The sequence below is a fragment of the Danio rerio genome, chromosome 13 (assembly GCF_052040795.2).
Source record: "Danio rerio strain M-AB ecotype USA chromosome 13, GRCz13ab, whole genome shotgun sequence".
Classification (NCBI taxonomy): domain Eukaryota; kingdom Metazoa; phylum Chordata; class Actinopteri; order Cypriniformes; family Danionidae; genus Danio; species Danio rerio.
Window position 1 is genome coordinate 8569092 of NC_141033.1, and position 72089 is coordinate 8641180.

The following is a 72089-nucleotide window of genomic DNA, read 5'->3' on the forward strand; positions in this document are numbered from 1 at the left end:
AATATATGTGTCCTAAAAGTGTTTTTAGCAATGTTGGGCACGTATATGACAGTCAACATATCAAAAAATGTGTTTTGTGACTCTTTAAAAAGCACCGATTGACCATCACCCACCCGCTTATTTAAACCCAACTGACTGTGTTTTAAAAAGGAATCCAGAAAATGTATATTTTTACCACATTTTCAGATTTGACCACATTCTCTCTTTGTTATTTACTTGTTGGTTTTATTTTTGGGCTTTAGTTTTTGTCTTACCTGCTTTCTGGAACCTTTCAACCCGGTCGTCACAGTCAACTCTGCATCTCAAATCTTCTGACGTACACGGGACAATCCACGGGACAAACTGGTAACAATTGACAAGCTGTCCACACGGAGGTAAGCTGTCAGCTGGTAAGCATGAAAAAGAACGGCATCATACCTCCAGAAGCGTTCGTTTTAAAGACGAAAACAGTTCCTCTGGCTACATAATATGCAATCTCCAGAAATGTGTATAGGGGTACGTTTTTAGAATGAGCCATGGGGTTGCAACCACAACAACATTTAAATGAAAGCACAGAACGAAAGACATTTACACAACTGATGTAGAAATATTATATTTTATTAACTAAAATACACTTGAATAACAATGCAATATGCATAATGAATTATTCCATCAATTTTGATACACAACAATACACAAGATAAGTACAAATCTTTTGTCTTGACACTGAGCAACATCAATACTCGAAAGAGCGGCTATGAAACGATAGGTCAGGCAAACATCAAAAGACCATGCTGGAGATTGTTTGTGTTTTAAAACACTTTCCTGGATAGTACAATACTGTGTTACAAAGTTTATTTAAAAAATTGATATTTCAAAATTGATGTTTTATCTTTTACAAAGAAGACCGGAAGAGGTTTGAGAAAAGTCCTTAAAGACAGCAGTATTTTAGTACCTCACTCAGTCAGCTGTCAACAAAGACAGTTACATGCCAGTGGTCATTTCTGAGCTTAACTTAATGTTGTCATGTATACGGTTTTTACTGTGAATCAGTAACAACACCAAGTATGATAAATCTCCTGCATTTAAATACTGTATCGATTTAAAGCAGTGGTCCTCAACCACCAGGCCGGTCCAGGGATCAATTGGCACTGGGCCACACAAGAAATCATTAATTTTTTCAGTTTTATTTTTTATCTGGCTCTGAACGATTTTTATTTTGAAAAGTCTTTTATTTTGAAAAATGACTGTGATTACATCTTGCTCACTCAAATTTAACCCACAAGCAGTAAAATGAGTAAGAAACAGACTTCTTTGAAAAGTTTCTTTGCTAAGGGGAAAAGGCCCAGTGAAGGACCCACGAACTGCCAAGGAATGGATCCGCAACACATTTGTCAACAAATCAGGTGAATCCACCATGGCTGTGCAAGAAGATCAACTAATGGAAATTGCAAATAACAGCTGCCTTTTTAGGGGCTGTTCACATATCGCGTCTTTTCTAGAGTTTGCGCAAGTTTGTTTTTTCCAATGGAAGTGCACGCACAAGTGATGGGACGCGCTCGCACCTTCCAGACGCTCCAAGTGAACGAATCCCATGAGCGCACCGCGAGTCACATGACAAGAATTGAGTGATCAGCTTCAGCTTGTATGGAATTTACACATTTTGATAGTCTAATTATCTCAGACAAACACAGAACACCCAAACACTGCAGTGCTTTGTAATTTTTTCCATTAATAAAACTTGTATCAGAGCTGCAGCAATGAGAAAAAAAAAACATACAAACCCCCACACTCCTTCAGTCAAGTGCTGACCGTTCCACAGTGATAAAAAGGTTAAAGGCCACTGATTTAAAGGGTTAATTTTGTAACTTTTATTTATTCATTTTATTTTATCCCTGAGGTCCACATTATACTTAGTAAAGTTTTATACATTTCGAACCATTTAAAAAAAATTTTCATTTGTTGATCATTTTTAAACTTTTATGTATTTTATTTTACTATATGAGTTCTTCTAGTATGTTGGATTTGCAGCAGATATTTAAACCTGGGCATTGTTGAAATAAATAATCAAGCTCAGATGAGATAGATTACTGTATAATGCATTAAATTTTAATTGACCTTTCGCTAAGCCACACCCGAAAACCGCCACAGATTAATCATGGCTTTGCAGCCGTAGCTACACACAGAAGGTCTGTCAAGCTTTCGAGCGAGGGAAACAAGATAAAGCATTGTGCATATGGATTGTGCAAATCTGACACCCCGTATCCCTAAAGTTTGGACGGGGTCGTGGAATTTTTTTCCCTTTCCAAAACCTAAAACCCAAGGGGAGAAATGCCAGCGTGGACCAAGCTGTGTGAAGAGCGGGGTTACATTGCGTATGTTTTGTTTTCGATATTCCTGACACATTTAGTGATAGACAACAATAACTCAAAATCCTCGTACCCTAAAAAGATCTAAATTGTTTTCTACATAAATACAAAGCAGGTTATGTTTCCCAGCTGTCTTTTTCTTTTTTCGCTCGATATTATGAGCACTGCTCCGTTTAAGCCCTCGCAATAGTGGTCATACTAATAGCAGTCATGTTTCCATCTGTTTCAAGCTACGAATATTTGAAATTACAACAGAACAAAACCGAGATGTGATCACAAATTGAGCACTTGCAATCAACATACTTCACCCACAGCTGTTTTTCAGTCATTTACAACCCTCATGTCCATGTCAGAGCTACAATTTACTGATGTTTTCATCCGCCTTTTAGAGATTTAGTCATTGGTGAAGACGTTATAGCGGGTTAGTGTCTGCTTTTATACTTGGTGTCGGATTAATATTTGCTGGTAGGGAAAATCTATTTGTTCACTTCTGCTATTTATACTTTGATTTGCTTTTCAATTTATTTTGTTTTTTTTTTTACACTTAACTGCCAATTAGAATAGAAACTGTATAAAAAGCACACCAACATACTGACAGTTATAGGTATTGTACAATGTACATTGTTATGGGTCAATGATGCTAATATTCAGCACAAATCCATCGATTACCCCTTTCTGGCAGTTCTTTCTAATTATGTAGAAGCACTGTCCATGCATGTTTCCTTGTCGGTGAGTAACTATATTTCATTGCACAACAATTATTCTATCAGGCTTTTTGGCTAAAAAAAAAAAGAGAAATCAGGGTTTAATTTGATGTTAGATTATTTTTAAAATTCACCTATCCTGCTGTGTGGGATCTAAGCTGTTGAATGGTCAGTGTTTGAGGCGGCTAGGCTAACCTAGCTTTAATTTTGTCAGTCGATTTTCTAATCCATTGCCTATTATGTCATGAATATACCCCTGTAATACACACTCCAGTCCTATTTTGTCTGGCTCTCACCTGTTTGCCGAAAAAAATGACTAATTATATTCCTGGGAATGTCTGACACTGGCACATACATAATGTAATAGACGTGCGAGGCACGAAAGCTTGACAGGCATAACAACAGCAGCTAAGGAGGGTGGGGCTTAGCAAAGGGTCAATTGAAATCCTTTTTGTTTTCAACTGATTTTTGTTTTGGCAGACACACAGGATAGGAAGCACTTGATAATACACAGTTTATAATACATTTAAATGTAAAAATGTTTCAGGTTCATACTCCGGCCATTGCTTAACTTTTTAGGAGGCGAAAGGTCACACATGTTATATAACGTCAGACAGGCAAGCAGCATACAGAACTGCTGTACATGTTATAATTTACGTGTTATCATAAGCCCCGCCATAACAGCAATATACGTTTGCAGGAATTCAGGAGTGGGAGTGCCCTTCTTCCACTCTCATCTGCACATGATCCATGCTTCATGGAAATATATATACACATTTGTTACAGTCTGTATTTACACACTTACACATGGAATTCTTATAATAGTTGTACAAAATGATCTATATAAAGTTAGAGCATGCATCTTCAACATTTGTTATTATTTGTCTGTAATTCAAGTATTTTACAATTCTGAAACATCTGGAAAATTGTCCCAGGAACATATTTACATGACATCAGAATTCATTTTGTCTGAAATCACAAATTGTAATCTTTGTTTATATAGTACGTCGTTAGCTGACAAATCTAATGAGTTGTTAATCTCCATCAACTTATCACTTTTATCAACGTATACACAATGCCAACATTATTTCCATCATTACTTAAATCCTGCTCATCACATCCTTGTACATTTCTCTCCCATTTCGTTCTTCAGTCTGGAAAAACCATCTGCTAGCTGCAAAAAAAAAAAAACTTCCATTGCTTTCGTGGAAAAGCTGCTCCATCGCAGGCCATCTGCTCAATGTCTGATGAGAAAACAAAAGCTGAGAGTGAACATGCTGCTCATTCACTGTGTGCATGATATCGGTTGAACTGTAATAACACTGTGGAGAGATAGAGCCGGACTTTCCAAACAGTGCTAAAACAACAACTGACCTGAAACACAAACCCTCCTCTGCACTGGACATCACTGGAGACCATGCTCTGAAAATGTTGTTGTTTCTGTTTTATATTGGCTCCCTTTTTCTTATTTATCTGCACACTTAACCCAAATCGATGACTTTACTAAAAAATTGCATCATTAAAAGTGCTCAAAGTTTCTACACAAGGTGAAACTAAACAGCCTTATACAGGCCCGTAGCTAGGGGAGGTTCAGGTTGTTCAAAAGACCCAACCCCCACTGATAAAAACCAGAATTTAAGCTTTACATGTGCTTGTTTGTCTTATTTTTAACTGCTATGTCATCATAAATTGTCAAAATTACAGATAGAAAAAGGCTTTAAGACATGTTACATTTTTTAATTATTAAAGTGGCCAAATTCTGTTTGAGGAAAGTTGACTGAGATATTATATATAACTTAAATATTTATTAACACTTTATTTTGATGGTCCATTTGAGTATTAGTAGACTGTCTACTTAATATCTGTTGATACTGCTCCTTTAACAGAAATAAGAAACTTTGCAAGTACATGTCAACTTACACTAACCCTAACCATAACCTAACAGTCTAGTTATAATCTAATGAGCATTAGTAGACATAGATGCAATGTAACTTAAATACAACAAACGGACCATCAAAATAAAGTGTGACCCAACATTTTATCTTAAATGATAGATGATAATAAATTTGTATTTAAAAATAAGTATTTTTTTCCAATTTCTTTATTATTCTTTTTATTTAAAAAGCTAATCTCGTAACATATCTAAAACTGTAATAATTGACACTTTAAATGCAAATTTGTAAATAAATACTTCATAATAAAGTAGTATGATGAGCACTTTGACAAAATCATAGGAAATATTTTTAGTACATCAAAAAGTGGCTGGTTCTGCATTAGCTACGTATGATCCACCAATCAGGCCAGTCCAAACCCACTATAAAGAGCCAGGGTTTCTCACTACAGTCATCTTCGATTTGAAGACCCCCCCTTCCACCACTACTTCTTTCCCTTCATAGGGCGGCATGGTGGCCCAGTGGTTAGCACTGTTGCCTCACAGCAAGAACGTCACCGGTTCTAGTCCTTTAACAGGCCGGCGGTCGTTTCTGTGCGTAGTTTGCATGTTCTTCCTGTGCTCGCGTGGGTTTTCCCCAGGTTTCCTCCCACATTTCAAAAACATGCACAACAAGTCATTTGATCAATCTAAATTTAGCACTACAGTCAAACTCTCATCCTGCAGCATATCTCTTCATAGCATTCATTTTAGTCATCAGCTCTTATCAAGGGGGGAGTTGTCGAGATCTACCTGAGCTCAAAGCTCCCCTCTCGCCCTGCAAACGGGAGAGAGCCCAGGGCTCAAGGACCTTTTGAACTCAGGGCTCTCTCCCAGGACAGCATGCCAAACTTGCTCATCATCAGCTAAGTGTGAACTCTTGAAATTAACTTTGGAAATTAACTTAAGACTTCACTAGAAGTCAAGTTATTATTTGGGATCGACGACAAGACTTTTGTCAGGTAGTGTATGTAAAAAAAATTGGTGAATCTCTGTGAGAGTCTAGTGGTTAGGTATATAATTATTTAAGCATAATTTATTTTATATTATTTTACCAATTATAATCTAGCAGATGTATCACCTACCTGATTAATACTATGGTGTCCAGAGATAGTCCAGTTTCTGATGGCCCAGAGTGATCATGGAGTTTCTGTTTGTCCTGGGTCGCTCCGCTGACATCACTTCTGGGCTGTGAGGAAGACAGAAAACGTTTTAACAATTTTAATATTATTAAGCAAATTCTGACAGATTTGTAGTGTTACTTGGGTGTGGATTTCAGTTCTGCTGTCCGTGTCATGCTAAATATTGTGATACTGCTTAAAACATTTTAAATATGTGTTGTGTAACCTCTTTCCAGAATGTTAATGGCCCATTAAAAATCCAAACTAATGGAAGACAGCCTGACCTAATTTTTCAAATGGCATTGCACTTACGCAACAAACTGATTATTACGATATAATAAAACAAAGGCACAGAGCAAATCAAAGCACTATGTCTCTCACATGCAGCGTATTGCATGAATCATTAGTCCATATGGATATATTCCTCAACAAATATCTGCTCTCGGGAGGAGAACGCATTCAGCATAGCTCCCATATCTCATCTAATGAGTTAAATACATGGGGAATTCTCCTACTCCCACCAACATACCTCCAACCTGACACTGCAGCTCAGGAACTATTCATCTGAGTCTGTGCCAACCTACGTGTGGGATCACAGCTCCTTCGTGGAAATAGGTTGTTATTTATTAATGAAAAGATATTCTGCTTTTTCTCGCCGTTGTTAAGATGCTCTTTCTTATGTCACAGATGAGGTTGTGGTTCAGAAAGAATGTGGAGATGATGTACAGTTGTAATTTGGTCAGCAAGCTCGTGAAACTGATTTCTGAAGTTGCAAATGTTCTTACATAACATACTGGGATGTCTTACAATAAATAATACACTGTTATATAACAAACTTATTATTCTACCGTCTTCTTCTTCTGATACTAATTTCTTTATGCATCTCCTCCTAGACTGTTCATACTACAAACACCAAACTAACCCCAAACCTCCAAACTATACTGGATTAAGTTGCTATATCTTTTCCAACAGATCCGACTTACGGTTTTCCCAAAACTGAACCGGAAAATTCGGAAAAGTCTCATTGACTTAACATTGGACCAAACTTTGTGACCTCATAACTTTGCGCCAGACTGTCATACAGACTTAAAGTTGGGCTCATTTAACTCTGACTACCAATCTGCGAATCACTGTGATCTTTAAACTTTTTAGCCTCACCCTAGCAACCACTTACGCCACCCTAGCAACTGTCCCATAGACTTCCATTGTGAAAAACTGCCATTGACTTTACATTTGACATACTAGCGACATACAAATTCATACTAGCAATACACTAACAAACATACTAATCATACTAGCAAAATGCTAATTCATGCTATAAACATACTAGCAACATGCTAATTTATACTAAATTAATGCTAACAACATGCTAGTTTATGCTAAAAACATGCTAGAAACATGTTAATTCATTCTAGAACCATACTTACAACATGCTATATTATGCTAGAAATATGCTAGCATAATGCTACTTCATACAAGAAATTTGCTAATTTATGTTACAACTGCTTATCAACTTCCTAGTAATACCTTAGCAACCACCTAGCAACCACTCAGAACACCCTAGCAACCACATAGGAATTCCTCATTAACCTTCTAGCAACATATTAGCAACTACCTAGCAACACCTTAGCAACCACTTAGCAACACATCGGCAACCGCCTAGCCACCACCTAGTAACATGTTAGCAAACACCTAGCAATCACTCAAAACACCCTAGCAACCACCTAGCAATACCTTAGCAACCATTCAGAACACCTTAGCAACAACCTAGCAACCTATCATTTATTTAAATAAATAAATAAATGAATGAATAAATAATGTTTTTACCCCACATTAGATCATAAATGGACAAATTGTTACTTTTATTTCAATTAAGAATCTTTTTTTTTTAGCCCATCAGTTGGGTTTGTCCATATTTTGACCGTGTGGTGCTAGTCACCGACTACCACATGAATCCAGTGCTGAGGTATTTAAGAGGAGGCAGTGCACTGGCGAGATTAGAACATCCTGCAGTTTAGCATTTCAGCGTGTGGTTCTGGATGAGAGTCTTATCTTGCATCACGTAGACACATAGTGAGTCATAACATCAAAAGAGCAGAGCCATTAGTACTACTTGTGTTTGTGATACGATTTCCCAGAAGTCACTCTAGCGCTCTCATGGGAACAACACTAGAACAATGAGCTAAAGCTGAATGCATGCCCATTCTGATGTAGTTTTAGCATCACAACCAATCGACTGTCAAATAATATGTCCTCTGGACTTTTAGAAATAATAAATATTCTTTTTATTTATAAAATAACATTCAGTTTGCCTTCAGAGGGAGATCTAATCTGAGCATTGTTTTGAGTGCTAATGATCTGAATCTACTAAATTATTATGAAAACAGATGGAGTACCGGTAAAGTTGAGGACATGATCTTTTCAAGGAGCCTGAAGACAGTCCCAGTCGGCTTTGGTTCCTCAGTTTGGTCTTCTTTACCAGATCCTTTACTCTTCCCCAAGTATAGTTCTCACTCAGCTGCAGACACACAGTTGACAATGTAAAATGAAATGGTTGTCAACTTAACATTAAAAGACAATACTACAGTATCAATCTGTTAAATGGTTAAGCAGAAGTTTCCATTTGTATGTATGTATATATATATATATATATATATATATATATATATATATATATATATACACACACACACACACACAACAGTTCTGTCTGGTTCTCGAATCTGATTGGCTGATAGCCGTGATATATTTAAGTAACATCAGCACCCGTACAGTCTCTTTGCCCTTTGTGTATTACTCCGCCCACGAAAAAAAGCAGACACTACAGATCTAAAGTTTAAAAGATGCTTGCTCAGCTGTTTAACTGTCAGCTTGTGATTTGAATCCAAGGCGGAAGAAAGTAGTTCCTCATACAAAAGGGTTTTTGAGACTCTCCATGTTTGATTTTGTTTTTATATACACAATTATGCCGTCAAACTGTTGTATAAACGCAATATCACATGAGTAGCAGTGTGATATGGCTGTATATCGGCACTGGTGGGGGCACAACGCACGCCTCCCACCAGTGCCGATATACAAATCTAAATGAACTTTTGGATGTGAAGTCATCTTATAATTTGAAATTCGAAGTCAATTGGCGTAAACTGACATTCACCAGAATATATTCTTCCATTAAACACAAAGAAATATATACTTTGCAGTTGTTCTCAGTGGCTTTGGTGCGCTTCTCACAACACTATTTTTGCACAACAGTTCATGCATTTCTCAAAACAATTAGTACAAACTGCAAACCTTGTTGATACCCTGCAAAAGCGTGTCACTTGCCTAAAATGGATAGCTCAATCCTCAAAAGCAAGTATTAATGTAAATGAAAGTGTCAGTGTCATCAAGATGAAAAGTCCTGACTCCATTGTTTATTAACAAGATAGTCAAATGGTTTAGTCATGTTTTCATTATGACAGTTTACTCTACATTTTTTCCAAAAATGCAAAAAAAGTCGGATTTCAGTGACACTAAAAACGCTCAAGATAGCACTATATACTGCACAGGCATTTGAAAACTACAGTAAAACGAACAAATGATGATGGAAAAGCCAAAAAGAGCTAATCTTAACTGCGGTCAGGCCAGCCACCAGTTCAAGAAGAACGGTCATTCTAGCCGCTAAGGTATTTTAGCGGTCTCTCATACACTGAGTTTTACAGTTATGTACAGCAAGCTGACAGGGAAGATGGCGAGGTCATTCGCTACATTGAAACCGCTGTCATGGAAAATGAAATGGATGTTCTTGGCTGGTGGAAGATGAACAAACAATCCTACACAAAACTTGCAAAATTAGCCAGAACAGTATGCATCCTGGCCAGTAGCAGCAGCAGAGAAAGAGTGTTCAATGCTGCTCGGTGAGCGCAGAATTGCGCTAAAGCCATTTACAGTGGGCTCAATAATGTTACTCCCCAAAAAACGTAGCCTAGTAGTCTTGGTAAGTAAAGAGTTTTCAAATTATAGCTAAATGTTAATTAAACCATAAAGTCATAATGTAGACAGAGTGTATAGGCTAAGGTTGCCATTATTTTTGTATTATTCAGCTTCACCGTCGCCTTAATGTCAGATTGTGAAGAGAAATGATGAAACAAATCCCGCAGAGCCTTTATCTTAATTTCGTTATTGCCAAATACCCGTCATAATTTATTATTTATTTTAATTTAATTTGTTACAAAAGACTCATTTTCATTGATGTCTTGGCCAATTTAAAAGCTAAGTGTATGTACCTAGGCCTATTTGAATAATGTCGGGCTGTAAACAGGTTCGCGATTTTAAAATCAAATCAAAATGTACTTGTCGGGCTCAGACCGAATTTTGTTGGGCTCGGGCCCTATCAAGCCTAAGTTTTATTGCCTTATTACAACTCTAGTGTGGGTATGTTTATGGGTGGGTAAAGGTGTAAGAGCCGGGTCAACACTGTATTAATAAATGTAATAAAGTACAAAGTAAATGTAAAAGAAACAATACATTTAAATCTAAGTACCTGGTAATTAAGGCCACTTAATATAAATTTAGACCAAAACGAGACAGTACAGTTCAAAGCAGGCAAAAATATCAAGTAAAAATGCTAATAGTTATAATACTGCAGTTAAAGTATTTAAAGTAAAATGCCCTCTATACTAAATGGCAAATATATAAGCAATGGTGGACGAAGTAAAATAAAATCATAATGAAAGTGTATTTGTTTTAGCAAGCTCTACTACGTCATGTTGTTTTACATTGAATAGCGCACTTTACAATCATTCAAAACGTAAACAAATGCATGAGACAGAAAGGCCTGACCAAACATTTGCTATAATTCCACTTCCCCTGAGTGTTGATAGATGAGTGTTTGTCAGATTGAGTCATTGTGTTGACATTGGACGGACTCACCCGTCTGTGAGGAGCAGAGAGCACCTCAGCGCTGTCGCTCAGGTATTTGGCCTCTCCCTCTGTGTAACTCCTGCGATTCAAGCCCCTCCTCCAAATGGGCAGAGGTTGGCAGCCCATCTCCCCATCTGTACAGAAAAAAAGAGGCAATGCTTAAATATCATTAAAACACATTCTATTTATAGTTCTCTCAACAAAAGGAAATAACCAATATGACGAATCTGTGATCTATGACTAATCTCTAGACCCTCTGAAGGGTGTGGTGCATACGGTATATACACATTGAAACATGCATTAGGTCTATCCCCCACCAACCGAAATTCCCAGAATCCCAGAAATATGTTTCTTCTCTCTATATGGAATACCAGAAATTCCACCTATCGCTGAAGTATTTATTTCTATGGAGACTAATGTTTGGTCGCCCGCCCACCTGAAGGAACATGAGATGTAGAGAAAGCAACCAGGAAAAACATGACTGTACTGTAATGTGGACACAAAGGGGGATCAATCTATCTATCAATCTATCAATCTATCTATCTATCTATCTATCTATCTATCTATCTATCTATCTATCTATCTATCTATCTATCTATCTATCTATCTATCTATCTATCTATCTATCTATCTATCTCTATATGTCTGTCTGTCTGTCTACCTACCTACCTACCTACCTACCTACCTACCTACCTACCTACCTACCTACCTACCTACCTACCTACCTACCTATCTATCTATCTATCTATCTATCTATCTATCTATCTATCTATCTATCTATCTATCTATCTATCTATCTACCTACCTACCTACCTACCTACCTACCTACCTATCTATCTATCTATCTATCTATCTATCTATCTATCTATCTATCTATCTATCTATCTATCTATCTATCTATCTATCTATCTATCTATTTATCTACCTACCTACCTATCTATCTATCTATCTATCTATCTATCTATCTATCTATCTATCTATCTATCTATCTATCTATCTATCTATCTATCTATCTATCTATCTATCTATCTATCTATCTATCTATCTATCTATATCTATATGTCTGTCTGTCTACCTACCTACCTACCTACCTACCTACCTACCTACCTACCTGTCTGTCTGTCTGTCTGTCTGTCTGTCTGTCTGTCTGTCTGTCTGTCTGTCTGTCTGTCTGTCTGTCTGTCTGTCTGTCTGTCTGTCTGTCTGTCTGTCTGTCTGTCTGTCTGTCTGTCTACCTACCTACCTACCTACCTACCTACCTACCTACCTACCTACCTACCTACCTACCTACCTACCTACCTACCTACCTACCTACCTACCTATCTATCTATCTATCTATCTATCTATCTATCTATCTATCTATCTATCTATCTATCTATCTATCTATCTATTTATTTATCTACCTAGCTATCTATCTATCTATCTATCTATCTATCTATCTATCTATCTATCTATCTATCTATCTATCTATCTATCTATCTAAAACCCAATAATTTAAGAGAACTCGCAGGTACATGTACATCTGCTTGTACTGATGTAGCATAACTCATTCCATTATCTGATTACTATCACACATACAGTAGATAAGCTCTAAAACATTATTTGTTTTCCAATTAGATCTCCAGCTGTAGTAAACAAAAGGATTAATATAGCCATTGCTCTTTTAATAAAGAAATAGATGGTCTTGGCCAGGTTTTGGCCAGTTGTCATCCATTGAGTCCTGCCTTAATCCCCAGTCAGATTTCAGCGCAATTTACTTGACGTAGGGTGTTGTGGGGATTTAAAAATGACAAATGGGCATTGCGACACAAGATTCAATCGTCTATTCTCGTGTAATGTGGCATAGTTCACAACAACTGATACCATGCCTACCATGCCTCATGACACCATCGCAGAAAGTCTAACATGTTTAATTTTGTTCTCGTTCTTCACGATGAGTTTCATCACGTGGGTGACACTGTGCTGCTGTTAATGTGCTGGTCAGGTAATCAAAAATAGGCTGGATATTTATTTATGGGTGGGTCACGACTCACGAGTGGATAAGATCAATCATTGGTTATGCAAACTTTGTCTTTTCTAAAATATTAAGGTGTTTTAGGCAATTTTATCTGACAAACTGGCACAAATATGCAGAAATCTTTATTATCACCACGAGTTGCTGAGTTCTCTCATCCTTCCAACAGAGTTTGTTCTTCCGAGGTAATCTGGGAACATGTTCAGTGCTGCGAATACAATTAGGGTTTCTGCAGGTTTCACTGAGTTAAATTTAAGAATTTTTAAGACATTTGTAAGACCATTAAGAATGGAATTTTAGACCCATAAAGGGCTAAAGGCTGAGGAATTTTTAAAAATGGCCCATATGAAAAAGATTTTTATTTGCCCTATCAAAACAAATTATTATAATTTAATACATTTAATAATACAAAAATACATTAATATTAAAATAAATTTACATTTTATTTTTTAGCAAAATATTTTAACTGTGTAAAAACAAGCAAGCTCTAGTTGTATCCATACACTTTTTTACAGCATAAACTTTCTTTAAAATAAAAGAAAAATGAACAAAAGTCTTAAAAACTAATAATTCATTAATTTTCCTTCGGCTTAGTCCATTTATTAATCAGGGGTCACTACAGAGGAATGAACCGCCAACTTAACCAGCACATGTTTTATGCAGCGAATGCCCTTCCAGCCACAACCCAACACTGGGAAACACCAGCACACTCTTGCTCACACTCACATACACTACGGCCAATTTAGCTCATTCAGTTCATCTAAACAGCATGTCTTTGGACTGTGGGGGAAACCGGAGCACCCGAAGGCAACCCATGCATACATGGGGAGAACATGCAAACTCCACACAGAAATTCCAACTGACCCAGCTGGTGCTCGAACCAACGACCTTCTTGCTGTAAGGAGATTGTGCTACCCACGGCACCACAGCGCTGCTTTCAAAACTATAATAAACTAAATGTATGCATAACAATCTGTCTAGGTCAGTGTCCTCAGCAGTAAATACATAAAAAACTTTTAAACAAATGTTATTGTAAAGGAAATAATTAAACCATTATGATAAATAAAGTTAAAAAGTATTTGTTTAAATAAAAAGTTTAACATTTTATTGAGATGATAGTTGGAGATTGTATGGGTTTTGGCCAGCCTGATCTCACGAGAAAACGTAAGTATTTTAGTTCAGTTTAGTTTCATATTTAAGAGTTCAGTTGTACGAAATGGTACGATTTTAAAAAGGAGGCGTGGCACCTGACCCCACCCCTAACCCCAACCGTCATTGGGGGATAAGCAAATCGTACTAAACTGTACGAATTAGATAGTACGAATTCATACGAATTAGCCACTAAATGAAAAAGTTACGAATTGCCGTGAGATTGTGTTGGTTTTGGCCAGATTTGGTAGCATTACAAGGAAAATTAAGACCTGTTTAAAAAAGAATTTAAGACCTACAACACATTATGTCAGTAAATTTAGGACTTTTTAAGGCCTAATATTTGGTGTTTGAGATTTAAGACTTTTTAAGACCCTGCAGAAACCCTGACATTGTAAAAGTATTTCCTGCTCATTCAAGTTTGTCATTAATAGTAGTTATTTGCTATATGCTTAATATAGTTAACAGTTTAATATAGGCTTCTCTGAAATGTAAATATTTATATTTTACTTAAATTCTATTAAGGCTAGATTATCATTTTATTTAACAAACCAACACAATGTCCCAGCAATTCATGTTTTGGTCCATATAGCGGACTTGTTTTGAGGCGCATCACCTCAAATGTTATTTGATATTCTTGTTTATAGATAACTGACCAAAAATATACATTAAAACAGAGTTAAAAATTTTAGCAAATAAAATTCGTTGCTAATTTTTTTCAGAAAAAAATATACAAATTATATTTTTGTTTGTGCCCCTCCACTACTCAACTGTACGGGTGGATGATTTGTTTCGCTCTATGGAAAATAACTATTTAATTTATTGTTATTGTTTCACAAATCTCAGTTACTGTGTATATTTGCTAATTTTTTATGTGTTATTATTTTAAAGATTATGTCTTGAACATCTGATTTTTCCTTGCTGCTGCTTTCGTGCTTTCATTTTCTCCGGCTCACTCTTAGCAAGTTCAGGGGAACAAGTGTTTATACCTTTTTTTTTATAAATAAATAAAAATAATTATGTTATAGGATTAAATAAAATATTTGAATACAATATACATCATTAATTTTAAAAGTTGACACTTCGATTTTAAACTCTTTAACATTTTTTTTTTCTTTTCAGTTTAATTAAGTGATTATTTAACTCATTCCATTATCTGATTGCAATTACACATAGATAAGCTCTAAAAATGAGTTGTTTTCCAATTGGATCTCCAGCCAGTGTAAACACTGATTAATCTTAGCCTTGTATGTATGACTCCAGGTGTGTTTGCGCACTGACCTCTCATGGCTGCCCTGAGGGGGATGCGCGTGACCTCCGGGATTGTGGTGAGGTCAGACAGCGTGCCGTTCGAGGCCGTTGGGCTGTAGTGGTCACTGCGAAAGTGTCTTTTCAGCTCTTGAAAGGCCAGACCAGCTGCTCCACAGCTACAGTGCTGCATGAAAAAGTCCTGCAAAGAAAAAATATTTAAGTTAAAATAAATAGTTTCTTATCAAGCAAAAATGGTCATTAGATTTATATACTTTGCAAGTCATCTTTTTGATGAATTTATGCGTAAAATGACTTGCAATGCTTACGTATTATATGGTCCAAATGCTCCAAATCAAAGTGTGGTCATTTGGAACAGAGGAGTACTTAAAATAGTTCACTTCATGAAATCTAAATTAAATTTGTTGTTGTTCACGCTCATGGGTCAAGGATGATAGCACATACTTGGCCTGTAGAATAGACATCTGGTTCCAATTTTTATGCAAGTGGAAGATAACTGAGTCCTCAAACATGTGCATTCACTAGCAAAAACTATTTAAGTTTTATTATTTACTATTATTGGTTGTGAATGTACTGAAATATGGTTAGTTTATAATAATCCCTCATTATCTGATCTTTAGTGTATATCTTGCAATATATTATTAAGCTGTGAGAGAATTAGGGGAGTCAGAGTAGTCTGTTTCTTTCATTGACATCAGCTTTATTTCATTTAGCAGCTCAGATAAATAAAAAATAAAAAAGAATAGTGTCTAGGAAGAACTATTTTAAAAATTAATACATATTATTTGTGATCTGTCAATCCTGCAGATACCATTTCACTCTTAACATTCTCTATCTGGGTCACAATTTTAAGCATTTTCCTTGGACCGTCTAAACAACTGAAATGTGCTAGTGTCATTTTCCACCAATTACCTATACTGTTGTTACACATTTACCTCCCAACCAAATGTGTAGTGTAAAAAATACAACATATTTTAGATACTGTTAAAAATGCAAAAGAACCTACTCCATAGACTATAGAATACACAAGTTATGTCACTCATATCTTTATAAATGGGGAAAAGTGTAACAGTCAATGCTGCAGTCACACTAGAGTTTAAGCATGCGAAATTCTGTCATGCAGCGCTGCGAGAAGGGGATTAAACAAGATGATTAGACATTAAAAAAGTGAGCGATTGGTCCATGTTTTAAATTCCTGTACAGAGAGGTCATGTTTTGATCCTCGATCGGTCTCACGCAGTCACGTGATGTGATTTCGCAGGTCAGAATTCACCAAGCTTGAACTTTGCAACGCAGTGAACTGCAAAACTTGTCGCACGAGCTTGAGTTTCCGGTCTGATGCATTCGCATGCGTATGAATGGAAGTATATGGGGGAAATAAAGTCCAGCGTGACCACAGCTTCAATATGGCGAATAAAGCCTCGTCTGCTAGTACAGAAGCCAATCACCATTCGATATATAGCGAATAAAGCCTGCCTTTTAGTATAGGAGCCAATCATCTATCGCTATAGAATGACAATACTGCGGTGGAGGGGCTTTTACCAGACGTGAGTTTCTGCAGATTTTGTGTGATTTGGATGTTTAGAAATTAAACTAAATGCAGTTTTAATTTTGAACTCAAAAGTTTTATTTAAAACTTTATTTTTATTCGTGTTCCTGATATGAAATTCAGTCGAAAGCTTGGCAAGCTTTTTTAGAAAATTTGATGTTTCCCCATTCAGACAGAATGCCCGAGCATACTGCTCGAAAGGTGTTTTAAAGACGGCTGCCGACTGAAATTACTTGCCGTAACGGGACTTTGCCAAGACTACTGGTCAAAAACTTGGGGTCAGTTTTATTTTTTTCATGTTATTTTATTTATTTATTTATTTTTTGTTTGCTTTAAGAAAATTATTCTTTTCATCAAGGCGGCATTTCCTAAATGAAAAAAAAAGTTTAATTGTTAAGTATTTATTAAAATTTTAAATAACTGCTTTCTTACTGTAAATGAAATAATTAATCCAGTCATTGTTGCTTTAATTACTATTACCATATTAATAATAATATTAATAATAACAATAATAATAATAATAATAATAATAATATTAGACTGATTTCTAAAGGATCATGTGACTCTGAAAACTATGTAATAAAGCTGAAAATACATCTTTAAAATCACTGGAATAAATGATTCAATTAAATTATAAGCAACTTTTGAACAGTTATTTTATAGTGCAAAAACATTTTAAATTTTACAAATTGTTTCTGTATTTTTGATTAAATAAATGCAGCATTGGTGAACAGGAAAAGCTTATTTTAAAACATTTAAAAATCCAGCTGACCCCAAACTTTTGACAGGTAGTGTATATTTTGCAATTTTTGGATACAAGCTTTAATAATGTGTATGGATTAGGAATGCAGAATAAAAATAAGTTAAAATTTTGTAGGTTGTAATTCTATTTTTGCAATATTGTGCTTGAATTTAATTGTATCTTTCAATTTCTAAACACGTTTGGTGATTAAAATATTATTTTAATAAATATATCTGTTTAATAAATCTGTTTTGTTAAATGCACCAAAATACATTGCCTAGAGAAATGAATACAAATATTTATTTTCAAAATGGGGTGTACTTATCATGCTGAATACTGTATATTCTGTCTTAAAATGAGCGAAATCATTTAAACTTAAAACAATATTATTTAATTATTAAATTATTGCTTGTTGCATATCAAAATATTGGCTCTTACTGCTACAAAATATAACAGAGTGTATTTTTGTCACTAAAGAATGAGTGTGATTGAGCTTTTATTAATTATTTATTTATTTATTTATTTATTTATTTATTTATTTATTTATTTATTTATTTATTTATTTATTTATTTATTTGTTTGTTTTAAATGGTAATCTTAAGGCAGTGTAATGAAATGCTTAAGAAGTGTATATTTTGCAATTTTTGGATACAAACTTTAATAATGTGTATGGATTAGGAATGCAGAATAATACTATGCTTTACAATGGTTACTGAACAGTTACTACATTATAATAGGCAGGTAATTAGCCAGTAGCTAATATAATTGCAGCAGTGCTTCTTGTCAGTTAGAGTGATAACAAGCTTCCCAAATCTCTATTTATCCAAGCTTATCCTCTTGGTTCTATCTGTATTTGCATGGTAAATGCTGTTTGATTGATTAGGTGATGATGCCATGGCTTATATAGTTTGCTGTTGTTGACACTGAGAACAAAGACATGCAGGCCTTCGCTGACTTCAAAATGAACTGTGATTGCTCTGAAAGCATCCATGCATCGTGAAGATTCTTGAAAAGAAAGAAGCAAAAACTATTGACCTTGGACTGGAGATAAAGGAATTTGTCTTAAATGTTGCATAAAGCAAAACACCAGATGCAATGCTGTGATGAAGAATATCTGTTCATCTGATTGGTCACGGAGGATAGCTGAAAAGATCAAGGTGTAGAACTAACAAGACAGGCGGAGGACACTACAATGGCGGCAATTGCATATTGTCTGGGGCCTGAATGCTTTTTATGAGTACAGATGAAAGCATGCTGTGAGGGTTTAGGGGTGGTTGGGTAAGGGAGGAGGCTGGCGAGACAGCGTGGTCCATTACAGTGGAGACTGGGGCATGTTTCAGGAGTTCCCCTGCCTTTTGATGTGTGTAACAGCATGTTCCTGCCTGTTGCTTTTTCTCCACAGACAAAAACATGCACAGGGGATCTAACATGCCGGGAGTTCAAGCAGTGTGGTCCACTTACTATTCCTGTGTGACATATTAAAGGAGCAAATTAATTCTGTATCCACTGAACGTTTTTGTCATCCTAACGAACCCATTAACTAAACTATTGTAACCACTGAGCATTTTATTCAGTGGATGTGTTTGATGTTAGGTTATTATTATTATTATTATTATTATTAATAATAGGTGACCATCAAAAAATAACAACCCAAGCTCATTCTGGAAACGTAGCTCCGCGGACATTTCTGGAGACCGCGATTTACGTGGCCGGAGGTACGTAAAGGCCGCGTTTGGTTTTTTTCGAGCGAACGCTGCAGGGCGGTGTGGCGCCGCTCCGCCCCTCCTCTTCGCGCTCGCAGGCCGACGGCTCGCCTCCGAGTGGAGGGCTTTCCCGATGCAATCAGTTTGTCCGCTTAGCTCACAGCGTTGCGTCGGCAGAGCGGAGGCCCCGGAGGAGGAGCCGGCCGCGGTGGACGACGACCGGGATCGAGTCCAGAGAACAGCAGGTTCCGGAAATAAGGTAAGATGAAAAACGGAATCCGAAAAATAAGAGCGAGAACGCGGCGGGATCCGAAAACGCGGTCGAAATCGAAGACGAGGGCTTTTGCTTTTTTTGTTTTTTTTCGATCCGGCGGCTTTTCGCACGAGAACAGCGCGGGCGCAAACGCCGCGCGATCCCGAGAGGCGCCCGGGACATGAAAAAGCGCGCACAGCTGCCTCTCGCGGATCCGCGAAAACAAAAAACGCTCGAATACGTACCTCCCGGGACGTAAATCGCGGTCCGCAGAAACGTCAGCGGGGCTACGTTTCCACAATGAGCCCGGGTTGAAAAATAAATACAATGTTCATACTGTGTTTATAAAGTATTGCAAAACATGTTAAGTGCTTTTGAGGTGGGAGACAGGTAAATTTAGGGAACGGTTTGGTGGTATGAGTAGCTTTAAGGGTGGGTTCAGGTGTTAGGGTTGTAAGAAACAGTTTAATTAAACATGTACAGATGTAATTACATGCAGGTTAATCAATCATAAGTACAACATAAAAATTATGTATTTACACAATAAGTACATTGTTACAAATGAGTGATTTCTGTACATATAGTACATTCAAGAGCATACTAGTTAAGACCACCTAATATAAATAATACCCTTACAGTTTCAACCAATGAGTGGAATCAGACACTAACATGCTATATGAGGTTGTATGGATTTATTCAAATAATAAGCACCATAACTGTTATGAATGGTTGTTAGATCATTTTAGAGCTTTAATAAGTTAATTTTTAGTCCATACATTCATGATTTTTTTTCTGCAGTGCAAAAATAACCATCTTAATATGAAAAACAAATGAATGATTTAAGAAGATACACACTAGAAAAAAAGTCAAGTTACCTGTCAGGGCAGTAAGACAAATATAATTGAAATAAGAAATCTTAGCTACGCTTTTTTTTAAATAAGTATTAAACACTTATTTAAAGCAATTTATTTAGTTTAATCATCTTAAAACTTGCTTGTTAGTTGATTTTTAAACTGTTTGCTTTTATAATTGTGTGAAAATAAAACTAGCTAAACAGGAGAACTCCTCTTTATTTGGACTTGTTGTTATACAGTGCTCTGCATATATCCAAAAACTAGTACACCCAACATTATATGTTATAAAAAAAATATTAAATACAAAATTTTAAAAGAAGAAAAATTAAGAGAAGGAAAATAAAAATAAAAAATAAGTTGTAATTTTGTAAGTTGTAATTTTATTTTTGCAATATTTTGCTTGAATTTAATTGTATCTTTCAATTTCTAAACATGTTTGGTGATTAAAATATTATTTTAAGAAATATGTCTTTAATAAATCAGTTTTTTAAATGCACCAGAATACATTGCCTATAATCACTGAGAAATGAATAAAAATATTCATTTTTAAAATGTGGTGTTCTCAATCATGCCGGATATTGTATATTCTGTCTTAAAATGAATGAAAGCATTTAAAATAAAAACAATATTATTTTATCAATTAAGTCAGGATTAAACACACAGTCAATTCATATGGTCCAAACTTTTTATTCAAATTAGGACTTGACTGTAGGAACAATGCAAAATTATAGCTTGTTGCATATCAAAATACTGATGCTTACTGCTACAAAATATAACGGAGTGTATTTTTGTCACTAAAGAACAGGTGTGATTGAGCTTTTATTTATTTATTTGTATTTTAAATGGTAATCTTAAGACAAGTTATTAAAACAAGCTAATGAAGTCTTAAAAATCCAAGGCTGGTCTTAAATTATGTCTCTGATTGCAATTAAGCTTAATGTACATGTAAAATAGCTAACTTTAAGCTTTACTTATGTAAAAAAAAAAGATAAATAATCACTATCTGATATTGCATATTTGTATTCCTAAAACAAGATTGGTTTTGGCAAAGATTTGGTAAGATTGTAACGCATAAAAGATAGGGACTTTTTGCAGTGGGTTTTATTGTATGTTTTCTATATCCAGTGCAAAATGATAATGTCTTGCATATTTACTGTGAGTGTTGAGTTTAAGATTAAATGTAAGTGGCTTTGGAAAAAAAGTGCCTGCTAAATGTCTAAATGTAAGATAACACATGTATTAGTGTTCTACAAAACTGGAGGTTGTGAGAACCATTTGTTAAATGATTTGCTCTGCATTGTAAAAAGGGCCAGGTTCCACACAATCCATTCATGTTGTCCCAACACAAATTGATTAAGTTAACTTAACACCTTTATTAAATTTATGTGGATTGCACATTAAAAAAAATTAAGTTTTCCCAATGAAATCTAAGAATTGTGTTGTTTCAGCTCATTTTAAATAAGTAGTTTGAACAAGCCAACAATTTTTTATTATTTTTTTATTTTATTTTGAGTGTGATTACCAACATTTAAGTGGGCATATGTTTGATTTCCAGGCAGAAGAACTTTTCTACAAAGTCCCCCTTTCTTATGCCTTTCTTTCTCCTGTGCTTTCTTTGATGACCTTTGAAGTGCAGACCCCCACTGAGCTCACTCAATGTGACCGTGGAAGTCTTTTCCGGCCCTAGGGCCCAACCTGCCAGAGCCTGTTTAGAGTTGACTTTATGAAAAACCATGAACAAATCTACTCTCGTTGAACAGCACTTCGTCCAGAATTCAGGAAGATGTCTACCCACTGTCACAGGTCTTTAATCAGTAGAGACATTCACTTGCTGTGTTGAATCAAAATTAAAACACAATCAAAGTTGTTGCTATCATTCAAAACCTGAAGTCAAGGGTTCATTCATTCAACTGCACCTGCATGTCTCACAGAGTGCTCTTGTGAAAGTAATGTAGTTAACTCTCAAACAAATACGAACACTAGAGGCACATTTAAATGCATTTCAATACCATTTGGAAACATCTCGACTGACTACTTGTGATCTACTTGTGTGTTGTTCATGATCAGGGCTTTACATTAACACCCGCCAACCAGCCAAATGCGGGTAGATTTCAGCGGTGGCTGGTAAAACAGACACTCCCACAAGCCACTTTGGCTGGTTGAAAATAATTTTCCCTGATAATAATTCTTAATATCAGGGTTCGACAATAAGGATGGTCCAATATGCATGCAAAGACGATCTTAGAATTGAGAAGCAACACGACTGACAAAAATCATTCCGTTCGCAACTTCGCGTGAGCAAAGCAGGCGAATACCGAATAAGACGATAATCACTCACGCTAACAGCTAGGGTGATGCATGCGACTGTTTATAACACGTGTGCGCTCCCGTTTCCTTTCATGAAGCAATTGTGTCTAGAAACACAACTGATGCGATCGATTCTCTTAGAGACAAAAAGTTATAAACATGCACCCACTGTTGCGAAGGGATGTTATGCAAGCTGGGGTAGTTCCAAATGCTGCTTTATTATAAGAATGGTCAATCAGGCAAGGGTCAAACACCAGTATAAACAGTGTAGTAGGCAATCCAGAAGCAAATCCAATAAAACAGGCAAAAGGTTCGGGGCAGGCAGAAAAGGGTCAAAACACGATAAACAGTCCAAAAGTCAAAAACACCCCTGCTGAAAAATCCAGCCTAAACCAGCCTAGGCTGGTTGGCTGGTTTTAGCTGGTCGACCAGGCTGGTTTTAGAGGGGTTTTGGCCACTTCCAGGCTGGTTTCCAGCCATTTCCAGCCTGGTCTTAGCTGGTCAGGCTGGGAGATGACCAGCTAAAACCAGCTTGACCAGCCTAGCCAAGCTGGGAGTCCAGCCAAAACCAGCTATATCCAGCTTAAACCAGGCTGGTCAAGCTGGTTTTAGCTGGATTTGGCTGGTCATTTTCCAGCCTGACCAGCTAAGACCAGGCTGGAAATAGCTGGAAACCAGACTGGAAATGGCCAAAACCCCTCTAAAACCAGCCTGGTCGACCAGCTAAAACCAGCCAAACAGCCTAGGCTGGTTTAAGCTGGATTTTTCAGTAGGGACAGGCATAAGGAAACAAGGAAAAACGCTTATGTAAGGACAGCAACAGCTTAACAAAACTTGGCAACATGTGTGTGGAACAGAGGGGTTTAAATAGTCCAAATAATCACTGTGTGAGTGGCTTCAGCTGTGAGAGTTTAATCAGTCTGGATCTTGAACCGGTTGTGTGTGTGTGTGGCCTGACTGGGTGTTGTAGTCCATAACATGGCAGATATGTAGTTCAAGGAGAGTGAATATTTTCCAGCGAACTCTGGTGGTTAGCGATCGCTGGTAATCATGACACCCACAGTCTTGCTACTTTCAAGATTTCCAGAGTTGACCTATTGTAAGCAGCGCCCGTTGCTTTCACTGTAACCATTTTTTAAACAGATTATTTATGGGTCTAACATTACCCGTGTGTGTGTGATCATCCTTTCATTATCACACGGTATGTTTTTTACCTGCTTTCTTTTGGGTTAATATGGTTTAATTATCATTTTCTACAATAACATTGCTTTAATTGGAGATTAACTCCCCATTTATGTGTAGTTAACTGGTGATCTGGGACCTTTAACCAGGACAAATTACTGTGCATATGTTTTGTTAAATAAAAAGTGGCGAGTGGCTAGTAATGTTGAAAAACTACAAGCCACAGTGGCTGGTGATCAAAATTGTTAATGTTAAGCCCTGTTCATGATGCACAATAAATCTTGTTAATGGACACTGAACACATAATAGAAGGCATCAAACACTGACTGACAACAAAACCTGCGACCATTTTGATAGTATTCTCTCAACCTGGACTGCCTTAATTCACCTGTTGCTATAATAAAAAAAAGAATTGTAGTGTCCAGTGATTTAGCTCTTAAATTTGATAAGTTTGCATTGCTTTATACCTTTTACAATATCTGCTTTTTAGATTGCATCCATGTTCAGCAAAGAACATTATAGGGTTGTTACTAATTTAGTTACAAAATAGAAAGTAAAAACAATGACAGACATGTCAGAAAAACACGCATCACCCTACAAAGCATGGTCAATCATGTTGATGTTGTTCCTGTGGTTTTGGCCTGAAAGCATTCAAGCCACATGCACCATTTTGTTCTGAGATAGAAAACACACATGTGGTTCAGATTTTTATATGCTACAGATTGTTAACTTAATTAAATCTGAGCAGCTGTATGATTTACCTAACCCAGGCTCATTCTGATTACGCACTCCTATATACATTTCTGGAGAGAGCAAAATACATCCCACACTCTCAGAAATAAAGAGCTGTCACTGGGGTGGTACCTTTACAAGAGGTGCAAATTTGTACCTAAAAGGTCCATATTAATACCTCAAGGGTACATATGAGTACCTAAAAAGTACAAAAGTGTTCCTCTTAAAATTTGTAGGTAATTTTTTAAGGTACCAATATGGACCCTTTAAGTACAAATGTGTACCTTTTGAAAAGGTACCACCCCCCAGTGACAGCTCACGTACCTTTATTTCTGAGAGTGCAGGAGCTACGTTTTTTTGCAGTTTATGTTTTCATGAGTCCACCAGAGGCCGCTGTATGCTTTTTCAGATGTCAAATTTCTCTCGTGAGTACCATTCGTACCTGCTGTTTTCACGTAAATTCACCACAGGCTGCTGCCGACTGACTGATTTACTGACTGACCAACCACCACCCTCCCCATTCCCTAAACCCAAGCAATAGTATTTTATAAAGCACCAATTGACCCGCCCACCCTCTTCCCTAAACACAACTGCAGTATTTTGAAAAAAATCTAAAAAAAAGAAAAGCCCCTAATTTTTACCACGTTTTCAGATTTTACAATGTTCTCACCCTGTTATTTACTCATTCAATCATTAATTCATTTTCTTTTTAGCTAAGTCCCTTTATTAATCTGGGGTCGCCACAGCGGAATGAACTGCCAACTTATCCAGCATATGTTTTTTACGCGGCGGATGCCCTTTCAGCTGCAACCCATCTCTAGGAAACATCCATACACACTCATTCAGACTCATACACTACGGACAATTTACCCCACCCAATTCACCTGTACAGCATCTTTTTTTACTGTGGGGGAAACCGGAGCACCCGGAGGAAACCCATGCGAATGCAGGGAGAACATGCAAACTCCACACAGAAACGCCAACTGACCCAGCCAAGGTTCGAACCAGCGACCTTCTTGCTGTGAGGCGACAGCACTACCTACTGCGCCATAGGGTGGCCCCCTTCTTATTAACTTATTTAATTTTTTAGCTTTTGTTTTTGTCTTACCTGCTTTCTGAAACCGTTCTTCACAGGACTCGAACCCCATTGTTGCCTCAACTCTGCGTCTTAAGTCCACTAACGTATGTGTTGAGCTACCGGACAAAATGATAACAGCGGGAAAGCCATGCATACGGAGGTAATTAGTCAGCTGGTAAGCGCAAAAAGGAAAGTTGTCATACCACCCCATCGCATTTATTTTAAAGATGAAATGCAGCCATACGTAGCTTTGGCTACATAATTCACGATCTCCAGAAGCATATATATGGCTAAACTTTCAGAATGAGCCTGTAATGGATTTACCAGAATTCTTTTGCATTTTGGCACTTTGCAATAAATAACTGCTAAATAACCTAAACATTTGTTGCAGATTTAGTTGAGCATATTTATTTTTGTATGGTTTACACTGGTATTCATCTGCTTTGCAATTAAACAAAACAAAAATGTCATGCCTGAGAGAGCTTCTCTCAATGATACCAAACCAAAACACAGGAAAAGACTTTTGTCCTGAACAATGTCAACATGGGACACATAAAAACAAATGAAATCCATGTGAGAGGACATGAGGTCCTTTGAAACGAATACCCCCTCTGTGTATGGGTCGAAAAAGGGCTGCATCCAGAAGCTCTGTTAGTTAAATAGACTTTTATCCATCCTAGCTAAAAAACCCTAAACCCTACACTCAAAACAGCTGGATTTACACTAAGACGGTATAAACCAATAATCCTTTCCCCCAGGCATCAATATGGGGCTTTACCCACAACAAATTACTACTCCAAGACTTTGTATTTTGAATTCAGACCTACAGAGATGCTTTTAAACCAACATAGGCTCATTCTGAAAACGTATCTCTATATACATTTCTGGAGATCACAAAATATGTAGCCAGAAGTACGTATGGCTACATTTCATTTTTAAAACAAACACTTTGGAGTGGTATGACGCTGTTCCTTTTCACGCTTACCAGCTGACCGATTACCTCCATATGGATGGTTTTCCTGAAACCAGTTTGTCTGGTTAGCTTGCCATGTAAGTTGGTTGACTTGAGACAGAGAGGAGTTGAGCACGACAACAGAGTTCGAGTCTGATGAGGAACGGTTCCAGAAAGCAGGTAAGATAAAAACAGAATCCAAAAAATTCAATAAAGAAGTAAATAACGGTGAGAATGTGGTAAAACGTGGTGAAAATCAGGTGAGGGCTTTTCTTTTTCTGGATTGCTTTTTCAAATTGTTGGTTGGGTTTAGGGAAGTGGGTGGGCGGGTCAGTCTGTGCTTTTGAAAATACTATTGGTTGGGTTTAGGGAAGGAGGAGGTTGGCTCAGTCGATTGGTCAGTCAGTGAATCATTCAGTCAGTCAAAAGCGGGCTCTGGTGGATTTCCGTGAAAACAGCAGGCACAAATGGCACTCAAAATTCAATCTGGAAAAGCGTACACAGCGCGAAAAAAAGAACTGCAAAAAAACGGAGCATTTGGGACTTATTTGGTGGTCTCCAGAAATGTATATAGAGGTACGTTTTTTTAGAATGAGCCTGGGTTGCTTTAAACCATTTCAACTTGATAAGTATGTTGTGTTTTCAAATCTGGAACCACAAACAAGTTTGAAATTAACTTTTCACAGTTACCAGCCATTCAGAATTTTTAAATGCTAATAAAAAACATCAGTAATAACAATTAGTGATGATTAAATCTACAGCTTAGATATAAAAAAAAATCTATCTCATTCTCAATAGTTTTTCGCAGATACAAAATCTGGGAACTATTTATCTGTAGTGTCTTTGTTAAATGTATTCAATATAGTAATAACAGTTGGTACATTTACTTAATAAATATTATTCATTAAATATAATAATAAATACATAAATTAGTTGTTATGTGTATCGTTACGATGTAACAAAAACACTACAATATGTGTGACCCAAAAATCTTTGTAATTTATCTTAAAACCTCTAACAGCAAATGTTTCGTCATAAATTCCAAATTAAGCTCACTTCAAATTGATTGTTCAATGGTAAACACTGAAGATAAGCAAACAGGCTATAAATTCATAAAGCGATAAGTTATTATTTTACAGACTGGTTGCGCCATTCTGTATGTGCATTCTAATGTTCAAGGTGGTACTTGAAAACAGTTAATCTAATCAGCAGCAGGCAAAAGTTCACTTTTTTAAAGTGGCTTTGAGTTGAAATGAGTTTAAAGTAAAAAAAAAAAAAAAATTCAACTCGAAGTGAAAGGGACATCAATACCTTTTACACTTACTTTAAAATTGTGGCTTCTCTCTCAGTTTGCAAACCTCTTTATGCTTTATTTTTCTAATGTTTGATCTTTTAAGGGAAGGGCCCTGATAATGATTACATACAAATCGAAAGATTCATAACCTGAAAAATTGGCTAAAGCATTGATATACGTTGCCCACACTGTAGATTTTTACACACATTTAGTAGGGTTTTGGTGTTCATTCCAATAACTGATCTATACAGTTTTGTTTTGGGCAAGTATGCTAGGGGTGTATCTGGAGGTTCGGAGTCTTTTGATTGACATTTATTCTGTTGCTAAGGCATGTCAAACATCTTTGTACCTTTTAGCAAAAATATATTGTCTGTTCAATTTTATATGACTAAATTTTAATCATTAAACCTTCAAAAGTAAGACTGGACAACACTGAGTAAGCTTTTAATTGTAGAGACACACCATTAAACACCACACCAAACAAAAAGTAAAGAAGGAATGAAAACTATGTGTCTGAGGAATGCTAACCTTGGTGTTTTTTGCATTGAAATGGGACAAAACTAAATAAAAAATACAGACTAAGCAACAGCTACCAGCATGTAGGCATGTTTTCTTTCTCAAAGACCTCAACCAGTTATTTGACATGCAGAACTGGACAAAAGCAGCTGACTATGTCTGATTAAAACCCAAATAAATTGAAAGCTGACCAGCACTTTTTTAAAACACCTGCCATCGCCTGCTGGCCACCTATCAGCTGGTGTGTTCCCAGACTTAAAGATGAGTCTGTTTATACCTCTTTAGTCTTGATCACCCTTCCTTCCTTCTGCAGGCCACAGATCTGTTTCTGTAGTCGGAGGTTATGTTCTTGTAGCTGTCCAATCTTCTCTATGAGTTGGCAGATGTGCTCTAGATATCCCAGTCCAGAGCCCAGTGGGTTGGATTGACAGGCCTGGTTCACCTGGTTGACAAGATGAAACAGAGACAAAATCATTTTATTATTATTTTGTTTATTTTTGTGGCGCTGGACACTAGGACTGCTCCCTTGGAGAAAGACCCCCACTTCTCTCTGGACAATAGGTATACTTTAAATAAAGGGATTACTGAGACATTTATGTACACCTATGGGGGGGTTAGGAAACTTTTGTGGAGTAAGCCAAGAAGAACAGCGTGAACAGCATCCTATTGTTTAAAAGCTAATGGCTTAATTGATGTGCTAATGCACACAAAGAAAAGCAAAGGTTCTTACAGTAGAGATCCTTCCAGGAGCATGCCTGCACGTCTACAGGTGAACCAGAAGATTTTTAAAGTGATGATGTAAGACATAATAATCTCCACCTACTGTTTAACGGTAAAAACTTTTTACAATCACTGTAAAATTCCTAATATGATTTATAACAGCTATGAACACAGATTCAGGCAAACAATGACAGACTTTTCCAATAGTTTTCAACATTTAATTTAAATGAGAACAGATTTCAATAGTCAACGGTACAACATTGATATTTAAAACCAATACTGAAATGTTGTGTATTAAAATGGATTTAAATGAATATTTACTGTACATATTGCACAATCCCCGTGTAGACTTTTGCTCCTAACTGAAGAGATGAAAAGTTAATTTTTTTTCAGTTAAAAGTTGAGAAGAAAATCGTAACTGATACTGTTATTTTGCTCCTGAATCTAAAACGTAACTGGTCCCACTTTATATTAAGTGTCCTTAACTACTATGTACTTACATCAAAAAATAAACACAATGTACTTACTGTGTTCATAAAGTATTTGAGAACACTTGTGGTGCTCTTGAGTATGGATAGGGGTTGGGTTAGGGACAGGTTTGGTGGTGTGGGTAGGTTTAAGGGTGGGTTGAGGTGTAGGGAATGGTCAGCAGTGTATTTACAAATGTAATTACAGAAGTTAATTACAGATGTAATTAAATACAGGTATTTAATCAAGCATAAGTACACAATAAATACATGTATTTACACTATAAGTACATTGTAACAAATTATTAATTCCTTTGTAAGTACATATTAGTTAAGGCCCTATAATATAAAGTGGGACCAGGTAACTAGTTTAAAGGTGTGATTTATCTGTAGCAAGTGTTTTATCTTTATTTGTTGACTAATCCTTCCATCATTGGTTGCAAAGGTGCAGACGTGCACGTTTAAAAAAAAAATCAAAAGAAATTTCAAACAAATATTTATACAATCATCAACATTCCGAAAAGTGTCCCAACAAAAGCAGGATGTGAGTTCAGTTCTCAGGCCTTTTCCCTCCAAAAGCTTTTCCATGCCACTTACGTCCAATCCAGTCCCAAAGCCCAGCAATAATGGAAACACAGGGGCTAAACAATAGAAGACATGACGGAGAGATGAAATACTAGAAGCTGACATCACTCGTTTCCTCAGACAGAGTGTGAGATCCTCGGCAGGTCACGCTTCTCCCTTGACCATGAACTTTTCTCATGCCTTCCTGGTAGTAGTATTTTACTTTACAATCATAATTACATCATTGCTTCAAATGAATTTGTAGCTTCGTGAATCAAAATTACACATAGATCTTGTTAAAGATCATACCAGTGGCACTGGTGAGCCACTGAAGTCTAATAATACTCTAATAGAAATCTTCTGGTGAGAAAAGGTAGAGTAAAGTAAGAATTTTTTTTTTACTATAGGTAAAATAGGTGTAGATTACCTGTTTACAGCTGGTATTTAAATGCATTTTAGTTGATCTTATCACAAGTAAATACCTGATGTTTTAATTAATCTATCCCAGCTAGCAAAAATCATGTGGCTCAAATCCGGCCCACATACCACATGGAATGATGGCACTTGGGCAGTCCGCTCCTGTTTGCCAGATCTGGGCCACAAAATAAGCCATAGCAATGCCACATATCACCCATAATTCAACCAAATGAACCAGAACTGACCCTATTCAAAAGGTGTTAAATGTCAAAGAGCTATGATTTGAACCCTATAATAATCAAAAAATCACTGTACTTGATCTTTACCAAAAGTGACCTTTTTATATATTGGTAACACTTTACAATAAGGTTCATTATTTAATGCATTTACTAACATGAACTAATCATGAACAACACTTGTACAGCATTTATTAATCATATTTGAACATTTACTAATGCATTATTAACATTCAAGTCCACGCTTGTTAACATTAGTTAACGCACCCTGAGTTAACATGAACTAACAATGAACTACTGCATTTTCATTAACTAACATTTATTAACATGAATAAATACTGTAGTTAATGTATTGTTCAATGTTTGTGTATGTTAGTAAATGCATTACTTAACATTAACTAATGAACCTTATTGTAAAGTGTGACCCATATGTTTTAGGATAACAGTACCATACTTGCCTCATTTTACCACAGCTGCTTTGAGCGAAAACTACCTTTATCCAGAGATACTTACCCATGTTTGCCATATCTCATCTGGGCAACTATAGGCTCACAGCCACATTAACCAGAGCTTACTGTGCCGAATATTTGCCAAAAGTGGTCCACATATGTTTTAAGATAATTGGGCCACATTTTCCATGTCTTCTCTGGGCAACTATAGGCTAACAGCCACATTAGCCGGAGTTTACTGTGCCAAATACTTGCCAAAAGTGGCTCACATGTGTTTTAAGATAACTGGGCCACATTTGCTATATGTTCTTGGGCCACTTTAGGCTAACAGCCACATTAGCCAGAGCTTACTTTGCCGAATATTCGCCAAAAGTGGCCCACATTTGTTTTAAGGTAACTGGCCCACATTTGTCATATCTTCACAGGGCCACTTCAGGCCCAAAGCCAAATTAGCCAGAGCTTACTGTGCCGAATATTTGCCAAAAGTGGTCCACATATGTTTTAAGATGACTGGGCCACATTTGCTATATCTTCTCTTGGTCACTTTAGGCTCACAGCCACATTAACCAGAGCTTGTTGTGCTGAATATTCGCCAAAGGTGGCCCACATATGTTTTAAGATAACTGGGCCATATTTTCCATGTCTTCTCAGGGCAACTATAGGCTAACAGCCACATTAGCCAGAGTTTACTGTGCCAAATACTTGCCAAAAGTGGCTCACATGTGTTTTAAGATAACTGGGCCACATTTGCTATATGTTCTTGGGCCACTTTAGGCTAACAGCCACATTAGCCAGAGCTTACTTTGCCGAATATTCGCCAAAAGTGGCCCACATTTGTTTTAAGGTAACTGGCCCACATTTGTCATATCTTCACAGGGCCACTTCAGGCCCAAAGCCAAATTAGCCAGAGCTTACTGTGCTGAAAATTTGCCAAAAGTGGCCCACATTTGTTTTAGGATAACTGGGCCACATTTGTCATGTCATCTCTAGGCCACTATGGACTCAAATCCACATTAGCCAGAGCTTGCTGTGCCGAATATGCACCAAAAGTGGCCCACATCTGTTTTAAGATAACTAGGCCACATTTTCCATATCTTCTCTGGGCCGATATAGGCTAACAGCCACATTAGCCTGAGTTTACTGTGCTGAGTATTTGCCAAATGTGGCCCGCATGTGTTTTATGATAATTGGGCCACATTTGCCATGTCTTCTCTGGGTCTCTTTAGGCTCAAATTCACATTAGCCAGAGCTTGCTGTGTAGAATATGCACCAAAAGTGGCCCACATCTGTTTTAGGATAACTGGGCCACATTTTCCATATCTTCTCTGGGCTACTATAGGCTAACAGCCACATTATTCAGAGTTTACTGTCCCAAATATTTGCCAAAAATGACCCACATATGTCCTAAGATAACTGAGCCATTTGCACTTACACATGTGAGCCACCTTGGGTTTAGACCCAGATTAGCACTAAAGGACTATGCCACATTTTTGCCAACTGTGGCCCACATTTGTCTTTCCTCATTGATAATTTTCCACATGGGCCACATTAGGCTCACATTCAGATTACATTTGTCCATCAGTGCCAAATCTTTCCCTTTAATGGCCCCTTTTTGCCTTTATACAGGTGGGCCACTTCAGGCTCACATTCATTTTGTCTAGGTCGAAGGAAGACCACAAGTGCCCACATTCATATGCTATCTGGGTATTTGCCCATTTTCATCCACATTCCTGACTTCTTACAGAATATGGCCTAGAGGCGGGTGTATGGGTAGGTTTTGATCTAAGTATGTCAATGAAGCTCACAAAATATGAATAAAAAGGAAACAAGGTCAAAAGATTTTTTTCTTATCTGTTGATGAACTACACTGAAGGCTGTGGGGTCCTCGATGATGAGTCAAGAGCACAAAACTGGGGGGTGGGGGGGGTGGCCACAGAGGAATGAACCACCAACTCATCCAGCAAGTTTTTACGCAGCGGATGCCCTTCCAGCCGCATCCCATCTCTGGGAATCATCCACACACATTCACACACACACTCCTACACTACAGACAATTTAGCCTGCCCAATTCACCTGTACCGCATGTCTTTGGACTGTGGGGGAAACCGGAGCACCCGGTTATAGATCTCATTGCTACAACCACCAGTTGAGCTACTTGGACCTGCAACTGAGCTTGGTTTCTCCCAAGGTTTGTTCTCTACTTCTGTCAATTGGTGGAGTTTTGGTTAACTGCCACAGTCACTTCTGACTTGCTTGATTGGGACTAGTGGAGTTGTTCTTCAGTGGATCATCCTTAAAAAGGGACATTTGTAATACAATGAAATATTTTTCAATTTAATGTTTCAACCAGTATTCTTCCACTACTCCACTACAAATGTCAACATATACTCATATAATAATCCTCTATATCTGTCAATTAAATATAATAAGCTACAACTGAAACAGTGCAATCTTTCAGGCTTTGTGTGAATGAACAACAGCCATTCTCTTATTCACATTCAAATTGGCAGCCAAACTGGTGGCACATAACAAAGTGCTCGCTCATAAAATAACATCAAGCACCGGTACTTCACGTAGTATGTAGGGAAGCCAAAAGCTCTAGCAGGCCTTCATGAATGCAAAAAAATGACAGATCGTATCTACTTCCTTTGCCCAGGGTCCCAAGTGGCCAAGGAGAAGGGAAGACACAAAGGTTTGGGAAAGCCCCTCTCCTTTTCTCCACCTCCTTCCCTTCTAAATGTGGAAGATTTGTGTTTCTCACGTGCTTTTCTGCAAAGACTAAAAGTAGGGATTGTATTGATAATAAAAAAAACATGGAGATAATTTTCTATAAAGCTGTTAACACTTAAGCTTGACATTATGGTTATTGATTGTGTATGGTGTGAATGCAGTGTGGCTTTCTCTCTCTGCTGTGAGGATGTGGTTTTTGAAACCGCATTTCTGAAGATCAAAACAAACTGAGGAAAACAATTGTGCATATGCCTTTGGGCTGGTTTGCAAAAACAATATTTTTCTAATTGCATAACCTCTGTATTACCAAATATGAGGAAATATATCATAACTCCATTCAGGCGTGTCTGAGAAAATAATCCTTTATTATTGGAATTTTTTTTTCAGTGGGTTAAGTTGAAAGCGATAGTTAATGTGACACCAGTAAAAAGGAATCAAGGTCCAGATGTGGGGTTTATTCAGAAATATTATTGTTTTTGTTTTTACGGTCATCATAACCCTCAAACAGTTAAGAAATATCAATTGTGGTAAATGCCATGGCTGGCTTCTTAGTGAGTGATGTATTTAAAGTAGAGATCTACGCGGGACTAAATTTTGAATCTTTTCTTTCAACCAAGACCATTTCTTTTTTAATTCGTTCACAGTGCGATGTTCAGACCCTACTGGGTTAACTGCGTCAGCTAAATTCTCTCACTCCATTTTTTTTATTTTGTTATTAATTCCGGAGGACAAACTTGCAAATAACAGTTTTTCCCCAGTCTACCTTCAACAGGAGCACCTCCAATTCACATTCTGTGAAGTTTCTCTTCTTGCTTGCTTTTGCCATTGCTTTTTCATTTGGTTTTCCCAAAGTGGAGTCATTACCATATTCATACGAGGGAGGAGACAGGGACTCGTGCATATTGCGCTCAATTTCACAGTAATTCGAATGTACAAAGAGAATAAGTTTCCCTTAGTTGTTTTATGTGTTGCATACAACTGACAGCTTTGTCCGTACGCAATGTTTTAGTATTAATTCAACGCAAGTCTTTGTACATGAGGCCCCTGGTGATTACGAGGTTAAAACTAAAATGATATTGCTGGCTGAAATGATGTCTTATAAAATAAGCCTTGTGTATTTATCCAAAAAAAAAGTCCAGCGAGACCAAAAAGATGTGTTGATATCCTGCATTTTTCTGTGTATCTAAAAGCCATTGAAAACCTTTCAAGTGTCGTGACCTGTTACGTCACATTTCGAGGTGTCAGCCAAAAGCTTGAAGCTGGATGTGGCGCACACAGTGCCGGTCTCCATGCCTCATCTATCATTAGATTAAAGTCGCTCACACTTTAGAAATGTTTGCATTATGACTATGTTTATATGCTACAGCTGAGGAATTCAGCTCCTCAACTGTAGCCTTCCTGGGGGTGACTGAGGGCGGCAATAAGGGCAAGAGCAATTATGCTGTCTTCATTCCTCCTTGACACAATAGTTCGCTCTGCTCCATGCATCCGTCAACTCAGACTCAAAAATGCTTTTAATGTCCTATAGACCCAGTGAGACTCACATATGTGCTATCTGGCAACCAACCAGACACATGCATCTGGTTAACAATCAAAGTCTGTAATCTCTTTTTTATTTCCAAATTCCCATTTTAAAAACTGTGAATAAGCCTGTCTACAAGTTGGCTCTTCACTGGTCCAAATCTGATTGCTTAGGCCACACATAATTTGAGTATACAGGATTCCGCTGAACTGGAAACTGTGCATCATATGCCCCTTGTGTATTCATTTCTGAAATATTTGAGCTAATTTGATAATGCTTTCATCCTTCGATAATAAATAAAAGATAACTGGTCACAAACAACATTCGCTGCAGATTTTATTTGACTCCTTTATGGAAAAACTGCCATTTTTAAAGATAATAAACATCTCCTTTACTCAGCTTTTGAAATGGTACCATCAGGATGCAGGTTTAAATTTCCAGCCCGAAGAAATGCTTATACAAAGTCATTCATCCCAATTGCAGTTGTTTTATTAAATCGGATCCCCGTAAAGTGAATGGTGCGATTGTTAAGAATGATCTGCAGTAATATGTAATGGGCTTATTCGTTTTTAAGTTTTTAATTCATGTTTGTGTCTTGATGCATGTTGCTATTATGTATTAGTGTTGTATGGTTGTATGTATGTTACCAGTGTTAAAGACAAATTTCCTTTCTGTGCCAAACAGAACAGGCAATAAAGTTTAAACTAAACTAACTCAAAAACAGTTTTCTGCCATTGATCTGGGACAAAGGGCTTATGAAGCCCTTTAGCTTATGTCTCGGCATCTGGTCGAAATGTGCAATGTTCAAAGTGAGTTGATGCTAACTCTGTACTGGGCTTTGTAGCACTAGTGGCAGTGGAGATGTTTACTCCTCTACTGTGAGCTTCTTAAAACTAATAAAACATCCGATTAAATGTTTCACCTCACAATTTAAGTATTTTAAGGGTTGACTTTGGTTTCTTGGGATAGCATGGGGTGGGCTTAAGAGTGGTCTACTGGACAATGTAATTGACAGCTCTCTGTCATGGAAAAAGACTTCAGTGTGTGTGCTTACATGCCACCTCTTTCAGGCAGACCCAGGTACGGTTCACGGGTGCGCACCCGAGTTCATAAGACATGCTCACACTAGCTAAACGTACCGTACTTTGACGTCAAACAAACTCGGGGAGCGGACCAAAAGTGCTATTGTGAAAGCACCCTAAAATGCGATAAGTGAAAATGGCAAAAACTGCACTTTTTTAGCAGAGGAAGTAAAAAACATCCGACTTCCTGTTGGGTTTGAGATTTTGCTCCAAGTGAATTTTTTGGAGGTATTGCCATGTTTGATGTGTGTGCCAGTTTTCGTATGTGTGCATGAAATGTAGCTCGGGGGCCAAGTCAAAACTGCATAGATAGCGATTTCGAGCCATTTTGCCACACCCACTTCCGAAACTTAATAAACGTACATTTTCACTACTTCTGGCACTTTTTTAACCCAGGCTCATTGTGGAAACGTAGCCCCGCGAATGTTTCTGGAGACCGCGAAATACGTCCCGGGAGGTATGTATTTGTGCAGTTTTTGTTTTCACGAATCCGCGAGAGGCCGATGTGCCACCCTTTTTCGCGTCTTGAACGCCAATCGGGAGCGCACGCTGTTTGCGCCCGCGCTGTTCTTGCGTGAAAAGCTGCTGGAGGCCGCTGTCGAGCGACCGTCTGTCTGACTGACCGACTGACTGAATGATCGACTGGGCGGCCGGCGGATCGGCCATTCGGCAGACTCAGCCACCCTCCTGTTCCTTCTTCCCTAAACCCAAGCATCAATTTACAAAAGCCATCAAAAAAAAAAAAAAAAAAAAGCCCTCATCCGATTTTTTGCAGAGTTTTTGGATTTCGCCGCAATTTTAAAAAAATTATTTTTTGGATTCTGTTTTTCATCTTACCTGATTTCTGAAACCGCTCTTCCCCGGACTCGAACCTGGTCATCGCCGTGGGTGGCTCCTCCTCTGGGCCTCCGCTTCGCCGACGTAACACTATGGCTAAGCGGACAAACTGGTTGTGGCGGGAAAGCCCTCCACGTGGAGGTGAGCCATCACAGCCGGCGAGCGCTAAGAAGAGAAGCGTAGCGCCCCGTAGCGTTCGTTCGAAAAAACGAAATGCAGCCAAACGTACCTCCGGCCACGTAATTGGCGGTCTCCAGAAACGTCCACTGGGCTACGTCTTCAGAATGAGCTTGGGTTGCACTTTTTTGTTTTGTGAGATTTCGAGCATGTTTAGACCCTCAAAATGGCGATTCATGCGAATAATAAGATGAAGAAGAAGAAGAAACAAAGCAATTCCAATAGGGCCGAGCAGTATTGCTCAGTATGCTCAGTCCCTAAATACAAAATTGTCTGCCATTTAATCACTAAACCTACAATTATCAGTTTTCTGTAAAAGTTACATTCATTTGATTGTTTTAAATGGGAGAATTTGTAATCAATTAAATTCTCAGAGTTTCATTATTTTATCGTTCTACCGTCTTCTACATCTGTGAATGAAATTAATAGCAAGTTTTCATTTTTGAAGGAAGTTTGCCTTTATGAATGAATGCATTTTGTTTAATTTCGCAGTATATCAGCGTTGAAAGTTATCAATCAGTCTATTGTGATTAGCATACACCTGCTGTACATTTAAATCTTCACTGTAGCTCTGTGTCCTTCCTACCCTCATATGTTAGGAACAAATCAGATTAGAAGTGAGAGAGAGAGAGAGAGAGAGAGAGAGAGAGAGAGGCCCTTTGAAGTTGTCATGTTTGAAGCGGATGGGGGAAAAAAAGCTCATAGTCCCTTTTCAATATCCTCTTCCTCAGGCCACAGAGCTCCATTAAACTCGCATAGGAATTAGCTTATTAGCTGTGGTGACAGGTGATGATGAGGGCCAAGTTTACCGCCCTGGCTACCTGTCATCATAGCTCCCATAAAGTCGACCATTCGTATAAAAAAAAAGTTCAGTCGCTGGCCACCAAAAGACCTAGAAGCTATCAAAGAGGCATTATTTGAGTAAATATGTGAGTAATTTGAGCTATTTGACACCTGTTTGATGCATCCAGGGAAGCTTGGACGAGTATGGTGGACTGAGGGAAACAGGCCAGATGAGAGGCAATGGCTGTTCCAGCTGCAATCTGCACAGCAATCTGCATGCTCTCTCAACACAGATGAACAGGTGCTGTGTGATGTGGCGGCCACGTTAAAGGGAAGAGATCTGAAGCTTTCCCTGCAGTACATCCTCTAGGCTCTCAGTACTGTACTTCAGCACATCTCCCTCAGTGATCTGTTGTGGTTGCTGTGGTGGTTATCATTAATGCATCATCATTATACACATAACATGTTTGCCACAGTAGAAGCTGACCTTCAACTGGTAAACTATTTGTATATTTAAAAAAATATATATGATACAACTTAAATCACACAAATGTCGGCCACAGCCATGTCACCCTGCAGCCAAAGACCGGTTACTCACTGCAGCTAGCAGGGCCTGGTCAGTACCTGGATGGGAGACCATATGGTATAACTAGGTTTAACTAGGCTTTCTCACGCCAACATAACAAGCTGAGAAGAACTTATAGAGACTTTAGTGTATATATATATTTGGACAACATAGATTTTACATTGATAACTCAAAATATATCAAAATTTGTTTATATTGTGCCTCTTTAGTTAAACCAAAGTCATTTTAAGGCAAGTCATTTCATTCGTTGGTCATCTTTGAAACGCCTCTCGGGCAGTATGCTCTGGCATTCTGTTTGAATGGAGAAACATCAAATTCTCCAAAACTACTTGCCAAGCTTACGATTACATTTCATATTACGAATAACCAATAAAGTTAAACAACAACGATCTCTGTCTGGTTTGAGCCCTTCCCCCAGAGAACTTTCATTCTATAGCGATCACTGATTGGCTCCTGTACTAGAAGGCAGACTTGGGTAGAATTGGGTAGGCTAAATTGTCCGTAGAGTATGCGTGTGTGTGTATGTGTGTGTGGATGTTTCCCAGAGATGGGTTGCGACTGGAAGGGCATCCGCTGCGTAAAAACCTGCTGGATAAGTTGGCGGGTTATTCCGCTGTGGTGACTCCGGTTTAATAAAGGGACTAAGCCGACAAGAAAACGAATGAATGAATGATTGGCTCCTGTAATAGAAGGCGGGGCTTCAATCGCCATATTGACAGTTACCCTTTTCCCCTTTCAAAAGTATAGGAGTGACATGTGTATTCTGTAGTCTTTGGTTAAACCAAAGAGCATAGAATCACTAAGAAGCGACACTCTAGTGCGATTTTGGAAACAGCCACTAGATGGCAGCCATTTTGGAATGAAAATTCCAATAGAACAACAGCATATTATAAGTCAAATAAAACTATTAAAAGTGCTGATGATTGTGATAGTAAGTGTTGTATTGTCGTCTTTCAGGTGTATCTCAGCTTTAATGCACTTTTTAAATAAATAAATAAAAAACAAAGCAGCTGCTTGCCATCGCGAGATCTAATAGACAGCCCAACACTTTCACTCCAAAATGGCGGAATCCGGGGCTGTTTCTGGGCGCTGCTGTTTAAATGAAACTTTTTGTTGAGTGTCGGATCTTCATCATTTTAAGCTCTTTGGTTAAACTGGGTTTGAGTGTTTTGTTTCAAAATGCCAGTTAAACAGTTAAAATTCACCAGAAAAAACAGTGGGCAACACATGCCAACTTTATCTTTTTTTAACATAAAAACTGGAATTTAATGTAGTACGGGTGACATTTTACTGCAAATAGTTTACCGTACCATTCTGACTTAAATCAATTATGTCAATACTCTATTTTTTATTTAAATATTTCACTCTGCATATCTTAGAAAACACTTTTTAGTATCATATTGAAAGAAATATGTAAATAATATTCATTAGAATATTTAAATGTTAAGCCGTCTGTTAGCTAGATGAGGTGTGCCATATGAGCGCTATATTTGGAAAATGAGCAGAAATGCTGAAAGAAGCATTTAGTTTAGAAAAAAAGCACAACCCACAGGAAGGCATTTATCCTGTTTTCCTTCTTGGTCATTGAATGCACATTCAGTGATGAGCTGATGACGTCAAGATGCGGGAAGACCGACATTAGGGCTAATGAGAAAGGATGTGTGTGTGTGCTTCTGAACTGTAAACACAGGCTATTCATTTTACTATCCTGACGTTTCATTTCATTCACAAACGGGTTACTTTCACTGTCTGAGACTGCAAATTCCAATAAATGTCAGTAAGTTACTTAAATTTTCTAGTTGCAATTAGGATAAATGAAAAACTATAACCTGTACACTGTTGTCAAGTCATGTTTGGCAGTGGTAAACAAACATTGGTTGACAGAAAGAACATTTCACACTAATCTTAATGCAAAAATCTCTGAGAAAGCTAAACATTCATACTTAAAATGTTACGTAATTGGTCTTTTGCCTTGTGGATACAGTCTCAAAAAATACTGTGTAATGCATACCAATCTGGGATAAAGGGGAATAATGTTAATACTTGTACCACTTTCTTGCTAGCTTACTATGACTAATCATTATTGATTGTGTGAAAGTAGATGTAACACCAGGATGTTTAGTAAATAACAATAATGCATGTAAATAGTTTTTACTACCTCACTTAACCTGCAGCACTCCTCCATATATTCATCCAGACTGTCGCTGGTTGTACTTTTCCTCAAAGGCGATTGCTGAAATTCAGGTCCTGTCGTGCCATCATAATGATCGGCAGAACTCCTTGACATGGTGTCATCAGCCAATGCAGTGTTTATTTCCTCTCGTACTGTTGCGATTTCAGTGGTAGTTTTACAGTTCTCTGTGGTATTCCTCAGGGCTCTATCCTCAGACCTTTCTGAATCTGTAATGATGTCTATTAAGTTGTCCTCAGCTTTCTCATCCTCTGTTCTATCTCCCAAAATGGTATTAGAATCTTGTTTAGTGCACTTACAAGACGTTTGTTCAGTTTCCAAAAAGACCGAACTATCTTCGAGACGATTGTCAGCAGATAACGGAGAGTTCAGGTTGCCAGAGTCGCATGAAGACTCTCTGCTGTGGACCACAAAGCTTTGCTCTGAACCAGTTGGGGTGGATGGGGAAGTTGCTCCACTAGTCATCTCTACCCCAGAGTCCTCAGATTCAAATTTGTACAATCTCGGAAGCCCAGAATCAGTAAATATCGAACATAGATAGTCTGTTTTGGTTTCAGGCACTGTTGTTTCAGGAGCAACACTGTGGACGGACATAACGTCGTCAGCCTGGAGAGGCTCTGTGTTTTCCTGCTCAGACATTGAAATGGAGATGGATGAAATGGAATCTTCACCATTTAGGAGTTTCTCAGGAAAGTTGTTGAGGAGTTTCATTTTCGTCAGGACAACTTCATTCTCTAAAACAATATCCCCTTTGCCTGCAAAACAAATGGAAAGAGAGGTTTTCACTTTATTAAAATGTTTTATACAGTCAACAAGTATCACATTTTGTGAACACTTCATTGAAAGCTCAAAACTGAAAACCCCATCCCAGTTCACTCTTTGACGTGATCCTCAAACATATAATGATATCACTACAAAATCTTAAAGCAATGAACTGGAATAGGGATTGACTGTGTTATCATTGTTATGATACATTCTATTGGTTAATTCCACTGTATGACATTATTATGCCAGTCAGTTCTTCTGCACTGAAGGCTGCCATCAACAAAGACAGGTTTGTTTGTGTAGAAACACAGGCCTAATTGGCATTAATCTGATTCTGCACTTAAAATAAAACATAATCCTTATTTCCTTTCGCTTTTTCTTGTTAACTCAAATTTTAAAAACATCGCTTGCGTTGACCTAAAATGTCTGAAGTTCAGTGAACAAAAAAACTCTTTAGGAAATTGGTACTTAGAATTAATACATTATCAGAACAAACAAACATAGTTCAATAAACAAACTAAAACAAAGACCAACATTAACAAAACATTGATTAGATACAGAATTGAACTTTCCAATGCAGCAAACGAGTTTACGTTTCCGGTGTGACGCATTCGCGTGCGTATGAATGGGAGTCTATGAGAAGAAAAGTGCAGTGTGATCGCAGCTTTAGAAACAAGACAGGAGGCAAAACAACAATAACGGTAAACAAGACAAGGATCAAAACTTGGCAGGACAAACAGGGAAAAATGCTTTGTAATGCTTCAAAAAAAAAGACTCAGCAAAGAGTCTGTAAGAACGAGGTGTCTTTATACTTTATAGTCCTAGTAATCAGTCCATTATGAGCTTCCAGCTATATGTGTGTGTAATCAGGAGGAAGCAGAAACTGTTTCCAATTGAATTATAGTTTGAGCATTTAATTTGTCATTTAACTATTGCATGCTTTTACAGGGGTTTTTCATGAAAATTAAATATCAAATACATGTGATTTTCTCATTTGAGAATGCATTTTGATTTATTACTTGATTCTTTGAGCGTTTGATCCATCATTTGGGTTGTTGTTTTGAAAGTTCGATTTATTATTTGATCTTTATAGGCATTAGAATTGACATTTTCATTTTGATAGGAAAAAAACTTGCATATATATATATGCTGGCTCGAGAAGCAGCACTACTGCCAAAAACAGCTTTTCGCCCGAGCAAAAGAAAGCAGGTGTACAACGAATGAGAGGATCGTGCGCACGGCGAGACAGGCTTTCCTCACTCACTAACGAGGGCTTTAGTGTCGCGCACACAGATGATTTGATGCACGTGAGCGTTTAAAAGCTCCTGTGCCATTTCCTCACTCCAAGCAACCATGCCTGCAAACAAAACTAGTTTGACGCTCGTGCACCCACAGTCCTTCAAGGGGTCGAGATTCTTTGTAAGCAGCAGCAGTTGTTGTCGCTTTCGCTTTAATCGTTCTTTGAACAGATTATTAACTGGCCAAACATTAACCGTGTGCGCGCCATCATCCTTTCATTATCGCACACAGAATGTTTTTACCTGCTTTCTTTTGCTTGCTGTTATTTTTGTTTATATAGTTTAATAATCATCCTTTACGATAATATTGCTTTAATATGTTGTTGTATGCATAGTTAACTTGTGATCTGGAAAGTTGAGCCAGAACAGACCACTGTGCATAGTTTTAGATGCGTGAGAATATATATTTTTTTTTAAATGTCAGCTGTTTTGTTGAATAAAAAGTGTATGTATACAGCAGTATTTTGCCCGTTTTGACACTTTATTTAAAAATTGTGGCAAGGAAATAGTTAGTTTGGTTTGGCCAGAGAAAAAAAGTAAATCCTTATTGTGTTGAGCCCTGAAAAGTCCTGTGAAAGAAAACATTGCAATGGGACACTTTTTTTATGAAAGCATAACCCATTTGCTCATGCTCAATGAGTAAGCCCATAAACAAAAAACAGTTAAATGAACGAGGAGGCAAGTGGAAAAAACACAAAATCTAAATTATGTAATTTTAGCATGCCAAAACCCGTCCCAAAGTCAAATGTATGCATATAAAATTTATTTTCCCAATAAAAAAAATTGTGGCTAGTGAAAACGGCAAGTGGCTAGTAACAGTGGAAAACTATTAGCCACAGTGGCTGGTGATGAAAAAGTTAATATCAAACCCTATATATATATATATATATATATATATATATATATATATATATATATATATATATATATATATATTGACCTTATTCTAAAATGCAGAAGTGCGCCTGTTTTCGCGATTGTCTTAGAACTTCCATTTCAGTCGCCTATGGGAGAAATGACAAGGAATAATAAACGGCAAAAAACGGTCAAACTACTTGCTCTACAAGCAAATGTTTGCATGACTATACAGACCAAGTAGAATAATATAACAAGGAAATATCAGTTTACAACATCAAACAGCGAAACGATTAGTTTTTAATGTCTAAAAATGAATGAAAGTGAATGAGACCAGAAGTCTCGTACCAAAAAGATTCAAATGGCAGCGCCCGCTCGTCTGCGGAGAATAAGGTCAATACAACAGTTCTGTCTGGTTCTAGAATCTGATTGGCTGATTACCGTGATATATTTAAGTAATATCAGCACCCGTACAGCCTCTTTACCCTTTGTGTATTACTCCGCCCACGAACAGCCAGCAAAAAGCAGACACTACAGATCTAAAGTTTAAAAGATGCTTGCTCAGCTGTTTAACTGTCAGCTTATGATTTGAATCCAACGCGGAAGAAAGTAGTTCCTCATAAAAAAAAGGTTTTTGAGACTCTCCATGTTTTATTTTGTTTTAATATACACAATTATGCCATCAAACTGTTGTATAAATGCAATATCACACTCGTAGCAGTGCGATATGGTTGTATATCGGCACTGGTGGCGGAACTAAGGCTAAACCTCCCTAAACCTCCCACCAGTGCCGATATACAGCCATATCGCACTGCTACTCGTGTGATATTGCTCATATATACATAACAGGTAAACACAAATTAAATGCGCTAAGCGTTGTACACCAGCAACCACACCACCCCCACCCCCGACCCACAAAATAAGGATATATTACAAATGAATAATAATTTCGTTACATCACGCTAGCATTATTGTTGTAGTATTTTGTTGTCGTTGTTAATAATAATGACATTAATTTTATTATTGGTGTTACTATTATTTTTGTTGTTGTTCCTTCATTTATTTAAATGAGGAGGTCTAAGAATAACTCAGCTTAAAGTTGACAGAAGCTTTTTTAGGTGAACTTGCAAAGTTTTGCTTACAAAACTAATCTTTTTACCTTAATGAAAAAAAATTTGTAAAAAGTAAACGTGTTAAATGCAGTTGTACAGACATTTTTAATGATTTTTCCAAACTAACAAAAAAATATATAATAATGCAAACACTTTCCAAATTGGATTTTTGTTCAGCTCTAATTATATTATATTAAAAGTCTTTATATACAGACATGCTTTCCTGTGCTGAAAGAGGTCAGCTTATCTCACGCATTCTCTTAAGCATTCTTTATCATCAGTGGTCCACAAAAAAGTCATATATACCTGTCTAACTCTGAACTTTGATCTGTGCATTAGCTTCATGCTATTTCAGCTCCCTCAAAGTATTGGAAATCTGATACATTTCAGGTGTTTTACCAAATCTTTATCTCACTGTTCCCATGTCTGACTCTGAGCTTGTGTCCTCATTTGAAAGAATGATTTTTGAATGTGCATGTCTGGTGAGTACTTTGGAAGAGACGTGAGAAAATAAACAAACAAACAAATAAATAAATACTTTTTTTTTTTCAGGCATGCAGAATTGAGCCTCTGATCCGCTAATTGCTCACATGTGTATAAGTTATACCATTTATGAATATTCCGTATTGCAGAATTTGCAGTCCTTATATTCTCAATATTTTGGAATATATGTAGATGTGTTAAAATGGAGTAAATGTGCTAAATATTATTAGTTATGTTCCCCTTTTTTTATTTAAAAAAAAAAAAGAGTAAAAAAAGATACATGACTGACAAGATCTCTTCATTGAGTGGAAATGAATGGCAAATTAGATGATTCACCGGATGTTCATTCTGAATTTATTTAAGAGGAAATGCTTCACTCGGTTACAAACTAAGGAAACTGAGACATCTGAGCTCTGAAGATTCGCATTATTCCCACCTATACAATGTGAGCCAAGTAACCGTACACTAAGTTACCATTTCATGACCATTTAAACCTTGAAAAAGATAACAATAACAACCACTTCAGCCGTTCCCAGGTTTCTCTTAGATTGACAGATTATCTTTTTATAATACTTTTAATAATAAGCAAACATCAAAAACACACCGATGTGTTTTGTTATTCTTTATACATTTTTCCCCAGATTAGACTGTGCCTGTTAAAACATTGATTGTATTACCTTCTCCCCCCCTACCCCCATTAAAAACAGTGCTGTTTTTGTAATTCTTTCTCGTAAACCTATGTGTGTATGCCTGGACTTCAGTATAAACCTGTGCAAGATCTACTACAAATACACTTCATTATTTTGTTTCATCAAAGTAAATGAGACCATATAAAGCAACAAACGGTAAAAAGTCTATGATAATCCTGTTCTTTTGTGATAACCGAGTGTCAAGAGTGTAGATTTGCTCTTGACATTAGTGGGGACATACACCCCTATAGCATAAAAGAGCACAAATTCTCTTTCATGCTTTTAAAAACATGAATACAGGCTTTAAACTATTAATAATACAAATAACAATGTTCCATGTCAATTTAGATGATTTTACTGCAATCTTGCTTCAGGAGGTATGAATGTAGAGAAATTTAGGGTGGCATCTGATGCAATTTAACCGTTTTATCCCTACTGTATTATTAATTCATTCATTTTCTTGTCGGCTTAGTCCCTTTATTAATCCGGGGTCGGCACAGCGGAATGAACCGCCAACTTATCCAGCACGTTTTTACACAGCGGATGCCCTTCCAGCCACAACCCATCTCTGGGAAACATCCACACACATTTATTCACACACACACTCATACACTATGGACAATTTAGCCTACTCAATTCACCTGTACCGCATGTCTTTGGACTGTGGGGGAAACCGGAGCACCCGGAGGAAACCCACGCGAATGCAGGGAGAACATGCATACTCCACACAGAAACGCCAACTGAGCCGAGGCTCGAACCAGCGACCTTCTCTCTGTGAGGCAACAGGACTACCTACTGCGCCACTACGTCGCCCCCTACTGTATTATTGTTTTTCATAATCATGAAAGCCAAAATAAAACTAAATTTCCATTAATAGCACAGTCTTGGGTAATACACGGGTGAACTACACTGTTTCAATTTACTATGATCTTTTATGTGAAGCTGCTTTGACACAATCTACATTGTAAAAGTGCTATACAAATAAAGGTGGATTGAAATGAATTTAATAATTTTATTATGGTGAACTTCAAGCGAACTTGACTTGAAAAAACGTGGATAAGTAGCTACTTATGTCCGCATCTTGCACAGTGAAGGAGGACTGAAAAATGTCCTTGCTTTGACACTTCTAACATCCAAACGTAATTACAGCTGTCACTGCAGCATAAATAGGCCCAGCCAATCACATTGTCCTTATGTGTTTGTGGGAGGGAGGACCCGAGAACAGAATGTGATTAAACCCTTTCTGCATGTCTAGGTTTCCAAGGGTTGACGGAGCATTATTTTATTTTAAAGGTGATTCAATTATTGGTGGGGGCATTTTAGTAATTGCTAGATATTGGTGGGGGCACATCCTCATAGTCCATGCCAAATCTACGCCCTTGCCGAGTGTAAATCAACAATTTTTCAGAAAATAATGTGTCTGCCCATGATAAAAGCAAATATAGTATGTAGAAAAGATAAAAGACTGACATCTATAGTAAAAATCTGTGTTGGTTGGTTTCTTGTAATACAATTGGATTTTATCATCAGTTCTGCATAAACATTTATCTTCTAACAGAATGAACACATCTTCTTACCTCTTTTCCCAAAATTACAAACAAGTTGTCTCAACATGAAATCCAAGCATACAGTAATTGCAGTCCTCTAGGCTTTGAATAAAAAATTTGCTAAAAAATCTGCAGGTCAATTAGGCTGACCCATTGGGTCAGTCTTTCCTACACCCATGCGCTCCAGCTGGGACTACAGAACTGCTGATTGTGGGACATTTTTGATGCCACTCAGTAGGAGCAAGTAGTCAGCATCAAAATCCCCCTCGGTTTTCAATTAACATCGCTCAGACGTGGCCGCTTGTAAATAGAGATCAAAAAGACCTTACTAGCCCCTGGCAGCCAGGAATGTAAGTAATGCTAAGGTCCTTCATACTGCAGAGTATAATGAATTTAAAATAAAAACAGGACAATGACAGTGTTCACAGGAATCAAACCACACAGTTTTTTTTTCCCTGGGCCTTATCACTTTGTAAGCTGCACATATCTGTAGAGGGGTTGCTTCAAGAGAAAAAAGACAGATACAATACTAATCACATCCAAAAAGAAAAATCCTTACTTGGAAAATTTAAAAAATAATAATTCATGACATAAAATAACAGGAAAAGTCATAGTTATAGCATTAAATGATTGTCAGAATTATTATTTTTTGGAACAATTATATCATAACTGCAATTGAATAATTTAATATGCTATTATATATATATATGAGCAATATCACATGAGTAGCAGTGCCATATGGCTGTATATCCGCACTGGTGGGAGGCGTGCGTTGGGCTTAGTGTCCCACCAGTGACAATATATAGCCTTATCGCACAGCAGTTCGATGGCGTAATAGTGTATATAAATAGAAAATCACACACGGAGAGTCTCAAAATCTTTTTGTATGAGGAACTACTTTCTTCCGCCATTAATTCACATCCGCAGTTGGCATCAAAAAAAAAGCGGAAACCATTGCTACTTCACCAATGTCATTTTAGAGCTAGCGTTTGAATGATTCTCTAGCTTAATGTCCAAAGTAATGACAAAACAGGATGTTTCGCTCACATTTTAAGATTATAAGGTTGAATGGCATGAAATGCCATCAATCTAGACATTTCCCAGTATTTATCTGTTGCAATCGGGAGATCACAATAATTAACCCTGAAAAGCCAAAGCGGCGCAAACACCACCAGATTATTGTTGTGTTTGCGACATGAAAAAATGCTAAACACATGCGGGCATTTCTTCTTTCTTTTTACTGAACTAGTCTGCAATAACGAAAACCGGAGACTCATTAGAAACAAACAGATGGCCAACCAAACAGTAACTCACGGTTATACAAAGAGTGGCAACACAAAATACACACATTCCTAATATGCGATTCCCTTCTCACACTCAATACACTACAATTACTATAAATACAGCATTACAACATACAAATGACAAGAGATTGACTTAGAACAGGGGTCACCAATCTCGGTCCTGGAGGGCCGGTGTCCCTGCAGGGTTTAGCTCCAACTTCCCTCAACACACCTGCCTACATGCTTCAAGTATACCTATACCAAGTAAGACCTTGATTAGCTTGTTCATGTGTGTTTGATTAGGGTTGGAGGTAAAATCTGCAGGACACCGGCCCTCCAGGAACAAGTTTGGTGACCACTGACTTAGAATGTCACTCACCAATTTTTTATTGATTTGATCAGCTGTAGTTTGACAAAAATAGATCTTTACTCCTTTAAGGGCTGATCATGTGGTTTCTGTTGCCATCTTGTAGATAAACAACGTCGACCGTTTTTGCTCTGCTCAATGACAGGCATCTCCTAAATTACAAATATCTAAAATAAGCACTATCCTTAGGAACTAAATGCAAAGATGTAATCTAAATAACTACATTCTTGCCTAAAAAGCCTCAAAAGTACATTCTGTTGTCCAAAAAAATAAAAGTTAAAAAATAAATTAATATATATATATATATATATATATATATATATATATATATATATATATATATATATATATATATATATATATATATATATATACATATATATACATCCTTTTATTTTCAATTACAGTTATGATATTTTATATATATATTAATATTAATATATTATGTTTTTATTTTTATGCCATAATGTTGTCTTTATATTTAGTAATTTTACTTGTGTGTTGGAAATGAATCTTCCATAATCTTTAAATGTATCTGAGTGCATAATTTTCTCACTGACTGAATTTCTTCTACCTGCAGTAGTGTTTTTGTTCTAGACCAGCGGAGAATGTTTTTCACTGTGTACAACTAGCAAGTGCTTCACATTTTTGAGCTGATAAAATACTCCGTTCACATTCAAGAATCCTGGAATCATCTGCTCCAGTGTTTTTTACAGCTGTGCGAAGATTAATAAAATCACTGATATATCCCAGATGGACTGGATATAGCGCAGCGATGTTTTAAAGGGAAGACTAATAAATATTTAATTTGAAGAATTTCTGGGAGACAAAACCACTCAGCACACATTTTGTCAATTATATGTCCCGAAAGGGAGAGGAAAAGTCTGCTTCAGTATAACTAAATGCTGCAGCTAATCATTTGAGATGAAGAATGTGAGAATCATTAAGAGCCATCGATAGAAACATCCACAGGGATGAAATGTGAAGAATTCACAAGCTCAACTGAGAACGTGTTTACCCCATCTGGCCTCACCCACTCATGTTTACCACATTTCTGCACTGCTGTGATCGTGAGTTCTGCTGTACAGACAGCTAAACTGAAGGTAAAACTCTCTGATGACACATGCAACCAGAGATGAGAAGATGATTCATTTCTGCTAATTGGCTGAACTGACTCAGGGGATATCAATAATGGAGTTCATTGTACTAAAACTAAAGTTTATTAAAACTATACGCTTTATTTTGATGTTCTACTTTAAATATTCTTTACACTATATGAAATAAGCAATTACATTTTAACAAATTAATTTTTATGAAATATAATTATTAACAACTATGGGTCAGATTTAGTTTCAGTTTGTCATTCATTCATTAACTTTCTTTTTAGCTCAGTCTCTTTATTAATCAGGGGTCGCCACAGCAGAATAAACTGCCAACTTATACAGCATACAGTATGTTTTATGCAGCTGATGCGCTTCCAGCTGCAACAAAATACTGGGAAACACTCAAACACTCCTCACACATATAAATACAGCCAATTTAGCTTACCAATTCACCTTTAGCACATGTCTTTGGACAGTGAGGGAAAGCAGAGCACCAGATGGAAACCCATGCGAACACAAGGAAAACATGCAAACTCCACACAGAAACGCCAACTGACCCGGCCGAGGCTTAAACCAGGAAAGAAAATATAACCTAACAATATGTATTTTAAGTGGTGTTGTATCGCAGCTTTTTAAATGCATGAACATCGCCACTGACTCGCATGGTTTGGAGCTGCGCATTGATGGATTTGATCTTCAGTGTTTGGACTTTCAGCAGTGAAAATTAAACCACACTGAATTGAGCTAAACTAAATTTAAACTCTGAAAACTGGACTGATGCTGTTTCTGTTTATAATAATCCAGGCCCAGATTGATTAATCAGGAAGACCGGGGAATTCCCGGTGGGCCGGTCCGTTTTTTTGGCTACGAGGGCTGGTGTCCCTAGCTGCTTGCACTCTCAGCAATCACACGTTTTTAATTTATTTAATTATTTGACCATAGCCTCACTCTTTTTATTCATTATTTCGCAGCAGCTCCGCTCTTTTTATTTATTTTTTCGCAGCCCTGTGAGCAAAATGCAGCCTGCAGGTTAATGATGATGTAACTATCATTCGATTCCAAACTGCGGCACCTTAGTGAAAATAAGAATTCAAATAATTAATATTAATGAATATTACATTTGCTCATTGAAAATCAGATAATTCACTACAATAATAAATTTGACATAACTTGATCAGAAATATAAAAAGGAGAGAAAAAGATTAAGGCATCAATTTCTGCGGGTAGTATGAGAGTAGTATGCACTGTCATAACAGTCCAATTGTGGTCCAACGGCTGGCACATTGTGTTACAATGCCACAGACCTGAGTTCGAACCCCATCCAAGTATTTTTATTTATATTTATTTATTTATTTATTTATTTATTTATTTATTTATTTATTTATTTATTTTTTATTTTTTATTTTTTTCATTTCAATAATATTTTAGAGACCAAACATATTTAGAAATATAAATATAAAACAATTAAATTCAAGCTAAATATTGCAAAAAAAAAAAAAAAGTTACAAACTAAATTTCAACAAATCTTTTTTTATTATTATTTATTTTATTTTTTTTATTTTTGCTTCTATTGATTTTTCCTGTTTTCTTAATTTGTATTTAATATTTTATAACATTAAAAAATTGGGTGTACTGGTTTTTGGACCATTATAGTAAATTACTTAGATAAGCTCCAGATTTGTCTTCAGTACGGACTAATCTAATGTATATGCATAATATTATGATATTGTATAGCTTCCTATTAAAATATGAATTTGAAAGATAGATTTGTGAGGGGTGTACTTACACATGCTAAGCACTGTAGATGATCAATCATCTTATGTTCGTTGTGAAGACACACTTGAGCAATTTACCTTGCTTTATTATATTGCACTCACTGTGTCTATAAATTCAAGCCTGATTTGACTTAATATGAGTGAGCTCTGATCTATAGAAAACAGATGAGCACAACCAAAGCTTTTTTTTTAGCAAATACTAATTGGCTTTCTCTTGAATGGAAGTTGGAGAATGAAGTTTTAGCTGAACTTAAGCTATTGACAGTATTGTTTGTGGATGCAGTGGGATAAGTATAGGCGTTTAGGGACGGTCTTGTCTGCAGACATGGCCATTGTGATTCTGGGTGGAGAGGTCAGAAGCAGGCCAGGGCAGGTCTTCTATTTTTATAGCCAGGGGAATGTCAAAACCCTGTTAGCACTTGGGTGGTAGACTAAATGACCCTAAGAGAATAATAACCAAAAATCTCTGGACTGGCACTTTTAACATGACAAGTTTATTGTTTTTATTATTATTATTATTATTATTACTATTTTTTATTTGTGCACATACAGTTGAAGTCAGAATTATTAGTCCACCTGAATTATTAGCCCCACTGTTTATTTTTTTTTTCCCAATTTCTGTTTCACGGAGAGCAGATTTTTACAACACATTTCTAAACATAATAGTTTTAATAACTCATTTCTAATAACTGATTTATTTTATCTTTGCCATGATGACAGCACATAATATATCAAGACACTTCTATACAGCTTAAAGTGACATATAAAGGCTTAACTAGGTTAATTAGGTTAACTAGGGAGGTTAGGTAAAACCCACTACTGAAAAAAATATATAGCTTGAAGGGGCTGATAATTTTGACCTTAAAAAAAAAAAAAAAAAAAATATATATATATATATATATATATATATATATATATATATATATATATATATATATATATATATATATATATATATATATTATTATTATTTTTTTTTTTTTTTTTATTGCTTTTATTCTAGCCGAAATGAAACAATTAAGACTTTCTCCAAAAGAAAAAATATTATCTGACATACTGTGAAAATTTCCTGAATCTGTTAAGCATCATTTGGGAAATTAAAAAAATTCAAAGGGGGGCTAATAATTCAACTGTATGCATACATTAAAATAATATGTGATCACACATTTATAATGATGATATTGCAGTCTAGTACATTAAAAAGTACAGTAACTTTAAATTGGGCCTAAATATAATATGCTACAATAATGATAATTTTCATACAGCATATGTTATGCAACACATCAAAATAAATGTACACCTCAACACTTTAAAATACAAGTTAAAGCATAAAATATACAAAACATAATTATTTAAATGTGTTAAATTATTCCTTTTTTAAGAAGTGGAATATTTTTTGGAGAATCCTAGACCACTCTCCTTTTCATTAATATTATATTGTCTACAACACCCTTTTTAAAATATACACTTTGTGACAGTTGACCCAAAAATGAAAATGTACTCACTCTCAGGTGGTTCCAACCTGAGTTTCTCATTATGAGAACACAAAAGAAGATATTTTTAAAGAATTTTAAAGATTGACATTGACATCTTTAGTGGGAAAGAAGTTGTATGGAAGTCAGTGGCTATCCTCTTGTTAAGTGTGACGTCACGCGAAGCGGCTTCCGGGTCCAAGCACTCTATTCAACTGAATGGGGAGACCCATGAAATGGTAATAATAAACGTTTACAAAGCGATTTAATACTTTCGAAAATCCCGATCGCAATATATATGTCCATGCCTATTATCCAACGGCCAGAAAGTGATTAATTTTTTATAAAGTGTAAAAATTTTGGTGTTTGTTATGCAACAAGCCCAGAGATTGTTGTGTACACTATGACTTTATGTAAAATTAACTTTAATGTGTGATAGGAATAAAAAGAGATCATAAACAATTGATTTCTCAACTTAAATGAATGACGGCTTGGACCCGGAAACATACGTCACCACTTAACAAGCGGATACTGGAGTCCAGCATTCTTCAAAATATCTTCTTTTGTGTTCAACAGATGAGGGAAAGTCATTTTGATTCGAAACAAGTGGATGGTGAGTAGAAATTAAATCTGAGGGTTTACTCTCTGAGATTTGAAGTGTACTACAAGTGCGAATGAATAAAACAGATTAGCACACTTGTTTTCTTTTCTTTTTTTCAAGAGGCAACTCATAAAAAATTTTAACAACAATAGCAACACCCTAACCACCCAAATGCAGCATTCGTAAGTCAACCTTTTATAGGCAAACCCCTATTTAAACCAAAAGTTTCTCAGTGGGTTTTTAAATGAAGGTTGCACCAATTGACGTGTTGTCTTCTTTCTGTCTGAATTGCATGTTACTGAAGGAGGTGACAAAGGCCAGATGTCAGGTTTGATGAGGTGTGAAATGTACCATATTCCCTTTTCTCCTTCTTCCTAATCTAAAGCCAGCAGACCTTTTAGTGCCTCGCACCACTCTGTCTCTCTCATCACAATGCCAGAACGTTTACACTGCACTCTTTCTGAGCTCCACCAAGCCAATGGTTTTGACCCTAAGGAGTCTTTCCAGAAGCACATTATCAATGTGAACTGAACGGCCAGCCTTTCATTATCTAGCACCATTAGGATAAGGCAAGAATGTGCGGGAGCAGTAACATCAGTCAAGCCCTCAGGCAAACTCACCCTGCTCTTGTATCTTCTTCGGTTTCTTTGAAAATACCCATGAAATTGTAGATTACTGAGGAAATTGTTGGTTTTTAGAAAGTTAGGATTGAATTTTTGAAGTTTTACACTTTTGACCACAATCAATGCAGCATTGCTAAAACAATAGTAAAGAAGTGCATTTCTGTGAGGCCATCTCTTAATGGCATTGCCTGAATTTTAATGTCATCTGTCTTGACTAGTTTTACATGGAAATGATTTAACATCAAAATGCCATATTATTAGGAAACAAAATCTATGTTTTTGGTCATTTAGCATCTTAATAATAATAATTAAAATGACATTTTAGAAAACTAAAGAAAGTTAACATTTATATTTAAATGTACTTGTATTTCCTTTGAATAGTTTCAAAATAATTCTCATTGATGTAAAAGTAAAATAGATTTAATGTAGTTTGTACTGAAAATATGTTATGTTTAAATGTATCTGTTACATATTTAATATATTTGTTACATTAGGTAAAAATTAAGGTAATAGATGCACAATTGCTGAAACAATAATACCGAGCATCTGCATTTCTGTGTGGCCATCTGAGTCATAAAGGGGATAGTTTACACAAAAATAACATTTCACTTGTCACTAATCTGTACTTGTTCAAATTGTATTCGAGATTTTATCCTTCTGTTAAATACAAAAGCTATTTTGAAGAATGCTAAAAACCTGTAACCATTGACTTCCATAATATTTGCTTTTCCTACTGGAAGTCAATTGTTAAAATGGTTTTAGCTTCAAAATATCTCTATTGTTCAACAGAAGACAGAAAAAGGCAACACTTTATTTTGATAGTCCGTTTAAGTATTAATAGACTGTCTGCATAATATCTGTTGATACTGCTCCTTCAATAGACAGTTAACTGATTATAAGAAACTTTGCAAGTACATGTCAACTTACCCTAACTCCACCCTAACCTAACAGTCTACTTATAATGTAATGAGGATTAGTTGGCATGTAGATGCAATGCAACTTAAATTCAACAAATGGACCATCAAAATATTGTGTGACCTAGAAAATCAATGTTTTGAGGTATTTAGCATTTTAATAATAATATTTCAAATGTCTATTTTAGAAAACTAAAGAAAGTTAACATATTTATATTTAAATTTACTTGCATTTCCTTTGAATACTTTCAAAATAATGCCAAACACATAGGTAAAAAAAAAGTAAAATAGAATTAGTTTCGGCTAAAATATGTTATGTATACATATTATGTATAATATCATATATATTTATAATGATGATATTGCAGTCTATTACATTTAAAATAGGTTTTAAAAAGTAATGCACAGTTGCTGAAACAGTAATAAAGAACATCTGTATTTCTGTGTAAATTGAAGAATGCCCAAAACCTGTAACCATTGAGTTTCATTTGCTTTTCCTACTATGGAAGTCAATGGTTACAGGTTTTCAACTTTCTTCAAAATATCTTTAGTGTCCAACAGAAGACAGAAAATCCATGTTTTGAGGCATTTAGCATCTTAATAATAGCATTAAAAATGGCATCTTAGAAAACGAAAGAAAGTTAACATTTATATTTGAATTAACTTGCATTTCCTTTAAATAGTTTCAAAATAATGCCAAACGCTTTGATGTAAAAAATGTAAAAGTAAAATAGAATTAGTTTCTACTGAACATATGTGGTGTTTAAATATATTTGTTATTGTACTTTTATAATGATGGCATTACAGACTATTACATTAGGTAAAAATAAAGGTAATAGGTAAAAAAAAAATTGTAATGCACAGTTGCTAAAACAATAATAAAGAACATCTGTATTTCTTTGTGGTCATCTCACTCATAAAGGAGATAGTTTACACAAAGATAAAATTTCTCTCTCATTTACTCAATCTGCACTTGTTCAAATTCTATTTGAGTTTCATTCTTCTGTTAAACACAAAAGCTATTTTGAGGAATGCTAAAAACCTGTAACCATTGACTTCCATAATATTTGCTTTTCGACTATGGAAGTCAATTGGTTTAATCGTTTTAACTTTCTTCAAAAAATATTTAGTGTTCAACAGACAACAGAAAAGGGCAACACTTTGATGGTCCATTTGAGTATGTTTGCTTAATATGTTGATACTGCTCCTTCAACAAACATTTAACTGACTATAAGAAACTTTGCAAGTACATGTCAACTTACACTAACTCGAACCTGGGGGGGCCATGTCAGAGCACTCCCTCTGGTCCCCCGGGCTCAGCGCTGGTTGAGAAAATTCCAAATTAAACCAAAACAATCAATTACAATTAGTTTAAGATTGGCAAGCAAAATTTGGGACAATGCAACCTGCAGAACCTGGGAACTTATAAAAAAAAAACTAAAAAAAAACTTACACTAACTCTAACCCTAACCCCAACCTAACAGTCTATTTATAATGTAATGAGAATTAGTGTGACCCAGAAAATCAACGTTTTGGGGTATTTTGCATCTTAATAATAATTATATTTAAAATGTACATTTTAAAAAACTAAAGTTAACATATTTATATTTAAATTTACTTGCATTTCCTTTGTATAGTGTCAAAATTATAAAGCATTGATGTAAAAGTAAAATAGAATTAGTCACTACTGAAAATATAGTAACAATGATAACATTGCAGTCTATTACATTAGGTAAATTAAAAGTAAATAGGTAGGAAAAAGGTAATAATAACGAATATCTGTATTTCTGTGTGGCCATCTCAGTCATAAAGGGAATAATTGATACACACAAAAAAATTGTCTCTCGTCATTTACTCAATCTGTACTTGTTCAAGCTCTATTTCAGCTTCATTCCTCTGTTAAACACAAAAGATATTTTGGAGAATGCTGAAAACATGTAACCATTGACTTCCATAATATTTGCTTGTCCTACTATGGAAGTCAGTAATGGTTTTAACTTTCTTCAAAATATATTTTGTGTTTAACAGAAGAAAATCAATGTTTTTGGGCATTTAGCATCTTAATAATAATATTTAAAATATTGTAGAAAACTAAAGAAAGTAACATATTTATAAATAATTTACTTGCATTTCCTTTGAATAGTTTCAAATTAATGCTATGCAAGTTGATGGTTACAGGTTTTCAACTTTCTTCAAAATATCTTTAGTGTTCAACAGAAGACAGAAATTCATAAAGGTTTGAAAACACTTAATGGAGACTAAACAGTGAGTAAAACTATCCATTTAAAGTCCGTGTCCAAATTCTAATGTAATCTCTTCTCGTCTCCCTAGGAAAGCTTTGAGTCGATATTACCTGTGTGCGTCAGTGATTTCACACATTGGCTGATGTTACACATGAAGAATTCAGCCCCGTGCAGCTGTGCCTGGTTGCAGTTATGAGTCACGTATAATATAACTCAAGTAGAGAAGAAGAGCCCCACTCATGAAGCTGTCACCACTAAAACATTCACATCTGATATCGCTCTGTTTCTCATACTGGTTTTGCTTGAGGTTGAAACACCTGTGTGAAGCTCTCGGCCCATCACTAAAAGCACATACTCGATATATAAACATTAATATAGTCATTAATTGAGAACCACACCTGCTTGTTGAAATAATTCAGCTTGTAGTAAAGATTAACAACCAAATCTAAAGGTATTGCTATTGTACAACTGTACTTCCATTATTGAATGGAAACTAGTGAACATAAGCAGTCTATTCATGTTAATAGTCTATTAATGACTATTAAAGTTCCGTTATTTAAAACAAGAACTTTTTAAACAATCCCTCAGGTCACATATTACTATTAAAAATGCATAAGCACTAACAAAATGCTAAACGGCTATGATGTACAATGCAAAACAAATACAAATATCTCATTAAAGCTGACGTTTGCTTCCAATTTCTTACTGATTAAACACAAATTTACTCCTCTGCCACATGTTTTTCTAGTTAACACCAAAGCAACACTAACAACTGTAGTTAAAAACAAAACATAATAAAGTCTGCGGTTAAGTCTTGTGGGTTTTCTATATGAGCTCAGCTTGGAGAGTTGACTTTATTGAAATGACATCAGCCCAACTACCTGTGGAACTCATCTAATGAATGTTTTTGAAGACAACCCTAACCGTGTTCGACCATCAGATAACACATCACAGTTCAAATTACAGGTCCCTAAACATCCTCCAACACCTCAGCCAGACAAATTGCTACCTGCGCTGCCTATCCAGGTGTCGCAACAGGCAACAGGGTGAAGCAATATGACTTCATGTATCTAAAACAGAAGATTTTGAGTCACACCACTTACCTTTTCTCCACGGGGCAAGGATGGAGAAAGACTTGTGCCAGCTAAACACCATGCTTGGCTTCCTCTTCTTAAGACTCATTATGGATGTCTAAATCTTGAACAGCGTTCAGTGTCAAAAAGGAAAAATGCTCCTCAATGGGTCATTCAAGCACAGCTCATAGCTGTAGTGTTGATTGACTGTCCTTCTCCTGAACTGAGAGCTCAAATTGTGGAAGTGCTCCAGAAAGGTGCGCTGTTTGCGATATATCCAGGTTTAAGCATATTGTCAGGACAGTTTCACACACGAGTGGCTGGTTGTGAAGGAGTGAGTGAGCTGAGGAGAATATGCCTACAGCAGGACCATCAGCAGCTGGAGGAGGGGTGACGGATCGCCAGATGGAGGGAGGGGAAACACTCCTGAGAAAGCTTTGTATGTGTGTAGAGAGAGGGAGAGATAGTGGGAGAAGCAAGAAACTGGATTTTGCAATCATATACCAAAGTGTTTCTTGCACCTCTTTGAAGCCAACGTAATGCAGTTCTATAAAACTTGGGATTGACGTCCATCTGTCATACTTTTTATATTGGCTTAAATGTAAAATGATGATTATCTGATTATAACCGATTCTGGTTGTGTTTTATTTATATTGCCTTCAGACAGAAATATAAAATTCCTGGGTAAACAATTATTTTTCTTTTCTTTTTGTTTTCCCCCAAGTAACTTTCTTGAGCACAATAAATATTTTTGATTTTAGATTAAGTTACATTTTGTAGCTTGAACCAAAGTTGAATTATACTTTGAGACAAAAAGCTGTCACAAACTACAGTAATTAAGTTTTAAGTGTAGTAGAAAATTTAATTGGTACAATGTGAAAAAAAAAACTATTGGGTAATCCTGTTGTATTTAAAGCATTTAGATTACATTAAGTTAAGTTTAAAAGTACAGAGTTATTATGGATTTACTCACTTTTTTAAGGAAACAGATTTACTCACTTTTTATAATATATTACTTATTAGTGTAGAAATAAGATTGATAGATTCAACATAAATAATTTAGGTTGTCTCAAAAACAGCTTAAAAATGGTGTTGTTTCAACTCATTTTTTAAATAAGTAGTTTGAACAAGCAGCAAAAGTAATCTTTAACCTGCTTTTGGACTGTAATTTACATTAACATTTTACCAAAAGACAACATAAAATGTCAAACAAAAAATGTTTTAATAAATGGTTTAATAAGTTCTGAAAACTTACTTCTATATACATTTCTGGAGAACGCCAAATATGGAGACCGTAGCCAGGAGCTACCTTTTTTTTTTTTTTTTTTTTTGCAGTTTTTGCAGTTTTTGTTTTGGCGAATCCACCAGAAGCTGCTACTGTATACACGCTTTTTGAGATCTCAAATTTCTCTCGCGAGTGCGACTCGCTCCTGCTCTTTTTACGTAAATCCGCCAGAGGCCGCTGTTTGACTGACTGAATGATGAACTAACAGATCGACTGACCCACCCTCCTCCTTCCCTAAACCCAATCAATAGTATTTTCAAAAGCACAGATTGACAGATTAACTTAAATGGGTAGAAAATAATTCTAAGGTTAAGTTCATTCCATTTTTATATCTCTTTAAATTAATTTAAAAAAATTAATTAGTTTTAATCATTTACATTTTAAAATTTTCAATCAACCTGGAGTCAAGTCACAATAAATATTAAATAACACGTAATATTAGGTTGGAACTAAAACTTAAGTAAGTTGATTATATAAATACTCCTCTAAATGTATACTAAAAAACAACAATTAAATCTGCTGACCTATTTTGTCAAGATATTGTCTTTAAAACACCCAAGTAAATTTCACATGCACTGTAAAAAAAAATCCAACTTAAAAAAAGTTGAATTTACTTGTTTGTTTGTTTTTTTGGTTTGGCAAAAATCAGTAAAAACGTCTGTACAACTACATTTAACACATTTACTTAACCTAAATCAAAATTTTCTTCAAGTTAAAAAGATTAGTTTTGTGAACAACAGCCGGAGAAAGACTTTTAATGTAATGAAAAAATTTTTCCTAACAAAATTAAAATGAAATTTCAAATGCCTAAAAAGATGAAATAATAAATTTAACTTTCAAAAAAACTACCAAACAATAAATCAAATGCTCAAAGGATCAAATAATAAATCAAAATGCATTCTCAAATGAGCAATTTCATATTTAAATATTAAAACACCTCATTCACACAGACTTTTTGCTGAGTCTTGTTTTTCCTTGTTAAGTATTTTCACTGTTTGACTTGCCATATTTTGATCCTTGTCTTGTTTACTGTTATTGTTGTTTTGCCTCCTGTCCTGTTTTTTTTTTTTATTCATATTCTTTTCGACTTTGTCCCTTTATTAATCTGGGGTTGCCACAGTGGAATGAACCACCAATTTATCCAGCAAATGTTTTACGCAGCGGATGCCCTTCCAGCCACAACCTATCGTTGGCAAACCTGTTTCTAATTCTGTGTCTGATAAATGTTTTATTAACATTTGTCTCTGTTTTAGTTTTTTTTTTTTTTGTACTTGTTTGTTTGTTCTGATAATGTATTTATTTTTAGTATCAATTTCTAGATTTCAAGTTTTTTGTTCACTCAACTTCAGACACTTTAGGTTAGTGCAACTGAAGTTTTCAAAGGTACACAAGAAAAAACTAAAGGAAATTAAGGATTATGTGTTTTTTTGTTCACTCAACTTCAGGCATTTCAGTTCTGCAGAAAAAAAAAAATCAGTTGGCACAAATTAAAAGTTGTTACAGAGTGATTCACCTCTTCAGAAAACTAATAATCTTATGTTAAACCAACTAAATGTTTTTTTTTGTTGTTTTTTACTAACAAATACGTTTAGGTAAGTGCATCTGATATTTTCAAAAGTTGAGTGAACAAGAAAAAGCAAAAGGAAATAAGTATTATGATTTTGTTGTTGTTGTTGTTGTTGTTGTTGTTGTTGTTGTTGTTGTACTGGCTTAAAAATTTTTGAGTGGTAATGTGTCTTCCCTAAAAGACATTCATTCAATAATAATTAAATTCTCTCAAGACGTCATGGTCACTAAAACCACATGTTTTATTATTCCGTTTTAAAGTGTACAAATATTTCATTTCACAGAAAAAGATGGAATTCATACGCACCCACACACTACAGCTTTATGGTCACAATGAAAGGCTCTCTCAGATACTTCTTAGTTCAAACGTGGGAGGGCAAGCAAGTTAGATAAGTAACGCAGCATTAAATGAAGCATCCCATTGTTCTTGGGTTAAAACGGTGCATTAGTTTGTCACATTAACCTCTTATTGTAATGTTTATTACATCCTAATCATATCCATGATGACAGATAAGGTTTGTTTTCGCCACTAATGACATCTGAAACCATTGTTGCTTTTTGTTGTTTTATAAAGAACAGGTGAGGACATTACCGACAGACACCGTCGAGTTGTTAGGAATCGCTCTAGGCTAGAAGATGAAGCTGGGTAATTACCTCAAACAGGCCTGAACAATACTGAGGTCCCCAAATGCAGTCTCATTGTAAACCAAATGAAGAGCATGAAAGCCTCAGGTTCCCTGGATTTGTAATGCCTGTTGAATATGATTACATAGTTGCCATTTAGCTTGCATGAATCCTTATTTATGCAGTCAACCATCACACAAAATTTGACTGATCTAAAGGTGTTGTTTTTTTTTTGTTTCTGACCCCACACAAAGTTTCCAAACAGCTGTAGCAACGAAACTCAGACAACAACTTGCATGTCTTCTTCCATCATCTGAGTTTTTAAGTGATCAACATTTCTGAAGTTGATGACTTAGAGTAGCTTCTTGAATAAGAAGACACAAAATTTCTGGGTCACTGTGTTTTCATTATTGTGCCTGTGTTTCTTGTGTTTCCAGCGGTTTTCAGCTTGAATGTGCTTTGGGCATTTAAAGTTTTCGGTTCTCTAAAAATACAAGTGTTTGAAAATGACACTGTTCTTCTACATGTATTATAGGCCCAGTAAATTCTCAGCAAAGTTAATTTTAATTGTCTTTGTTCAGGAGCAATAGGAATTTCAAATACTGTATCTAAGCAGTGGTACACTATTAGTGAACATGAAGCTACTCTTGAGTGTTTAATCAATGTATTTTGTTTTATGTGTATGCAATAGTGCCAAGTGATGTGTCTTTAGTCTAGATTTAAACTGACGAAATGTGTCTGCCTCATTTGGAGTAATAGTTCTCCTAAAATTGTTCGAATTGGTGAAACTAACTGACCGATTTGCCTGATTCCATTATCATTTTTTTGTTATACCTATAGTTTGTTCTTTGATATAATTGTAAGTATACCAAGCCCTTTGTGATTTCCATTGATATTACTTGACAACTAAAACATAGATGATAAACTCAACACAGGCTCATTGAAAATATATAGCTCTGTATACATTTCTGGAGAGAGAGAATTATGTAACCAGAGGTATTTATGGCTGCATTTCATTTTTAAAACTAATGCTATGGGGCGATATGACACCGCCGATGGCTTCTGTTTCTTTAAGCGCTACTGGTTGACGACTTACCTCTGTGTGGACAGCTTTTCCGCTGTTACCAGTTTCCCCAGTGGCTCGTCTCATACATCGGAGGACGACAACAATAAAGTTCAGGTCTGAGGAAGAACAGTTCAGAAAACAGGTAAAACAAAAAGCAAACAAATTAAATAATCAAGTAAATAACAATGTAAGATCTGAAAATGTAGTAAAATGTGGTGTCAGGCGGCCACGAGAGCTTTTCTTTTTTTGTGGATTGCTTTTGAAAACATTGTCTGTTGGGTTTAGGGAAAGGGGTTGGGCGGGCCGGTCGGTCGGTCGGTCGGTCGGTCGGTCAGTCAGTCAGTCAGTCAGTCAGCCAGTTGACAGCAGCCTCTGGTGGATTTACCCAAGAAGAGCAGGAGGCATGAATAGCACTCGCAAGAGAATTTTGAGATCTGAAAAAGCGTTCACAGTGGCCTCTGGTGGATGCGCGAAAAGAAAAACTGCAATATATATATATATATATATATATATATATATATATATATATATATATATATATATATATATATATATATATATATATATATATATATATTTGATCTCTCCAGAAATATATACTGGGGTACGTATCCAAAATGAGTCTGGGTTGGATAAACTATAGGCATAGGCTAACCAGAAACCCCTTTTTTTCTGGGACAGTCCAATATTTCTGCTATATTTTTGTATCCTGACTTACCATGAAAAGTGTTTTGTCCAATATTTCAACTTTCCTAACATTATTTTAATGCTAAATGTTAGTAAGAGACTTGTTATGTGAAACATAGTCTAATCAGTGGTAGTCAATGGTGTCATATATTTTAAGGAGGAAAAATCACCATCCAATGATTAGCTACCTGGAGGAGCTCAATGGGTTTGGATATATCTCACACGATCTTGATATGTAACTTTTTGATTTAGTGGCTTATTTGTATATTAATTTTCATGATCTCATTACATTTTAGTCATATGTATTAATATGAATTAAATTGTACAAATTTACAAAACTACGTAAAGTAATTATGTTTTCTTGTAAAAATGGGTTGAAAATTTCGCCCTGCGAAGGGCATTTCAGAGTAAAATCATGGTCATCATATTGAATTGTCATTTCAAACTGAGGTGCTTTAAATGGAATGATGAAGGATTTCGAAGAGTACAACTTATTAGACATTTCAAGTCCCCATGATCTTTTGCATATAGGGAAGTTGTTTGGTGTGGAGATAATCATTCCTTTTGAAAAGGCTCATCCTAATGCCTTGATTGCTTCAAAGATGTCACTTCGGAGGGTAAACTTTTTTGAGGCATAGGGTTGAACCCTTCCAAATGGAAGCCCCATCAGTCAGACATGACAGTGATTTTCTTGTTATTGCTGTAAAAAAAGAAGATTGCAGATTAAACTGTGTTGAAAGAAACAACATAACTTACTGATGTGTTTTACACTGAATCAATGTTCCAAACATGGAAAGTTGTCAATAAAGCAGCATGTAGACACCTTTCTCCCGGGGAAAGTTGCTCAGTATAAAGCATCTAGGGCCAGGGGAGTCCAAACTCGGTCCTTAAGAGCTGGTGTCCTCGAGAGTTTAGTTCCAACCCTAATCAAACACACCTGAACCAGCTAATCAATCTCTTTCCAGATATACTAGAACAGTGGTCCCCAAACTTGTTCCTGGAGGGCCGGTGTCCTGCAGATTTTAGCTCCAACCCTAATCAAACACACCTGAACAAGCAAATCAAGGTCTTACTAGGTATACTTGAAACATCCAGGCAGATGTGTTGAGGCAAGTAGGAGCTAAACCCTACAGGGACACCGGCTCTCCAGGACCGAGATTGGTGACCCCTGTACTAGAAACTTCCTAGAAGGTGTGTTGAAGTAAGTTGGAGATAAACTCTGCAGGACACAGTTTGGTGACCACTGTTCTAGATCGGGGGAGTTTAAACACCCCTGATCTAGGCTTCAGTACAAAAATAAAACTATTTCTTAAGAAGTCTAATAAAATTGACCTTAAAATAATTTCAAAATGTAAAAGCCGCTTATATTCCAGCCAAAATAAAGTAAATAAGAATCTCTCCAGAAGGAAAAATGTAATGGGAAATACTGTGAACATGTTTGTGCTCTGTTAAACATCACTTGGAGAATATATATATATATATATATATATATATATATATATATATATATATATATATATATATATATATATATATATATATATATATAATTTTATTTTTTATTTTTTTATTGACATGAAATGTTGTTAAATGACATTTACATATGGCACATGACTAATTACTAAATAAATTTAAAATATTTATATAATTTTAGATTTTCATTTTACCGGATTTGAAGTATTAACTTTAAGTTAAATTGCAATTTTACACGTTAAAACAAAACTAAAATAAGTCAAACTAATAACATCACCAATAACATAATCAATTCTTCACACAGGTTTATGATGGGAACGCATATCTGAAGAGTCACAAGTGAGATGTTCCCTGTGGACTGTGCACAAACACATCTGGTTGTTTTTTTGGAACTACACATAGATAGGATGTACAACAATGAGGAAAAGTTGGCCATATGTATGTTTTCTTGGGAACCTCCAATGTGATTTTCCACCGTCTTGTTGGTCTTGGATTCTGTAGATATCCGTCTCTCCAGATTTGAAGCTCTGCATTTCGAATTGTTATATAACTTTGCCTTTGAAAAGCATTGTAGTGAAACATTTCATGCTGCTTTGGAGCTCTCGCATAGTTTCGCAAAGGCTCACAAGGAGGTAAAAGAGAGGGCCTTTTAAATGAGAACCGGAAAAAATGAATGGAATGTTTTGACAGTGATATTATTACATCATCTATTTAAAGACTAAATATGCAGAAGAGTAAGCTTTCCTGTAATGAAAATTAAGGTGTGAAAAGGAGGGCCCTAAAGGTGATCAACTGTTTGAATAACTCTTGTGTTTTGTTTTAATATGAATTATAATATAAGGTTAAATATAATATTCTCACATTAAAAAAGACCTTTGTTCTTTATTTCTAGTATATATTTTATTTATTTTCTAAAGAGGTGGATATATGAATGTTCAAAATTGACAACTAAGAGACTAAGAGACCTGTGATTTGCTGGATATTTTCTTCAGTTGTTGCTTTTATGACAGATAAATGAATAAAAGTCATAAACTAGCATTAATTAAAAATCAAATGATGATAAATGATACAGGTGAAATTTCGGAAAAGAGAATTATGATTATTGTTAAAATAATAACAGAGGGAAAATGTAAAATGTGTCTGTGAATTATAGGAGTGAGTTACAAATTACAAGGGACAATTCAGTGTCAACTTTAATTCTTGTTTCAACCTGTACAAGCCATTAAGAACCCTTAAAGGAACACTCAACTTCAATTAAAAGGCTCATTTTACATCTTCCCTAGAGTTAACCAGTTGAGTGTTGCCGTTTTTGAATCCATTCGGCCGATCACTGGGTTTGGCGGGAGCATTTTTATCTTAGCTTAGTATAGATCATTAAATCAGATTAGAACATTAGCATCTCATTCAAAAAATGGCCAAAGAGTTTAAATATTTTTTCTTTTTAAACCTATATGTAAATTCTGCATTTGTTGTTCCAATGCTTCTACTTTACACTCTCAGAAATAAAGGTACACTGTAAATTCTAACATGTTCAGTTTACTTAAAAAAAGTTTGGAGACCGATTGCCTTATTTTTGCAATATAAACTTACAAGGAAATCTTAAGTTAAGTTTAATTATTGCCTTAAAGTAAGAAAACTAAAACTTATAATGTAAACTAACTGTTAAAAATCAAGCAAGTTTATTAGAAAATTCTAGTTAACATACTCGTCATTATTTAGTAACCTTACTTAGGGTTTTGTAGTAATATTACTTTATTAACTCTATTTAACAAGAGCTATCACTGGGGTGGTACCATTTCAAAAGGAACACATTTGTACTAAAAGGGTCTATATTGGTACCTCAAAAGTATATATTAGTACGTAAAACATTTAAGAGGTACCATTTTGTACTTTTTAGGTACTAATATGTATACTTGAGGTATTAATATGGACCCTTTAGCTACAAATGTGTACCTTTTGAAAAGGTACCACCAGTGACAGTTCTCGTACCTTTATTTCTGAGAGTGTAGTGAACTTTCAACTTATCGTTATTTTTTTTTTTCCATTGCAACTTCTACTATTTGTAATTTCAGTCATTTCTGTCACGTTGATTTAAAAAAAGGCACATGAATCTGTAAAGCACTAATAGGAAAAATAAAAACCATGCGACTTGTTCCAAAGGATGTCACTTCATCTGGTGGGAAACTGAAAGGCATTGAGCCATTTAATTTATTCTTATCTTGTTCATTTGTGCAAAATGTTTAGGATATACTAGATTTAGAATAATTATATGTCAACTCAGGTATTGTGATATTTCAGTGAATATCTCATTCACTAGCAAAAAATAATACGTTTAAAATACATCTAATTCTGTTTTAGACATGCCATGTGGCTTCGAGGTAAGAATCTTGAGCAGAAAATGATGAAAAATGTCAACTCTATTAGTGGTTTAAAAGAGCCAAATGTTCCCCAGCACATTTAAGCATTTTGCAATTTAATTATTTGACAAAAAAAAAAAAAAAAAAAGATTCAGTTTACTTTAAGCCACAATTTATTTTACTATGTCATTCCAATCTAATGAATTTGAATGCAATCAAGTGACGTCACGCCTTTAGTTTCGGACTAAGGTGCGCTTTGCACTCTACTACAAAGTACCGCAACAAAGCCTAATTGTATTGAACTCTGGCACACCACTTTCAAACAGGCCAGGGTCGGCCAACTGAACTGCACATGGGCCGGATTCAGAGCATTCACACTTGTCAAAGGACCCTGGAAATAAGTCTGGGCATGGTTCAGATAGCCTATTGTGCACCCTTACTTTAAATTCAAAGAACTTTTTCAAATGTTTTTGTTTTGTGTGTTTTTTTTATATATGAACTAATGCTTGTGAATCATTCAGGTACAGATGAGACCTGCTAATTAATATGAGATCATAGTTCTAACAGTTATAAAATAATATCATTTGTAGCTTTAGAAATCAGTCCATTAACTGAGATATTTGAGAGATTTTTTCCAATAATCCTATTGCTTTGAAGTGTTATATTTTCATTAAATTGTAATTTTGCCTGTTTTATGTTTGCTGACAATCCCATAGGCAGAAATGTAGTTCATTCATATCATCTCAGATTTCTCTCAAAACATACATATTGCCTTGTGGGAGCAACAAAGCAGTTTAATACTATATAAGATCATCATTCTCATGAGACTAAGATCTCAGGGAGCAAAACAAGCAAAGATGTTTATAAATGACTTGCGGGCTGTATATCTTGGCATATTTAATAAATATAACAGCCCAGTCAGAATCAGAGTAAGTGGATCCATATGGGTCTCCAAATGTATAAAGATCTTTTGAATTAATGCTTTGCTGATAGTGAGAGTAAATCTGGTTTAGATGTCAAATGTTTGACACACTCACATATTCCACTATCCTTGTTTTTCACGGTTTGGTTTCAGGTGTTCCCTGTGGAATGATGACAACCAGAGACATGTTCCATATTCACACAACCTTCAGTCACCAAACCCCACAGCACCGAGACTAACTGTTTGATATTCCGTCACATGGCTTTAAATCATAATTCCCCTGATGAGGACACAGATTTGTATATTTTCAGCTTGTACAGCTGCACTGAAGCCGGACAGACCCCCCGTCACACCCTAAACACTATTTTCCCAAAACTCCCCAAACATTTTCCCTAATCTCATTTCCTCAAAGTGAGGACCGTGCAACAAAGACATCAAATGAAATGTGGGCATCAGTTGAAAGTGTATTTTTCCTACATCTGGTGACATGTCCTTCAACACATTGCAAGAGAGGATGTATTTTTCCTCTTTGGAGATTTGTTTACCAGATTTTTAGTTTTCTTTTTATTATTTTGTGGGTAGTCATCCTTTTGCATGTGTTTATCAACTGCTCAGATCACTCTAATTACTTATAAGTGCTTGACATTAAAGAGCAGAGGATGTTGCCAAAACCAAGAATAACCGAATTAGTGGAAGTTTACTTCCAGAAAACTTGCCACTTTGGGTGTTCAGGAATAGAGTTGTTTTGATGTTTTGTTCCTAAGAAAAACAGCTATCAGTATTTCTCAGCCATCCCTAATCTGACTACATTTGGCCTTTCCTCCATTTCAGAGGTGTTGACTTTACTTTAGGCCAGTGTTTACATGAATTTAGCTGGAACTGGGTCAGGCTGGGGTCCTTCACACTCTGGTAGATATCTCTGACCTAACATATTAAATTATTCTTTGTGTTTTCTTAAGTAACAGCGAGCACTTTTAATAAACGTGACTGCATACCTTTCTGATGGGGTTTGACTGAATAAAAACATATTATATTTTCGAAAAACTTTGACACTTCATGAACTTCCACATTCCAAGATGCATCACTAGAAAAACAGATTCTTCCAAAACTGAGATCTTTAAGGTATCAAAAGGATAGTAAAAACTAAAACTGGAGTGTATAAATAACTAAAAGTCTCTTTATCTGCTAGTTTGCCTGTAAACCTTTCTAAATTGTTTAATTCTTTTTTCAAAACTTTCAAAGGCTGTGTCAAGTATATATTTGAAACTAAGCATTTTTTACACTTTGTGAACTTCATAGCTCTAACTTTTAAACCGCAAAACTTGATTCTTTAGGGGTATCTTTAGGTTCAATCTTAAAGGGTCACGAAACACCCAAACACATTTTTTGAGATGTTGACAGTCATGTACAGTTGAAGTCAGAATTATTAACCCCCCTGAATTATTAGCTCCCCTGTTTATTTTTTCCCCAATTTCTGTTTAACGGAGAGATTTTTTTTCAACACATTTCTAAACATAATTGTTTTAATAACTCATTTTAAATAACTGATTTATTTTATCCTTGCCATGATGACAGTAAATAATATTTGACTAGACATTTTTCATGACACTTCTATGCAGCTTAAAGTGACATTTAAAGGCTTAACACGGTTAATTAGGTTAACTAGGCAGGTTAGGGTAATTAGGCAAGTTATTCTATAATGATGGTTAGTTCTGTAGACTATTGAAAAAGTATATAGCTTAAAGGGGCTAATAATTTTGTCCTTAAAATGATGATTCAAAAATTAAAAACTGCCTTTATTCAAGTCGAAATAAAACAAATAAGACTTTCTCCGGAAGAAAAAATATTATCAGACATACTGTCAAAATTTCTTTGCTCTGAATTCTGACTTCAACTGTATGTGTCCCAGGCTGCTAAAACACTATTTGGACACTAAATTTATTTCACAAAAAAATTTAAATTGTTAATTTTTGCATTATTTCGTGCAATTTCATTCTTGCGGATTGAAAAGAAATTTAAAAGCTACATCACCGCGATTAGATCCTTATGTAAATTCCAGCGTGGAGACTGGATGTCTGTACTGGCGGGTACATTGTGATGCCTTTGAGTTTTCATCATTAATTCAAGAGAAACTTGGTTTAAACCAATCAGCGCACTCTAGTGTGACTTTTATTAATATGCATGACAGCTTTAAAGATGTTGCTCATGTAAACACCTTAATTGATATTATTTTCTTATTCAGATTAAGGCAAATCATTCAATTACTGATGTCCATGTAAACGTAGTCGCTGACTACGTTTACATGGACATCAGTAATCAAATGATTTGCCTTAATCTAATTAAGACAATAATAAGATTAAGGTGTTTACTTGAGTTGCTTTTTGAATGTTTCTTTCATGATCGCGTTTTACATATTATAGCATATACTTAAATTAACGTCATCGTGTCACTGCACTATCCGAATTTCCTCTGGAGTTTCATGTAATTTCAAGTGTCACATTCTTAATTTGTCAACTTTTACTGTGGTTAGGCACTTTCACTTTCAT

The 72089-nt window shown here is 36.0% G+C and overlaps 1 protein-coding gene across 2 annotated transcripts; it reads right to left on the reverse strand.

Moving 5' to 3' along the window:
* Positions 1–1931: 1931 nt before the first annotated feature.
* Positions 1932–59959, reverse strand: si:ch211-250c4.3. Of its 2 annotated transcripts, XR_015504902.1 has the most exons (9): positions 59594–59908; positions 41328–42115; positions 28877–29041; positions 15450–15618; positions 11015–11139; positions 8500–8621; positions 6068–6171; positions 2790–4296; positions 1932–2730 (listed from the first exon to the last, which is right to left on the reverse strand). XR_015504902.1 is itself a non-coding variant. In NM_001365219.2 (8 exon segments), coding segments are annotated over 7 exon segments (1542 nt in total). In that variant the 5' UTR covers positions 59673–59959; the 3' UTR covers positions 3270–4296; positions 6068–6077.
* Positions 59960–72089: the final 12130 nt, after the last annotated feature.